Genomic DNA, 67,828 nt, shown 5'->3' with positions numbered 1-67,828 from the left:
AGGCGAGTCTCTGTCTGTGATGATTATCATCGGAAGGTCCCGTGATGCTCTGTTATGTCACTGGTTGGCCTCTGGCTCTTATGCAATAAATCCTATAGATTTCACGGCACAAAAGGAGCCCATCACGCGCCTCTTCCTGCGGATTCGGCGCCTGATTCCTGGAGATGGTGTGTGTTTGCTGCGCAATGGCTCCTTGGTACCAGATAAAACTTTCCACAAGAAAAATTCAGAGGAAGGGCGGTCGGCACGGTGGTGGGGCCCGGAGCCGGGCCCGGGGGGCCTGGGGGGGACACACCCTGGTAACCAGACGAAGCGGACTCTGCGGGTCGAACGCCCGCACAGAGAGACGCCGGTCAAAAGATACCATGCCGCCAGCCTCAGCGGCGGCGACGGAGAAGCCATGACTTGTTCTTGCTCTGCCCGCAGAGAGCAAAGGGCGTGTGTGCGGCCGGGTGCGGGGCCGAGCTCACGGAGGCGGCGTGCTCACGTGACACGGTGCGCCGCGCAGCTCGGGGGTCTCTGCCACTCATCCCCGAGTTAAAAAATATATATATACACACACACACATACAGAAAAAGGGGAAGAGAACATGGTCGATAAGGGGGAGCCCAGAACTGAGCCTTCGAGTCGTTGCCGGACCCAGGTCCGTGCGCGCCCCGTGCCCCAGGCCCCAAGCGGACGCTGGTCCGCGTTCCCAGCCCCAGGTGGCTCTTCACGCCGGCAAGGCGCTGCCACGGGCCCCACAACCCGTCAGACCCCGGGGTGCGTCTGCTCCCGGCACACGCCCTTCCCGTGAGAGGCCGTGAGGGCCAGGTGTGACGCACACGGTCCCCTGCCGTCGGGAACCCGCTCGTCCCCCACGCGGGGACGCGGCGTGCGCCGTGCGGCAGAGTGCTGCCCGCGGCTGCCGCCAGCCGGCCCCGGCTGTCCCTCGTCGCCCGACAAAGGCCAGCCGTGCTTACCTGGGGGAGCGCGCAGTCACGGGCGGGCCGGCCGCAGGTCAGCGAGGCCGAAATTCCAGCTGCGGCGTTGGCCGCTGTGACTCCGAGGGGCAGACGCGCACTGGCCCGCGGCCGGCGGAGGACTCGCTGGCTGTGAGCGGCGGCTCTCGGAGGCCGATCCCGGTGTTGAAAGACGAAACGCAGGCGGGCCAAGCAGGGTCACCCAGCGAGGCCCCAGCGACGCCCCCAGGCGGCTCACGAGACGTCTGTCTTTCTGGGCTACGTGCGTGCTCAGTAAACAGGCGCGCCTGCCAGCTGCGTGGGACACACTGAGACTTTTGTTCACTAGCTGCCGGAAGTCCCCGGTGCCCTTTGCAGATGCAGGGACACGCTCTGGCTGTGCGGTGAGCACGCTTTATAACCTCCCTCCCTCTGCCTCCCCGTACCTCGGGCGGCAGCCGCAGAGCCGAACACCGGAAACGAGCCCGAGCAAAGCCGCGGCCACTCACCCCCGCGGGCCAACGGGCTGTGCGTCCAGACTCGCCCCGGGATTTTTCGTGACATTTGATTCCGTTCTGTATTCACGAATGAGCACTTTTATTATTTTTTTTCCATATCGTAGCCGAACACATATTTCACGCGACATCAGAGGGAAAACTAGGTCCTTTCCAGAGATTTTTTTCCCCCCTCACATAAGAACGTCTCTCCCGCATCTGGTTTTTATATTCAGTGCCCTGGACATGACCGGCTTTTGATTTGAGACTCGCTTTGCCCACTGACCCCTTGACAGCTGCAAATTTTCTTAACGAGCTTAACACATGGGAGGAAGGCGGCCCAGGGGCCTTTTACGGGGAACGCGTCTGCCGAGCGGGACAGCGTACGGACAGAGGCCGTGACGCGTCTTACAACGCTTTGGGCACAGGCCGTTCGGAAAGAAACAGAGAAACCAGAAATGCTCTGAGATACAAACCCCGAGGCCCTGTCCACACCGCTGTCTGCTGCCGGAGCCAGCTGGCTAGAGTCGATCAGTACCTGAAAGAGGGGGGTGAAGCCTAAGGGAAAAAAGAGAAGCCAGGAAAGATCTTTCCGGGAGGGCACGCAGTCGGAGCTGCAGCCCCGAGTTTATGTAGCACAGCCTTTTTACGTGATTTTTGAATCCCATAATCAATCACCACGTTACCATAGCAAAGCACACCATACGTATCTAAAACGATGCTGGTCAATTACCTAAGATCCTACATGTTCTTGTTTCCATGGTAGTACAACATTCCATAACCTTAAAAGGTGACTTCATGAGGCTCGCCAAGGTGACCATTGTTTTAAACTCATCGGCCATAGCGTGGCTTTTAGCTACGCGACTTCTTCAGTGCCTCATTGTGGCTTCTCAGAATGGCTCCCGACGGGGTGCCCTCCGTGCAACTCATATTTGTGAACTCGGCACGCACACGGTGTTCCTGGCCGGCCACCAGGCTGCTGACGCCCGGGCCGTGGGTGCTAACACTCTTGGCCGGTGGTGCTGACGCCCGGGCTGCTGGCTCTCACCTGGGAGTCCCGGGCACTGCGGGGTGTGCAGCAGAGACCCTGGAGTCTCCGCCACGAGGACACACCTCGCCCCCGACGTCGACAACCAGAAAGGCCTGGAGGCTTCGCCGAACGTCCCTTGGAGGCGAGACCGCCGTGGTCGAGGGCCGCGGAGAGAAGGTGTTCCAGACACTGGGGGGCGGGCGAGCGCATGGCGGCCTTGCGCCGGGCTCAGCACGACCCCCGCCCCGTCCTGCCGAGCTCGACGCAGAAGGGAGGGCTGAACCCCGGCAGAGGCTCAGGGGGGCAGGGGCCGCCAGGCTGCAGCATGGACTCCAAGCTTCGTCTCCTCCTCCTCCTCCTCCCTCCCTCCCTCCCTCCCTCCTTCCCTCCCTTCCTTCCTTCTTTCTTTCCCATATCTACCTTCTGTCTGTCTGTCTGTCCATCTGTCTATCCACCCATTGTCTATGTATCTATGTATCTATCTATGTATGTATGTATCTATCTATGTATCTATGTATCTATCTGTGTATCTATCTATCTATGTATCTATGTATGTATGTATGTATCTATCTATGTATGTATGTATCTATCTATGTATCTATGTATATCTATGTATCTATGTATCTATCTATGTATCTATCTATGTATGTATGTATCTATCTATGTATCTATGTATCTATCTATGTATCTATGTATCTATCTATCTATCTATCTATGTATCTATCTATCATCTATCTCTCTATAATCTGCCTGCCTATCATCTATCCATTCATGCATATCATCCATTACCTGTCTATCCACTCATCAATCTATCTGTCATTTACCTGTAATTTCCTATCATCTGTCATCATTTCCTTCCTTCCTTCCTTCCTTCCTTCCTTCCTTCCTTCCTTCCTTCCTTCCTTCCTCCCTCCCTTCCCTCCCTCTTTCTTCTTCCCCTCCTCCTCCCCTCCTTTCTTCCACCCCATGTTTGCTTCGTCCTGCGCTGTGATCGGAGCTTTCACCATGAACATTTACGAAGACAACACGTCCTCCCGGATAAGAATTTGCTTCCTGGAACGTAATCCTTCGACGGGCAACGGCGCCTGAACGTTTTCACGAGACGACGAGAGTTGTCTGCGCGCCACACACGGGTGACCTGGGAGCGCACGTTCCTGAACCTGTCCCCTCGCCTTCGATGTTCTCAAGCAAGAGAAAAGAAATGCCCATCGGGGTAAAATGCACGCATCGTTTCCACGAGAAAATGTCTTATATACGCTGGCCTATTTCTTAAAAAAAAAAAAAAAATGCATAGAAGCTATTCTTAATCTCAACTTCCATCCTTCATTTTAATACAGAGCCCAACGTGTTTGACTCACATTTTGCCTGTACTGTTTTTTTTTTTTTCCCGATGACTACTGAAGTTTTAATCTCTTCGACACTTAATCCTTTATCCGTTTCTGAAGCTGGCGCACACTCCTATCCTGTATCTGTTTGCTTTCAGCTTTTAAACTGTTAGACGTTTCTCTCACTTACATGGCATTTCATAAATCTTCAGACGAAATTTTTAAAAAGCTGAAAACCTGTCAAGCGGTTTGGAAAACGCGGAGTAAGATTTCTCACCGGACGCATGAATAAAGGACTTTTGTTTACTACATGGAAGTAACAGAGAAAATGAACGCAGGCAAGTCAAAAACTGGAATTCACGGCCGCTGAGGTCCCATTCGCCTTTTTACCAAAAGGGGAAATTAGAGAGTCGAACTCCTCCAAGACGTCTTTCTTAGAAACGCCACGTCGCCCTCACAGAGACGTCCTCTGTGACTCTCAGAAACACCGGGTCTGTTCTCTCCGTTGTACAGAGCTAGGAATCAGAGTTTGTACGGCTTGGTGCTGGGCCAGAACCGTCCGAGGAAGCTTCTAAATTACAGATTTCTACAGCTCTTTCCTCCTCTTCTGAGCCAGGACGTCCAGGGTTGGGCTCGACATGCTACAATTAGACTGTGTGTTTGTGTGTGTGTGTGTTTTATTTTTATAGCCGACGGTGCCCAAGGTTGAAACGAGATAAACGGAGCCTCTTATAAAACGTGGCTGAGCTGCTGTCCCAGGGGATCTTTCTGCTCGTCTTACCCTGAAAGCTTCGGGATGTTAAAACAGGGCAGAGTCGCCTTTGGATGGGGCCTGAGTGACCTTGTGTCCCGGAGGGCTGTTTCTGAGCATGACAGGAAAGCCTGTTTTTCATGGAAATCAGTCATCGGATTCACAAGAGAAGTCAGTTATGTAACAGCCCAGTGTGTTTATGTACGTGTGTGTGTATACATATATATGCTTCATTTAGAAATAAATATAAATATAAATTACATTTTTAGGGCTTCTTGTTCCTGTGGCTGCTGTACCAAAGTGCCACCAGCAAGGGGGCCTCAGGACATGTGGGAAGCGGCCCCTCGCACTTCGGCACACTTTCAAAATCGGGGCGTCGCTGGGGTTGGCTCCTCCTGCAGCCGGATCTGCTCCGTGCCCCTCCCCGGGTTCTGCTGGCAGCCACCGCCCTCGGTGCCCCGTGGCTGGGTGGCTCGGCGCCCTGATCCTGCCTTCATCCCCGCGGGGTGCGACTCTTTCCACACGCGGCCCACGGCCAAGTTTTCCCTCTCGACAACAGGCACCACAGTCGTGCTGAGTCCGGCTCCGCCCCAGCTGCCTCGTCGTACCTCGCTTATCTGCAAAGACCTCGCTTGCAAAGAAGTCCCGTTCCCGGGTTTGAGAGTGAGGACGCCAAGCGCGTTTTGGGGACGACACCGGTCACCCCCTCACCGCGCCGTGACGGGTGCAAGGCAGCCGTTGTTTTCGGTGCTCGTCTGTGCGTCTCCTGGAGGCCACCGGGACAACGTGCCACAGACGAGGTGGCCTTAAACACACACACACACACACACACACACACACACACACACATGAGCCGCCTGCCAGGTCCAGAGGCTACGACACCGAGCCCACGGCCTTGGCGAGGCCGGTCCCTTCTACGCAGGTCGTCGCGGACGCTCTTTCCCGCAGGACGCGGCCCCGGTGGCTGCCGGCCAGCATGCCCGTCCCTGGCTTGGGGACGCGTCGTTCCGGCCTCTGCTCCCGCGTCCACCGACGCGGTTCTCTGTCTCCTTTTCCGTGTGCTTTTTAATTCGACTTATCGCGGTGACATCGATGACCGGAAATATGTTGGTTTCAAGTGCGCGGTTCACCACGCCCTGCGCGCTGCGCCCGAGAGTCGCCACGAGACGCTCGTCGGTGCCTCTGAGTCTGTTTGTTGGTTTGTCTCGCTCCTTCGTTGCTTCCGTGTTCGCGTCCCGCGTGGCGGGGGAGTCACGTGCTCCTCCATGTTTCCCGTGGGACTCATCTCGCTTCGCGTGAGCATTTCGCGGTGCGTCCGTGGTGTCGACGATAGTGGTCTCTCGTCTTTTCCTACGCCCGAGCCGTGTTGCACTGTGTGTGGGTCTGGCAGCTTCTTTGTCCAATCGTGCATCGTAGGGACACTTCGGTTGCCTGCACGTCCTGGCCACCGCGAATAATGGTGCGATGAAAACCGGATGGCGCTATCTTTACGGAGAAATGTTTTTAATCTCAGGGAGCAGACGCCCAGGACACGGACGGTGGGCTCACGTGGCAGTTCCTCCGCTGACACGGTCGCCGGCCGCAGGACTTACGGCCATCCTCCTCCACCGCCTCCGCAGCCTGTGAGGTCCAAAGAAGGCCTCACCGAGAGACCCCGCGGTTGAGGATTTTCATGTGTCTTTTGGGGGGACCCGACCCGCGGGGAGGAGAGAGGCGTCGCGCAGGAGGAAGCGGCGTTCGCGGGGGCTCGTCGCGAGACGCGGCGTTTTGGGGAGACAGAGGCACGTAAACAGCACGGCCACGTCGGTGGTCGGGGGACGCCTGGGAGACCATGGCGTCCTGCGCTTGTTGACCACGTCGCCGGCCTGCTGGCACAGTCCCCAGAGACGATGGACATTGGAATGCGACGCCGGCCTTCAACGAGCGCGCTGGGCCGTCTTGCCGTGGAAACGGCCGCACCGTGACCGCGGGGCTGTCCCTGGAACGTTCCGCGAGGTGTCGTGCTCAGTGCCACCCCGGCGCCGCCGCCTGCCGTCCGTGTGGCTTTGAGGACATCGCACCGACTGTCTGCATCTCGGTTTCGTCACAGGCAGCATGGAGATGCCACCCGAAGCCCCTGGGTGAGGCCGGGCTCGGTGCCCAGGAGCCCCCGGCCGGCGGAGGACTCGCTGGCTGTGAGCGGCGGCTCTCGGAGGCAGCCACACAGAACTTGGCGACGGATTGAGCTGGGGACTCGAGGGTGTTTCTGAATGCCCGACTGACGTGGTCGAGCAGAACATCGGCGCTCTCGCCGAGAAAGGAAATCGGGAAGGGCGGGCAGAGGAATGCAAACGAACACGTCAATTGTGGACTTGGGGTGACAGCCAGGACAGCCCCGCTGCTCCTCATCAAGTCCACACCCGAGTCTCGCCTCGGGAACCTGCGACTGTCCACGTACGAGCCGGAGGGGAATTAAGCCTTCGCGTTAGCTGACCCGAAGACAGGGAGATCCCGGGCGGGCCGGGCGGGCCCAATACAGTGACGAGGGGCCTTAGAAGCGGGAGACGGGAGCGGAAGGCGCCGGAACGTAAGGCCCACACCTGCCCACACCTGCCTCTCCGACTTCCTGTCTCCGAACCCGGGGGAAAATCAATTTCTGCTGTTCGAGCCACGAGATGCGATGTGGCCAGCTTCACCGATGGAAGGAGGGGCCGGGAGTCACGGAACACGGGCGGCCTCCGGGAGCTGGAAAGGATGAAGAGACAGATTCTTCCCGGGGGCCCCCGGAAGGGAACGCAGCCCTCCCGAGACCTGGATTTCCGCCCGGGGAGACCGCGTTGAACCTCTATGCCGCAGAGCTGTGAGGTACCACAATTGTGTTGTTTTAAGCCGCTGAATTTGTGGGAATTCGTTAGAGCAGGAGTAGGAAATGAACACACATATCAAAGCTAAACAGAAAAAACAAAAAACAAAAAACCTGCCGGCATGTTGCGGAGACGGTCAGGAAGGAGAGTCGGAGTCTGGAAATGCTTTTACTCACACGGGTCAGGGAGAGGAGGCCTGGCCAGGAGCGGCAATGCTGGCGGCCCCCGGCCCTGCCTCCACGGCTTTGTATGCCCTCGCACAATGCCGGCCTCGGAATTTATTAATAGTTACTGTCAGGTTAGTAAATACGAGCTGCGGCCAATTCCCAGACTCAGCCTCAAGGCCACGACCGTGTTATCAGCTATTTCTTCTCAAGTGTCTTTTTGTCATCCTCGTCCCTAGAGCAAGAAGTCCCAGAACCGGTCAGGCGTCCTTGTGCACGAGTCCGCAGCCGCTTCTGATGGCCTCGTTGCTCTGAGCACCGGGCAGGACTGCAGGCATCTGTCACGGCACAGGTATGAGGAAAAAGGAGACATTTAAGAAGTGTCGGCCAAAAGGTAGAAGGCGTATTCCGTAGAGTAGTGACAAGGTCATTTACCACGGGATGTGAGGTTCAGAGCACTGTGGGAAGAGTGGGGAGGAGGCCATGGTGTCAGGGTGAAGCTACTTAGAGGAACAGTGTGGAAAAGGGCCGGGCGGAGGTGTTTTCCGGCCGGTACCTCTAACACGGAGCCTAACACATAAGCGCCCAGTGTTTGCAGAGTGGAGCTGCGAGGAGGGGGCTGTGCTCTGGGCAGCGTGGGATAGAGAATGCTGAGTAGAGGGAAGGGAATGCAGGAACGAGGCACGGTAGCCTAACACGGAAAAGCTCCGTGCTGAGGACTTCGGGGTCTCAGGCCTGATTGACAGTCTGTGTTCAAGTGATGCTCAGCACTTGTGTGAGAAGCTCCTAAAGTTAAGGTACTTAACGAAGAAACCCTCCATGACAGGCGACAGGGCTTGCTGGAAGAATGGAGGTGCGCTGGTGAGAACGGAAGCTGTCTCAGGGGCTAGGATGACTTGAGCTGCTTCTGAGAGAGACAAGGAACGAAGTCAACGGGGTGCCACAAGGAGCTCTGGACTACTTTGAACTCAAAGAGGATGTGTACCTAGTGTAATAGGTAGGACGTGAACTAGTAATGAACATAAAAATGGGACCAGAAGCCCGGAGGCAAGACCAGGAAGGAAAAAGCCCCAAATGAGCTGAAATGTGTGGGATATGTAAGAAAAAACAAAGCCTTTTCAGGCCACAACCAGGAAGAAGCTAGGGAGAAAGGCCATTGCTTCTAGAACCTGGTACACACTTTTTTTCAAACAGAATGATTTTCAAGCAGCAAGTGTGGGTGGAAGAAACAAGGTTAGACAGGCTCTGAACCTCGAGATAGGGATATTTAAAAAAATCTAGACATTTTAATACATACAAGTCTTCAGTTCTCAGCAAACTAGGTATCCCGGATTAAACAGATGTGATTGTATATCTAGTGATCGGTAACGTGAGAAGTCGCAGGAAAGAAAAGAGCCATCCATACCGTCCATCAGAGATAGGTGTTATTCCAATTTTCAGAAACAAAAAAAGGCTTGTCTCCCAGTCTATAATTGAGTACTTTTGAAGAGATTAAAACTCCAACAGAAATATGTATTAAATGGCTCTCTTTGGTCAGACACCACACTAGGAACTTTTATAATACATTAACTCCTTTAATGTGAATCCCTAGACACAGTAGAGTAGGTTATTCTTCTTTCGTGTACTCCTGGTTGTACTGAGAACAAGCCATGCCAAGCTTACATTTTCTGTTCGGAAGGGAAATGCAGGACACAATAGGTCAGTTCAGGAAGTAATTTAGGATCCAAAACAACTAGAGCTGTAGCCTGGATGGTGACACCATCTGTGGCGTCTCCCAAGCTGCAGCGGTGCAGGGGTCCAGGAAGCACTCACTCCATGTTGAATACGGGACGCAAGCCACAGCTGACTTGAAGGATAAAGTGCTCCAGATCAGTTGACAGCAGGGCGTCTACGGGACCTTTGAGTTTGACCTTAACCTATCCCAGCTCAAGATCTGAATCAACTGAGATGAAGACAGCTTACCACATTCAAAGAGAGCATGCTAAGGGCAGCCGAATGATTAGAAGAGTCAGGATTCTAAAATATCTGCATGGCTAGAATTAGGTGACATTTAAAAAAAAACAGTTTCAGAGATTGTAGAAGAAAGTCTTATCCTTGGGCTTGAAAAAAATGAACTGCATAACAGGATGAGGATAACCTAGTTTAAGAGTAGTTCACCTACAGGAACTCGTAAGTTTTCATTGCTTGCGGGCTGAATAAGACGCGGCTGTCTCATACTGGTCAAGAAACCAGCTCATGCCAACCCTAGGCTGCGTTCGCAGAAGACAATGTCCTCTTCGCCAATATCACCTCTGGGGAATGTTCTCAGTTCTGGAAATAGCGTTTGAAAAGAAAAACTAGACTGTGTTGGGAGGAGGGCAGGATCCAGGCTTAGGAATGATCTGGAAAACTACTGAAGGAACTGAGAATGTTTAAACTGACGCGGGGAGACCTTTTTGGCGGGGACACAACGGTATCTTTCTATAAGATATGCTGTCTAATGGAAAAGGGATGTGACTAGGGATGGCACATGGGTTTCCTCTCCTGATCAATTATCCACCGCTGCGGGTTTGGGAGAGGCACTTGACTACAGGAGTGACAAGGATTTGCTTTTTTTTTTTTTTTTTTTGCCACCAACCAAATGCTACCCATCGAGGCCCAGATGAAGTCATTTTTTTTTTTTTTTTTTTTTTTTTTTTTTCCCCAGCGATGTCCCGGCCACTTCCATTTTCGACTTTTTCGAAACTCGTTATCCAGTCGACAAGGCATCTTGGCTCTCAGCCAGCTCTCCCGCTACAATGTTTTTTTCATTACTGCTTCTGGAGAGACTGGTTCCTTTTCTAATTAGATTTAAGCATCGTGGGCACCCGGCTCCCTTTCTTCTCCCTCAGAGCATGCGAAAACAGTGGGTGAGCTCGCTGATTTTCAACCAGCGGCGATTCTGCCTTCCAGAGGGCACCTGGCGGTGTCTGGAGACACTCCTGGTTGTCACGGCTGCTGGGAAGGTGCGCAGCGGGACACCCAGCAGTGCACAGAACAGCGCCCGCAGCGAATACGCGGGGTCCACATGGCAACCGAGCCGCAGTGGAGACGCCCTGGGTGGTGAGCTGGGTGACCTAGTGAAAGGCCCCAGAAGCGCAGCCCCCGAGCTCGGGGACGTCCGCAGGTTGCAACGCGCTGTGCACGGGCCGGGGGAGCGGTGCTGGACTCAGCCAGCGGGGGCAAGGCCAGGTCGGGCCTGGCTGCCCCGGACGGGAACAGGGCGGAGGGACAGGTCCGGGGACGTGCCCTGGAGAGCCTGCCGCGTCCCCGCCCCCTGCTCACGCCATGTCCCATGGGCGCGGGGACGCGGACCACGCAAACAGCCCCAGGCCCGCGCCGCAGCCGCTTCCGCCGAGATTCCCGGAGCAGCGCTCGCGAGACGCGGCCGTTGCGTTCTCGCGATATGTGGGAGGGGCCAGTGGGCGGGGCCGGCGCGCGGCGCAGCCCCGCGCATGCGCAGTCGCGCTCCCGGCGAGCGGCGCGGCGCGGCGCGGCTGCCTTCGCGAGGGGGCGGGACCGGCCCTCAGCCGTGGCGCCTCGTCTCTCCCGGTCGCTGCCGTCCGGCCGCCGGGGCACGTCGCGCGTGGGTCACGACCCCGCCTGCCCGTCCGAGTCGCGACGGGAACGGCGCCCCTTGTGCCTGAGTTCCGAGGGGGAGGCAGAGCGCGCCGCTTCCTGGTTCCTCCCGCTGCCCCGGGACGGACGCGGGCTCCGCGGGCGGGGACGCCCCTCGTCCTCGGCTCGCAGCCCGGGGTGCGTCCCCCACTCGGGGCGGGCGCGGCTGGCTTGGGAGGAGGCAGGCAGGCGCCGCCTCGGGCCCGGCGCCAACGGAGCCTCTTGTTTTCGTTGACGCCGCGGTCCCCGCGGGGGCCTCACGGGGCTTCCTGCGGGCCCGCCAGGGGGCTGTGCTCCGACTTCACCTCCCTCTCTCTGCCTGCTAGGTCACCGCAGCCGTTTTCTCCGCCAGTGCACCATGCCCCCCAAAACTAAGATGTTGTTGAGTCAGGACGAACTGCGGGAAAAGCTGTACCAGACGTTTAAGGATCGGGGTATCCTGGACGCGCTCAAGGTACCAGTTTTAGGCGTCTCCGTTGGGCAGCTTTTCCAAGTGTGATATGTAACAGGTGGTCCACATTGAGGTCCGTCCAGTTCTTCGGTTTTGAAAGGAGTATGATCTGTAGATCGTATTGTTGAGCGGTGTTTTCATGTCCTGTATGAGCCCATCCTGAAGCAACAATCTCAAATGGTTTCGAGGTTGAGTCGTCTTAAAAGAACATATTCAAATTATAGATTTATTGAATGGTCATTAAGAATGGGCACCTTCATGAAATGAATACGTTTTAGGGAGATTAGGGTTTTATAAATCTGGCTCATAGGTTCCTGAATTAATAAGTGGTTTTGTAACAGTCATGTTTGAATGAAAGACATTGAAACCGTATAGAAAACATGCATAGCTCACTCCAGTATTATGACTTTAAAAAACCAACTGCTTACTGTAGAATAGTTTGAGGAAAGAGAACTTCTTTAAAATATATTGAAAGGTATGAATATTTAATTTGGGCAGCATACATTTATTAGTACACTATATGAATTAACAGAAAGGATTTGAATGACTGTATACACTACTGTGTACTATGTACATTTCATTACTATATACATTATAGAAGTATATTTTTTGCTTAAAGTGGGAAATTAAGAAAAAATGACCTTGATTTTTTTTCCTCCTTCTCCTTCCTCCATTGTTTTTGTAACTTTAAAACAAACCAATTCAGACTCATCTGAAAAATACAGAAAAACATACAGGAGAAAAGTCAAAATAAAAAGTCAACTCTGCTACAACCACTAACTGGCATAATGGTGTGTGTGTGTGTGTGTGTGTGTGTGTGTGTATCTGTATCCTCCTTAGTTTAATATTAGATGGTGAACATTTTCCTGTGTCCTTAAAAGTTTCTTGAAATCTTCATTTTTGGTGGCACCAGGCTCATATTTGGATGCATGGGTAATTTAAATAGCAGTCCCTTGTCGAATATTTAATTTGGGCAGCAAATATTTATTAGCCCACTTTATAGATGAATTAACAGCAAAGATCAGGATTAGTTCAAATGTTTTTATTACCATGTATATTTCAGAAGCATATTTTACGCTTAAGATGTTGAGTAGGTTGTTACCCAGGTCCACACATTCCTTCAATTGCATCTCTCATTTTTTGCCTAGGATAGATTAAGTGGCATTTCTTGTGTTCCTGTAGACACTTCATCCTGGAAAATCGAATCAAAGGGCATGAGCATTTTTTTTTTTTTTAAGGCTCTTGGTGTACGCATCTCGTTCTAGAAGGATTATAATAGTTTATAGCCCACCACTGATTTGAGAATGCTTGCCTCACTCCAGTATCATCGTGGCATTTTAAAAACCACTTTCAGATTGGAAAACCGTTATTTTAGTATTCATCCCTTTAATTATCAATGAGGTTGCAGATACTTTCTGGCCATTTGTGTTTTCCGTGGATTGGCCATTGATATTCCTTGCCCATTTTTCCCTAGGGTGTCGATGTTTTTTTATTAATGTGTAAGAACTCTTTTAGTAGAAACTAGTAATCTTTTTTCCACTTTTGTGATAATACTTTATCTTGGTGTTCAATTTTAATTTGGCTCTAAAAATATTGATGTTATATTTTTATATGGTCTAATTTTTAATTTTTGTTGATTATTCTCACTAAATTCTTCACTAAGCATGAATAATGTCTTTTAAGTTTTTTAAAAGGCTTCATTTTTTACAGTTGACCCTTTAATCCACCTGGAATTGATTGTAGTGTATGAGGCATTGATACACTTTCTGATGTGGACTGGTCCTTGCATTCCTGAGCATAGTGTATTTTCTTTCTTTTTTCCGTGTTTCTGGATTAGATGTGCTGGTGTTCTCCTTCCCATCTGCATCAAGCCGCAGTTGCTGTTGACTAATCAGCATCGGCATCAGCATCCTTTCTGAGCTGTCCTCCTTTGGTTTTGGTGTGAGGATTATGCCGGCCTTCTTCACTCCACAGCTGCTGCGTACCCTTGGGAGAAATGTTGTTTCCCGTGTGCAGCCGGCTGTTCAGTGTCTGTTACTCAGCTTGATCGACGGCAGGGCAGAGTTTTAGTCTCTCAGCCGGAGCTAATCCTCACTTTCTCAGTCCAGTGACTGTGGCCTGGGTGAGGTCGAATTTTTAAAATGTACTGAATTTTTTTAGTGGCCTAACTTGTATTGTTAGGATGTTTGAAAAGAATTTGTAGTTATGGTTAAGTACAAGTCCTAGGTGTCTAGTAAATGAAATTTATCAAATCCTTTTCTTATATTCTGAGACTACTCAGTTTCTCAGTGTCTGAGGGAGATGAGCTGAGGGTCCCCAGGCCTCTCCTCTCCCACTCCCCCCCCCCCATAACTGTCCTTATTTCTAAGGGGCATTGGAAGCTTTAGTTCTGAATGGATTTCCCTTGGCGTCAGCTGTTGGAGGCCCCAAGCCAGTTTTACGGTTCCTTGTAGCAAGTGCTGGATGGCATGTTTCTGTGTGTGTCGAAATGGGAGTTCATCTATAATATCATTTCATTTTTTTCTACTCTCATTTTCGTGTCTGCTTAGATCACTAATTTAAATTTTATCATATTTCAGTACTCATCTGCAAGACACTCTTAGTCCTTTTATTAATGAAGCTGGATCTAAATATTTTACTTCTTCAGCGTATTACAAATCTGCTTAAACCACCTCTAAATTTTACTGATGGAGAATGCGGTCATTTCTCTCGTATTATTATTTCTGTTACTGAACTGTGTTTGATGAGGCAGACCATGTAGATTCTGCTCCGTGTAGATGTCTTTTGTACTTTAGGATTTTAGATGTATAGTAAGTCCCGTTCTGTACTTACATAGTGCTCTCTAGCTAAAGGATAGAAGGAGGTATAACAGATTCGCTTGTTTCTTGCTTGTGTTCTCTTAATAAAAGTCCATTAGATACTATCTATTGCTGAACCCCATGAATGTAGGCGACATACTCTTAAACTCAGTCCAGTTGTGTGTTTCCAGATTACGTGCAAAATAGAACAAATATTCAGTAGTCCAATTAATTTTGGGATTTTCTTAAAATGAATAACAACAGTAGTGAAGTAAACGAGAAAATTACCCACCGTGAACCTAGACTTCTTTATTTATAAAATGTGAGAAGATTATTGTTTCACGGTATCTCGAGATGTCAATACTATATGCAACAGTGCATCTCGATACGCCTTCTTTGGGTTCACTGATTTATCTCTGGCCTGTGTTATTTCCTTTTTGGTAACTCAGTTTTATCTTGATCGGTATGCTCCATAAACGGGTTTCGCCCGATACTGTCTTCATGTCCTCCAGCAATCTGCAGCGCGGCGAGGGAGCAGCGGACTTGTCCCCTGCAGTGGGTGTCGCGGTCAGAGGCGGCCGCCGAGTCGGGTGTGCGTGGGCTCCGGCTGAGCGCCAGCGCGCCTTTCCCAGACCCCGCCGGGCGCTCGTCGCGGGGGCCGACGCAGTGCGGGGCAGGGTTTCCGGTTCCGGCCGTGGAAACGAAGGGTGCTGATTTGTGTGACGCGCCCGTGCACCTGCAGTGCGACAGTCCTGCTGACAGTGCTCTCTCCCGTTTCTTTGCTTTCGGGCTAGACGCAGCTGAGGCAGCAGCTGATCCAGGAGCTGGTGCGCCCCGCGCTGCGCGGAGAGCGGCCGCCGCCGTCCGTGTCGGGGGCCGGGAGCTCCCTCGTGGTCGGCGCCGCGAACTCCCTGGTGGCGGACCACTTGGGGAAATGCGGCTACGAGTACTCGCTTTCAGTCTTCTTTCCGGAAAGCGGTCTGGCCAAAGAAAAGGTACAGCCCTTCCTTTCCGTTCCCGCGCTTTCCGTGGGCAGCTGCGCCCCGCGATGAGAGCAGAGTGCGGCACGATGGCCGCGCGTGCTCCGCGGCCGGCTCAGGCCGCGTCCTGTCGTCTTGGCACTCGCGTCCCGTGTTTGCTGCGTAGTACAGGAGCGAGACTAGATCTCACGTTCCAGGTAGTCGCCTGAAGACCCCAACCGCCATTTATGCCGCATGTCGTGAGCCCGGCTCTGTACGGGTCCCACGGCAGGTGTCACGCGTGTCACAGATGGGGAGGTGAGGCGACGTGCTCGAGGCCACAGGATCTCCGAGCGGCCGCACAGGGCACTGAGTCTAGATCTCTGAAACGGGCTCTTTACTGAGCCGCAGTCTCCTCAGACGTTTCTCGTCTTCGTGATGACCTAAGGGAAGTAAGGAATGCGTTAACACAGTCTGGGGTGCGCAGAGATCAGGACGGTTACCACCCCTCGTTATCTGTACTACATCCCTCCCTTCCTCCACCGTCACCGTTGGTCACAGTAGTCACACTTTAGTATTTTAAAGGCAAACATAACCAACTTTCCCTAGTTTTCTATAAGACTTAATTTTTAGAGCCCTTTAGGTTCACAGCAAAGTTGCACAGAAGGGAAGATTTCCTGTATATTCCGCATCCTCGCAGGACAGCCTGTCTCATTATCAACATTTTCGCAATCAACCTACGTTGTCACATTGTCATCTGAAGTCCATAGTTTACGTTAGGGTTCACTCTTGGTGTTGCCGCTGAGTTTTTACTCTCTTAAGCTTATCTATAATTGTCCAGAAGTTTCATATTCAGAACAATGTTGGTTTTTGAAAAACTTAAAATTTAAATATGCTACGTTCATGAACAACCAAATTTTACTTATCCACATTGGAATTCTTAGTCTACTCAGTCTGGTTTTAATTACATTTCACAGTTTTGCTTATTGTATGAGTAACAGTCTAGTACAGTTATCGGAGCAGTAATTCATCTAGTTTACACTTAAAGGTTGTCACTCCTATCACATGCCATGCAGAGCATTGTCTTTAAAGAAAACCAGTTGAAAGTAAATGATATCTACGTTCTGAGGGTAGACGTAGTAAATAATGGTACGTACTGTACTGGGAATATAAAGAATAGCTACCCAAAATGCTCGATGAAAACTATTTTAGGCATACTTTAGTCATTTATAGTTGTAAAAACAGTAAAAATTTAGTTACACGCAATTGTACTTTAAAAAAATTCACCGCAACGGAAAGAGCCTGGAATTCAGTGGTTCATCAGATATTTGAGTGTAGGCATTAACCATTTCTGTCATTGCTGTTAGGCATAGCATCGTGATGTATTTGGAGGTTAATTATATAATCAAGAAAAATATTTTATATTTTTGACCTCAACGTTTTTTGTAATTTATTTAATAGTATAAGGAAAAACTTCAATTTTATGTTTTAGCATCATTATAATCTTACTTAATATGAAGCATAATTCTTAGTCTTATATTCAGAAGTATCCTAATTTGTCATTTAAACATTGTTGTAAAAATGTTGACTTAATCTTTTTTTCCCTCAAGGTGTATACAATGGAGGATCTGTTACAACTCATTAGAATCCATCCTGAATCCAGTCTCTACAAATCACTGGTAGGGTTGTTTAGTTTTTCTAACTTGCTTCTGTTTGTTAATTATTCCTGAATACTGGATTAAAGGTAAAATATTTTCTTTTAACAGGTTTCAGGATTTGATAAGGAAAACAAAAAAGGTAGGAGTCTTCATTTTTGTAGAGAATAGCAACATTTTTGTCATGTATTTTTTTCCTATGAAAGTATGAAACTAGTAATTTTTAGGGGGAAGAGTGGGAAATGTAAGTCATTTGACTTTCCTTGCTGATAATGCCTTATCTTTTAAATAAAAGATAGATGTAGATCATATACTCCAAACATCATTTTTCAAAATAGCTCTTACATACTCAAATAAGAAAATTGCAGACAGTATCAGGAACCCTACAGATGGATCTAAAGGTGCACTTCGTAAAGATACCCACGGTTTGGAGCACTTTCACACCCACAAAAAGAGCAAACTGAGATTGAGGCCAAATACCTTTGTTTCCTAGCTATCCTCTCAAGAATAACTTACAGAGCATTGTATTTATCTTTGCTTAAAGAACGAAGTATCTGTTCAGTAATAAATATCACAGATATTTTTTATTCTGAAGTGTTTATGTAGGCCTGATAAGTTACTTTAATTTTGGCTTTGATAATTGCCTTCACAGAGTCCATAACTACTCCGAGACAGTGGAAAGTGTACGTTTTGGTCTCTGCCCCCAGTTCCTGGCGTGGAGCTGAAAGCCTTATAATTCCCTAAGTGGTGAGAATGCTAGGCGCATCTCTTGTTCTAATGTTGGTCTTTGACCTTCGTTCCTGACACAGAGCTCCTGAAACCCTTGTAATTTCCTGGGTGACGGGAGTCTTTCGTTCTGAGGAAGCAGCTCTGGGTGGGCTCCTGCAGGGCTGGTCACCAGACGGACCGTGCCACCATTAGCTTCCGCTTGTCAGCCCCGCCCCCATGCTCTTGAGAAGGGGGAAGGGCTGGAGATGGCCTTCGTGCCTGATCACGCCTGTGCCATGAGCGCCTATAAAACCCCAGGAGCCCGGGGTTCGGAGGCCCGCGGGGGGGCGTGCGCCAAGACCGGGCGGGGCCGCCCCGTGCCCCTTCCCATGTGCCTTTGCCCTGCGCACCTTTTCCGTCTGGATGTCCGTCTGGATTCTTTACCACGTCCTCCAGTAAACTGTAAGCATGTTTCCCTGGGTTCTGTGAACCTCTCTAGCAAGTCAGTTGAACCCGAGGCGCGGGTCAGGGGAACCTCCAGTTTGTAGCCAGTTGGTCAGAAGCACAGGTCACCACCTGGGCTTTCACGGGCATCTGAGGGGGGCGCGTGCGTGTGTTTGCGGGGGTGCGAGCCTGTGGGACTGAGTCCTTCACTTGTGGGTTCTGATGCTGTTCCCAGGTAGTGTCAGAACGGAGTTGCATTTAGGACACTCAGCAAGCTCGTGCCGCAGAGGCTCGTTCGGCGTGCGGGAGGCCCCCGTGCAGGCGGTGACCTGCAGTGTCGGGGCGAAGGGTGTGTAGTGTTCCATGTAAACATCAAGGAGACTCACGGGGCAGAGAGAACGAGTAGGGGAGGCCAGGGCTCTTGCCCGGACAGGAGAAGGGAGACCAAGGTTCTTTTTTGCGTGACAACTGCTGTGGGCGCCGTACCGAGGGCCGGGTTTGACCGGGGACTCTGGGACGTGAACTCACGCTGGTGACGTGCCTGTGGCCGTAGCTATGCTTTAGGTCTTCTTAAACCTGCAGTACTGCGATGGGCCCTCTGTGCTGTGCGCTCCCGGGTTCTGTCTGTCACCAGCGCCGCCACGACCCCTGCTGAGACTCTCACTCAGACCTCGGCGTTCAGCAAGCATCCGAGCAGCTGCTCTCTGCCAGCCGTTGCTATGGGACTTGGTTGCCTGGCCTGGGAGCGGTGCCGGCAGAGGAGAAGTAGACTGAATCACAGGGCATTCCGGGTCGCCTGAGAAGTGGGCCGTCCGTACCGAGGCCCAGTATGGCAGGTGGCCCTGCGTCCGGCATTCTCAGCCAGCCCCGCCCAGTGCGGTCCTCCGCCATGACGGGGCGTCTGCACCTCTGCACTCCGATGCAGCAGCCGCAAGCCGCCCGTGGCCGCGGAGTGTTCAGAATGCAGCTAGTGTGACCGGAGAACCGAAATTGGAACCTGAATTTAGATAGCTGCACTTGAGGAATGGTCGCCGTGTGACAGGGCGCAGGGCTAAGGGATACGGTTGGTGTCTGCAGCCCGATTCCAGAAAGCCCGTCAGGGGTCGGAGGGGTTAAGAAATAATCCACTTAGTATAGGTATTTGTGCTGTCCTTAAAAATGGTTTTTCATCTTTTAACAAACTCTTTAAAGGCGTGTTATTACTGAAACCTATCTTTAAAAGCTAAACGCTGCGTGACTGCATTTATGTGACATTCTGGAAAAGGCAAACTTCAGAGATGGTAAACACATCAACGGTTGCCAGGGATTTAGAAGGAAAGGGTAAGAGTCTGAATAGTTTTAGCATCGGATTTTTAGGGTGGTGAAAGCATCCTGTGTGATACGGCCACGTACGGCACGTGGCGCTAGACAGACGTTTGTCAAAGCCTGTAGAACTTTCCAGAGCAAACCTGAGCGTGTGCAGATACGGCAGGTCAGGTGACCCCAGGATGGACGCAGCCTGGCAGACCGATCCGACAGCCTGACCGAAGGGCGTGGGTGAGAAAAGACGCCGAGCCAACGCACTCGGAGAGGCGGGGACCGGAGGGCTGAGGCGGAAGGAGCTGCGCGTGGCCCAGACCTCTTCCTCTCGGGGGTGGCGCCGCATCCTGAGACCGGGGTCCACGTTCGCTGGGGTCGCGCAGTTACGGAGGCGGACAGCAGGGCCCGGCTGTCACTGGGGGAGCGGCACCTGCAGGAACGGGGAGCAGGCGGGATGGCCCGTGCAGCCGTGGCTCAGGTGGAGGCCTCGGTGCGAGGTCACACTTAGGTTAACGTGTGTGCGTGTGTGCGTGTGTGCGTGCGTGCGTGTGTGTGTGTGCGCGTACACACGCACTCAGGTGACGTGTACAGAGAGGTAGATGTGCGTGTGTGTGCGCGCGCTCCCTCGCTTCGCATGAAGCCGTGACACGCAGGAGCCGCGAGCAGGCCCAGCACCGGCCGGGGCCCTGAGACTTGGTTCCCGGTACCGCCCCGCGTTCACGGGGAGCAGGGCTCCGCGGGGCAGGGGCTGATCGCAGACGCAGAGCAGAGCATGTGTGCGTGGCGCCCTGGAGCCTCTCACAGGGCCGGGGCATCGTCCCCTGAGGAAGGGAAAAGGCCAGGAAGGAGCTCGCGCAGCCCAGAGCCCAGAGCAGAAGACCGGGTTCTGCGAGTGAGGGGTTACGTGGTCACATAGGAACCCCCACCCCAGGCCCGAAGTAGCCATGAGTACAGACCGGCAGACAAACGCCCGGAACCGGAGGGCAGGCCCGTGCTCAGGGCGCGGGGCGGGGGCAGGCGGGGGGTGGGGGGCTGGTCGGGCCGCGGGCAGGACAGCGCTGCGGCAGCGGGAGGAGGGGGCCGCCTGCGCAACAGGCCGAGCAGCACGTCCCGAAGCTGGTCTGTGTGGCCCGCGGCGTCCGCGTCCGAGGGACACGCCCGCCGGCCCGCGTCCCCTGCAGCGGGAGCTGGCGCGGCCTGGGCGGCGGCGGGGCTGGTCACAGGGGCGGCTGCAGGTGCGGCCTGCGCTCCGTCCGGGGAGGGGACACCAGCACGGGGACAAGTCTCCCGCGCCGGGGGAAGACAGCCCGTCGCGTGGCTGGCGCAGGCGCGGGGTCCGTGAAGCTGTTGTAAGAAACCGAAAACGTCTCAACCGTGTTCGTGGTTTGAAAAGCGTCACACTGCTCAGAAGCGCATCGCGTGAGAGAAAGGGGCCGTTTCTGGCCGCGTCCTCTGACCTCACGCTGCTGCTGACCGCGGCGAGCCGTTTCTCACGCTGCCAGAGTCGAGGTCGTGAGTGAGTCTCGGCGCGAGCGATTAAAGCTCGCGCTCCTCGGCGGGGTCGTGGCACGTCACTTCGCAGCCCGCCTTCTCCCTCCGCCGGTGCGTGTCGGCACCCACGCGTTCACATTGATTCTACAGAGCGTGTTTAGGTAGCTGCCTGTCGGGGGAGTTCATCCTTTCCTCTGTGGTTCCGGCCCCTGGCGCAGGCGCAGGGTGCACCCGCGGCGCCCGGCGAGTGGGTCGCGGTGCGGATTCGTGGACGCGGAGTGACGGGGGAGGGTCCTGCGCGTCTGGAGTGTGCCCAGCCAGCGGCCAGGCCTGCGTGCCCAGCCCGTCAGCACTGCGGGTGCTGCCAGAGTTTCACTCCTGGCAATCTTACTGGGGACATAGGGTCTCGCTGTGGCACTGTTAATCTGCATTTATTTATGGTTTTCTTCATGTTTTTTCAACATTTAAAATTTTTCCCCATTAACTCTTCCTCCATGCCTTGCCCCATGTTACTGATCGGCGAGAGCTCTTTGATGCTATTAAAATATGTCCTGTCTCCACATTCTGGCAAACTTTTTTCCAGTGTATCATTTGTCTTTTGACTTTATTTCGTGCCGTATAAGTTAGGAATTTTTATGTTAGGTTGATAAACATCTCACCTTACCGCTTCTAGAGTTTGGTGTCGTGCTTGGAGAGGACTTCCCTCAGATTGAGTCTTGAAAGACGCGTAATGCAGGAAAGGACAGCGTCATGAAAGCAAGATCGTGCGAGCAGTGAGCGAGCAGTGGTCGCGTGAAGAGAGCTTGAGACAAAGCCACGTGCGCTGTTTTTCAGGTTTTCTCCTGGAGTTTCTCAGGCAGATGGCAGCCCATCAGCAGGCTAAGGAGAGCCGTGACGCGGGCACTCAGACCAGCCCGGGCACGCGGACGTCCCCCGGCAAGGACTCTCTCGGTAATTGCTGCCTTCTCTCACTGTCCCGTCCTCCCGTCCCCCCGAGTGAAGGCAGCGGGCTGCCTTGCCGCGGCATGTCCTTGGCCGGGAAGGGCGCGCGCTCAGGCGGCCGGGCTGCTGGCTTTCCCCGAGGTCCTCGCTGGAGGGGCCAGGACGTGCCGTCCAGCGCCGCTCCTCTGTCCGTGAGCGCCAGGGCCGCGCTGCCCAGGACCCGCGGGGATGCGTAGCTGCCCGGGGTCACTGTAACTGTGTGGGCATCTGTGTCCTTCCCCGTCAAGGGGAAGGCTTCAGATACCTGACATTTGACTCATTTACGGTAGGCGTTTTGAACATGTGAGTCAACTTACCCCAAAACCCGATCCAAGAACTCGGCCTTGGCACCGAGAGACTGGGAAGCGATTCCAGTGTTTTCTGACTTCAGCTGTGTGCTTTGCTTGCTTTCCCCCGACGTGTCGGGATGAACATTTTTCGAACATCGGAAGCAGTCGGGGCCGTTTTGCAGGGGGCACTCGCATCACTGGATTTCGCCACTGAATTCGTGTACCGCGTGCACGGTCACTCACCGTCCCTCCGTTTCTCTGAGTGTTTTGGGGCACAGACGTCCCCGCACCCTCCCCGAAATACACTCTTTATACAGACCCGAGGCCGCTTGGTCACCTGGCCACATTTCTCTACCCTGATTTTCTGTGTTTTTCTCAATAGCTGAGAAGCTTCAACTTATTGATGACGAGTTTGCAGAAACTTACCCTCACCGACTGAAGTTAGAATCTTTAGAAATAAAGTTAAATGAGTACAAGAGAGAAATAGAACAGCAGCTTCAGGCAGAAATGTTCCAAAAGGTAAGTTTGTTGCTATTAGCAAAAGTGACATTTTGGACGTGGTTCCGTAGTGTAGCGGTGAGCACGTCTGCTTTACATGCAGAAGGCCCTGGGTTCATGCCCCAGTGGAGCCACCGTCCGTGGTCTGTAGCCGCGCCACCCTGAACACGCCCGATCCCGTCTGATCTCGGAAGCTGAGCAGGGTCGGGCCTGGGTAGTGCTCGGATGGGAGACCGCCTGGGAAGCCTAGGTGCTGTAGGCATAAAAAATAAATAAAAAAGTGATATTTTTCTTTGTTTTCTCACGTGTTCACCTTAGGTGTATGGGAAACTGTTTAGAACCTTATTAAGGAATGCGACACTCTTTGCACATTATTTTTCTTTCTAGTTGATGTCTTTTCTTTTTGCCTCTTGAGTGAATCTTACAGGTACAGTGAATGAGATGAAACTAAAGTGAATTGAATTGACCATATTGAGAGCATTAACGTTAAACCTACTCACGAGGAATTTGTTGTAATTTCTTTATTGTAGTGATTGGTATTAACAGTTATTTGTGCTCAATTGGCAGATGAAGTATTTGAAAAATACCGAAATAGCAAAACTTTTCATGGAAGAGAAAAGAAAGTATGAGAAGGAATTAGCCGAGTTCCGGAACCAGTTCGAGAGAACTCGTCAAGCAAAATCCGAAGCCCTCCTTTCTCAGGAAAAGATGACCCTTGAGAGAATTCAAAAGCACCAGGAGGTAATAGTGTAAACTAAACTTCTGGGTGGTGATTTCCTGCAGCTGTTAGCAGGTTGGCTCAGGGTCGGGGGGCGAGACGGGACAGTTGCTGGAACAGTCTGTGGCTCAGGGCCCTAGAGGGCCAGTAGGGGCCGGGGTCAGGAGCACGGGTGGCAGGACGGGCCCGGAGAAAGACGCGCGGGCTTCCTGCCTGCCGTCCTGCCGTCCTGCCTGCCGTCCTGCCGTCCTGCCGTCCTGCCGTCCTTCCGTCCTGCCGTCCTGCCTGCCGTCCTGCCGTCCTGCCTGCCTTCCTGCCGTCCTGCCTGCCGTCCTGCCGTCCTGCCTGCCGTCCTGCCGTCCTTCCGTCCTGCCGTCCTTCCGTCCTTCCTGCAGAACATCACAATTTTAACTGTCCGAGAGATGTTAGCTAGCTAAGAATGATTAGGCAAGAGGTGTTAGGAACATCGGTTATGTAGCTTATCAGTTATCAAGGGAGGGAGTCAATTTCTGTGTAGCTAGAACAGGCCAAATGCGTATCTCGCATGGAACCTCTCGAAAGTGAGTTCCTCTAAATCGTGTGTGTTTCGATTGTTGTCTGCAGTCTGTTAGCTCAGCTCTGTTTTATTTTCTTCGGCTTGCTTGCTAAAAATTGACGCTTTTCTGTACAGATTGAAACAAAAGAAATCTATGCTCAAAGGCAGCTTCTGCTGAAAGATATAGATTCGCTGAGAGGCAGAGAAGCAGAGCTGAAGCAAAGAGTCGAAGCTTTTGAGATGTAAGTAACGCGTTCGTTTTGGGCGTTCAGGATGAGTGCGATTGGGAAGAACTGGGTGCGTCTCGGTGTTCTCATGTTCACTGCCAGGTAGCGTTGTTGGTTACAAGGGCGTCGACACACCTAGCTTTAAAAGGCACAGGTTCGAGGAGCGGAGACGAGCGTTTTGCTTCTGGAATGTGAGACGTCGCGATGGAAAGCAGAGGGAGAGCCTCGTCAGGCCACAGTAAGGGCAGACAGACAATTCGAGGAGGCTCGTGTTTTAGCAAGTCACGCTCCGCGTTTATGTTGTCACTCGGATCGAGTGGTCGCATGTCCACGTGGTAACTGGACTTCAGACGGCCAGACCTGCCGCCTTTCCCGCTCCCCTGTCAGAGGAAAGATGGGCTCTCGCGTGGCTGCGCTGCGTGAAACTGTTTCCTGCGAGTGCCTGCCTCGTCCCTAAGAGCTCACAGGTGCTTCCTCCTTCACATCTCACCGGGGATGACCCGCAGGCCCGCCAGCAGGTGTGGAGCGAGCTTTCCTTCCCGTTGGGTTCTGCCGTCGGTGGCACAGGTACTGCAGGGGTCCGACGGCATCGAGGGCTTGTCCGCGTCCTCCCCAACGCCCTCTCGTTTGTGTAGGCTCGGTCCCCTCGATTTCTTCCCTCCGCCTGCCTTACTCTCTTCGGAAAGGAAGGTGACGGATTTGAGTGGCGATCGTCCCCCAGCCCCTAGTCCTCCCGTCCACGCACAATGTAATTTTTTTGGACTTTTTAATGTTTCAGTTACAGTTGACATACCATGTTATATTAGTTTCCGGTGTGCAGCATGGTGATTAGACACTTACGTAACTTACGAACTGATCACCCCGATAAATCCAGTACCGTCTGGCACCACATACGTTTAATAGAATAACATCGCCTGTTCCCTGTGCTGTACTTCACATCCCCGTGGCTTGTACCGCTGCCGGTTTGTGCTGAACCCCTTCTCCCTACCCCGCTGCCATCCGGCAGCCAGCAAAATGCTCTGTCTGTGAGTTTATTTCTGTTTCCTTGTGTTCTTTAGACTCCACACGGAAGTGAAATCATGTGGTATTTGCGTTCAGTCTGACGTATTTCACTCGGCATAGCACCCGCCGGCTCATCCGTGGGGCCGCAGCCGGCAGGGTTTCATTCGTGTTTGTGGCCGAGCGGTTTCCACTGCGCGCGTGGACCGGTCTTCACGCGTTAAACGCAGGAGAGCTCGCTGCTCCTCGGCGTCCCCGCTCAGCCAGCGCAGGGAGCAGGCGCAGAGCTCTGACCCTCTGCCTGGAGCCGGCGGCCCTGAGTCCCCTGGCCCTGAGTCTCAGTGCCCGTAACGTGACTCCTGGCTCCGGGGTCGATTTCGTGGCAGACGTGAGCTCTCACTGTGGCGACAGTTTCAGTCCGCGGTACTTGGAAGTCCCCGTCGGCCCATCTCTCTTCTCCTCCTTCGGCACCCTTCAGTGTTCGGTTCGCTAGGTTCTAAGTGCCGGAGACAAATCTTCTACCTGTAATACCTGTGGGTTAATCGGCCAAATCCCACAGTTAGAGACACTGTTAGAGAGGAAACTCAGGTATACTGAACTTTGATTTGTAGCTTTGTAACTAATGACGTTTCTTCACTAATGAACCGATTCTGGCCACGTAGCTCCTGAAACCGTGTTTTGAATGGGAGTCATCTTCTGTGAGAAACCACATTGGCCTTGTCGCTTCACACTCCCCCAGCCTGGTGGCCCTGGACAGCTCCAGCCGCTCACTAGGTCGGTGCGTGAAACAGACAGAGGGCTTCTGGCTCTTTCCGTTTACTTCCCAGCGGGGACAGTCACGCCGCAGTTTTAGCCTGTGGGGCTAAAAACACATTATTTTTTCCCTCAAGTCTTTACTTCAGGTATTGTCATTTTCTTATTCGTTTATACATTTTTGCTAATTTCAGGGCCCAGAGGCTACAAGAAGAAAAAAATAAAAGTGCGACCGAGGCGCTCAGGAGACGGGAGCTGAATGTAAAGAGCTTGGAGGAGTCCTACGACCAGAAGCTGAAGAACGAAATTCTGAAGTGATTATTCGATGGTTTTAAATAAGTAACACGTTGGAATTAAGTTGTCGGACACACGGCAACGCTAACGAAGTAGATGAGACCAGTGTTTCATGGCAGAAGTTCATGTTTAAAAAATACACGTTTTCGTTGACAGTCAAGCCATCCCCATGAGGATTTGAGTTAAGATAGTTTGAAAAAGGTCCAGTCCAGAGAAGAGCACCCTCTGCGTTCTTACTCGTAGCTTCTCTGACACGCAGTGACCTGACCGAGAGCCTCTGACTTGCTTGCATGTTGGGGGCATGTTGCTGTGCCGATAGGCTTAGAATCGGAATCATAATCACTGTTAGTTCTCTTTTTTCCGACCCTACTAACACTGCCACTGAGAGATCTAATAACTTACAGGTTATTCTGGGCATAGTGTTCGTCAGTAAACGTGTGTCTGGTATTCCTTCAAGATTCCGTAGAGCCAGGATCAAAAGAAACAAACTGAAATTAACTCTGTAAAGCAGAAAAAACGATGAAGGGAAAGGCTAGGTTAGCGTGGCTCTCCTTTAGCGCTCGGGCAGCCTCTGTCACGTGACACACGTTCAGTGAGTATTTATCGAGTCGATGAATTCTTGGCGGACAGGTGATTCACCTCGGCTCCTCTGAGTGTTTCTTAATCGTTGGCCCCTTTTCACTGCCTTACCCTTGGTTCGTTACTGATGTTCAGTTACGCAACACTGGCAAAGATTTCTTGAGTTTATTCTTTAAAAGAATTCTCATAATAAATATAGCGTCTTTCCATGTAGGAGTTTTGAAATGCTGGCCGTTATCTACGTATTTCATGTCAGCTCCTTGACTCGAGTAGCGCACAGTGAAGTATCTGTAGTTAAGCTTTCAGGAATGGACGCCTACGCGCGTGTGTTAACCGCATAGCCGCGGAGACCGTGATCCGTCTGGCAGCGTCTGTCTGGCTTCGGGTGCTCTCGGAGTGCCTTGGCGCGTGTCGGCTTCTGGAGGACATTCACCCCACGGGTGCTCCTCTTTCCCGTCTCCCATCTCCGGACCTAAAAGCCGGCTAGGAACAGTTAGCGGGGATGAGTAGGACTGCCTGGAAATGTGCCTGTTGGTGTCGCCGATTGGCACCTAAAGGTGCTGGTCCCTGTGGAGCAGCCCCTGAGGGTGAAGGTTCCCCTGGTGCGGGTGGGGGGCGGAGGAGATGGCTTGGAGGTGACTGCCTCCTTATCTTTGGGGATTGAGAGTCAGTTACTTCTTCGTGTCAGTCCAGACCAACCAAGGAGTAATTGCCCAGCAGCCTTACCGTGACTCAAGTTTGGGGACCCAGTTCAGGGTTGCAGCACGGTTTTACTGGACCTTTTATGTTCCGAGTGTGGATGTGTGGCCTAGTCCTGGGAGACTGGAATCCAGGCCTGGTCATGCTCGGTGCCCTCGTGCGTCAGAAGGAACCTGTCCAGCTAGGTGACGAGCTTGTTCTGATTCCCAGGCATCAGCTTGAGCTGGAGGACGAGCACCTCAGCAGAACCAGCAGACTGGCCGAGGAGGAGAGGAAGAGCAAAGGTGATTGGGGGGGGGGCGTGTTGTTCAGTTCCGATGCGCGTTTTTAGCTTCCTGAGCTGGGCCTCTTTATTCTGAAACACGCATTCTCAAAATACATGTACCTTGTACTGCATTACTCCAAAATTACACATTTTTTGGCCTTTTAATTTACAAAGTTAGAAAAGTGATCATTGTCTTCTACATTTTTGCAAACCTTGTGTAACCTTTTGTGTATTCATAAAGGTCACTGATTTATTGGCAAGATTTTATCCAACTTTGTTTTTATGTACATTTTTTTAATGAAAAAATATGTCAAAAATGACCCTTGACCTGAGAGGATGTAGGGTGTTAAGAATTTGTTTTTCCCGTCCCCCCTCCCCCTCCCCTTTGGCAACCGTCTGCTCGTCTCTGTGTCTGCGGGTCTGTCTCTCTGCCTCTGTCTCTTCCTTTGCTTCGTTGGCTGCCGTTCCACATGTAAGTTAAATCACCAGGCGTTTGTCTTCCCGCAGTTTCTGTCACCGAGCACGACACCCTTTGGGTTCATCTGTGCCGGCGCACAGGGCAGATTTCATTCCCGTGCTGCTGGATAACAAACACATTTCCTCACGCGTCGGCGGCGCGTGTCGTCACCCGCGTGCGTGGGGCTGGACGCCGGGCCGGCCGCGGCTGCCGCCGGTAGCTCTGCAGCGAGCGCGGGGCGCGTGCACCTCTCAGAATTAGCGGTGTGTTTGCTCGTTCGCTTCTTTGCGTTTCCGGCTACGCACCCGGAAGGGGAGTCGCCGGCCGCAGGGCCGCCCTGCTCGTGGCCGTGGGAGGCCCCGTGCGCCTCGCCGCGTGGCCACCAGGAGCGTGTGGGGCTCCCTCCTCTGCGCCCCCGCCCCGCGCTTGGTCTTTGAAGATGGACGACCAGCCCCCCTGCGCGGCGGGAAGGCGTGGCGCGCCGTGATTCGAATGCGCCTCTCTCCGATGCGCAGGGCCGTCGGGCGACGTTCGCCGTGGCCGTGGGCCATGTGCACGTGCTCTTTGGAGGAGCGTCTGCGAGGCGCTGCCCGTGCTTCAGGTGGGTGTTCGGGTGCTGGGGCGCTTGCGGTCCGTGCTCGCTCTGCGCGGCCCCGGCACACGGGCCGCCCGCGAACGTCTCCTCCCTGCGGCGGGCCGTCCGTCCCCGGCCGGCGGTTCCTTCGCAGCCGGAGCCTCGCCGCGCCACGATGGCCCTTCTGTTTCATCTCTCGCTGCCCCTGCCCGGGGTGCCACGTCCAACACAGCGTTGCCCAGAGCGACGCCGGAGAGTTTGCTTCCTGCGTTTTCCTGCAGGAGTCCTGTGGTTTCACGGCCCACAGTCACGCCGTTAATGCGGCCCGAGTTCACTTTTGTACCTTTTGCGTATTTGAATGTATTTCGATAACTGGATCGTCTGTGAGGACGGCGGCGGCGGCGGCTCGTTGCAGTCTGCTCAGTATCACTCTCCACCGCGACGGGCTTCAGCTTTCCACTCGCAGAGGATTTCCGTGTGACTTCTCCGTCCCCTGTGACCTAGCTCCTCCTTGTTCCTTTTACTTACATGTTTTTATGCTTCACGATATTTTCACGTAACTTATGATTTCCTAAGCTATCGTGCGCATTAGCCCAGGGTCAGGACGGTTGCGTACTTTTTCAGTCTCCAGGTGTTATACATTTCCCTGTGTTTCTAGGAATTTGCCTGTGAAAAGAAATTGCCCTTTCAGGAATTCTTGGGAGCGAACCAGGGCTGGGCGCTTGACACTGCCCTGTGAGGTCCCCAGGGTGTGGCCGCCCCTCCGTGGCGGCCTTGTGCAGGATGGTACTTTAGGAGTTGGTACCGTCATCATGCAGCAAATTGTTTTCTGATGCTGTGTCTACATAGATTTGGTAGGTGAAGTGAAAATGACAAAACTGTGATGACAGAATCATAATGGACAAATCTCTGCCTCGAAAGACATTCGGGTGTGTTGGCGGGGGGCGGGGGGGCGCTCCGAGCAGCAGACGCGTGCCTGGTCGGCGTGCGTAGCGGGAGGAAGGTCACCGCGCATTGGACTGTTAGGACTAGCTCCCCACCACCCGTTGGGTAGCGGGGCTTATTTCTTGATTTTCTATTTTAGATTACGAAACCATGGTCATGAGATCTGACATACTGGCCCTCGTTATTAAATGACTTACGTTCAGTAGGAAAACGTGATGTTTAAGTGGTTGTCTCTTTCAGAGAAAGCGATACGTTTGCAAGAGGAGCTCACAGCTGTGAATTTGAAAAAGGAACAACTGATTCATTCTGCAAATCGTGTGAAAGAACTTGAGGTATTGTTAACCCTATTATTCTTTCGAAATCAGTGTTACACAATGCGTGACATTTCAGCTGTGGTCATATGTGATGTATTATAAGTCATCCTCTCGATGTGTTTGCACTGTTTACTACGGCTAAGGAGCTGACGGCTGAGCTGAAGGTAATGCAGGAGCTGTCCGTTCGCGGCCCAGCCTCCCAGGGACGCACAGATTGAGCAGGTCTTTGGGGGCCGGAGTCCCGCCTGAGCCCTGTCCCTCCCTCACTTCTGTGTGCCTCCAGCTGCGTTCCGTGGCCCCTGGGTCCGCACCTGTAGGTTTGGGGTGCCGCCCGCATTCCATGGTCGTTGAGGGCCTTGGCGAGCCGGGTGCGGTGCCCAGCCCCAAGCAGGCGGGCCGTGCTCGCCGGCGCCCGCCCCGGCCGCGGCAGGCAGTGTTCCTGTCGTCTGTCGGGATCCGACCGACGAGAATGGAGTGAGATGCGTTTTTCACGTGCCGGGGCGACTCTGTTCCTGTTCATTCACGTGTTCGCTGTCTGCAGGGTGGAGCTGGAACCTTAGGGACCTAAAATATGCTCTCTGTGTAGAATTTACTTTTGCGACTGCAGCGACTTATTTGAGAACTTGTAGGCTTTTCTCTGCAAACGCAAGGTAAATTATCGCGAGAAAAGGAAAGCATTCCACAGCAGGTTTGTGATATCTCGCTTTTCACCTTTAAAAACGTATATTGCTCTAATCCGTGCTTGCTGTTGGGACTTCAGTGGCGTCTGAGAAACAGGGTGACGACCCTAGTCAGAAGCACTTACTGTGCAGGACAAGGTTCTACGTAGGGAAAGTCGGGCGAGCTTCCCCCAGCCCCAGCTCCAGGGCCAGAGACGACTGTCACTGTGGTAGTTTGGGTCGTGTCGTTGCGGAGAACCAGACTTGCGTCCGGCGGCCCCGATTCCGTCGTGACTGCCGCCTTCGCTTGCGCGGCGCCTCGGGGCCGCCGTTCAGGTTCGCTGTCCTTTTTCAATTCCAGCTCGAGCTGGAGTCCGCGAAGGCCCAGTCCTTGGCAGTGACAGAGCAGAACCACCTGCTGCGAGAGAAGCTGAAAGACATGAGGGACTACTCCCTTCTGAAGGAAGCGCGGCTGGAGCTTCAGGCCCAGAACAAAGTGCTGAGACAGCAGATCGAGGAGCTGAAAAGTGAAAACTTGCACCTCTTAAACCGTGGGTCTTTCTTCCTGATTCGCATGTCTTTGTCATTCGTCTTAGTCGAGTGTTTTGAAACTGCGCTTTGGGTCTGTAAGGGAGGCTTCAGTGGGGAAATTTTTATAAAGTTAAGACCAGTTCGAGGTCACTTCCTTTTTGCTCGACGTTGAATAATTGGTGGTGTCGTTAAGAAGGAATATTTTTAAGCTGTACCTATCTGCCTGTTTGGATGGTACCGGATTCCCCCCGCCCTCTGCAGGTAGGGGTTGGGGGGGCGGGGTGGGGGACATCCCCAGGCCCTGGGAACGAGAAGTGCGAGTGAGGCTGAGGTCGATGCTACCCCCTTCCCCCCGCGACCACCCCCACCTCCGTGCACAGTGGCCCTGGGCCGGCGCTGCACCCAGCCAGACAAAGTCCCAGTGCTTGGGAGGTGGCCTCCCCGGGTCTGGGAATTCCTCCCTCCTCGACGTGCTAGGCCCAAGCAGTGGTGACAGCGTGGCTCCATTAGCAGCCCAGGGAGCTGCAGCGTGCTCTGTGGCTACCCTACATAGACCGTTCTCCATCAGCGGGCCCTCTGGCGGCCCCAGTGGGGGAGCTCTGTCAGCTTTCTGCCTGCACCCCGAGTGCTGCCGACAGATGCACAGGCCAGAGTGGGCCTCGGGGTGGCCGTCAGCACGTTTGGCTGGAGGCTTCCTTTGTGCCTCCTGTGCGTGGCCGAGGACAGAGGCGGGCATTCAAGCTAACTTAAGGATTTGAAAGAATTCTTGTACTCGGAGTAGGACTGTGTCGGATGGTAAAGTTTGCATTTTCATGCCTTAAATTCTTTACTGAAATCTGTGGGTCAGGACTGCTTAGTCCAGTTAATAAGGTAACGTGAAGCTAATTAATTGCACGTGCACGAAGAAAAGAACAGTTACAGTCTCTCTAGCTGCTTCGTCAAGCGAAGCGAGAGAACCCGTGGTCCGTGACGCCGGGCGTCTCACCTCCGCAGGCATCGCTCAGCCGCCGCCTGCGCTGGCCGCTCTCCAGGAAGAGCTGAGGAAAGCGGAGGAAGCCGCCGCGTCGGGGCGCAGGGCGTCCGAAGCCCACCAGCGCGCGCTGCGCCAGCAGCTGCAGGCCGAGGTGAGCCCGCTCGGTGCTCGGCGCGCGGGGCCCGGCGCCCCGACGCGGTGCGACGCGGCGTGTGCCACCCGGCGTAGACCGGGTCGCCCTGCGCGGCCGAAGCCGCTCCTCCCACACGCCCGGGACCCTGTCTCGCCCGAGGAACCTCTTCAGTGGTTCCGACTTTGCATTCATAACCGTGGTAAAAGCCAGAGGCCGGCGGCCGCGCCCAAACGCAGACCGCCCCGTCCCGATGCGGCCCGCGGGGAGAGGGTCACCTCACGCCTCCCCGCAGCTCGGAAATGCCGGCACGTGCCTCGCGTCCGCTCCGTGCCCTGGGAGCTGTCGTGGGGGATGAGTGAGGAAGGGGGCGGGAAACTCGTCGAACGTTCTCTTGTTTTCTACAGACCCGTGGGTTACGGGTAAAGCTGCTCATTTTTCGCAAAGCAGAAAAAGAGAACGAACCCGGAAAGAGAATTGTTTCTCTCGACGTGCGCTGCGATTTATTTCCTTTCCGTCGGCGTCTGTACCTTCTCTAAATCTTTCCAGATGGAGCGTTCCGCACGGCTGAAGGCCCAGGTGTTGGATTACGATGCCTCCGTCAAGAGGTTGACCATGCAGGTGGCCGACTTGAAATTGCAGCTGAAACAGACTCAGACAGGTGAGACATTTTTAACCTGCAGATGTGCGTGTGGTGTGTAAAGCTGCTGACCGTGCTGGAAACGCGACGGTCATTAATCACTGACTTCTCAGTAGTTCTCGTAGCAGGGGAAAACCACAGACTTGCGGGTCGCCTTAACGGCAGCACTGCCCGTCCGTTTCGGGAACGCCAGCCCGGCGATCTGCCGAGCCGCCTGCTGTCCCAGTGCCTTGTGGCTTGGGAGAGCCTCACACCCGCAGCGCTCAGCCTCGTCTGCCTGCAGGTCACCCCTCGCCTGCCGCTCGGGCCCGGCGCTGGCTTTAGCCACAGCCCCTGGGGTCCGGGGCCGCGTCCCGTAGGGACACATGTCGATGGATTCACAGTCGAACGTAGGAATGTTCACGCTGAGTGAACAAACAGAGATGAGCGTACGGCTTCGCGCGGGTTCGGGCCCAGTCTCTCAGCCCGAGGGCTTAGGTCTGGTGAGGCTTTGCCACCAGATACGTGATGAGTCAGTTTTCGGTTCTCGGCGCTCTCGGGACACCAGGGCTGTGTACGATGGAGTGTGCGATGGCGCCGCGGGTGAGACAGAAGGCCCGTGACTCACGCGGCGGCTCGCGGGGTGGTCGGCGCCGCCGTGGCGGGGCAGCCGGGCCCCGGGCCCCGGGCCCTCGTTCGTGCCGCCTTCCGCTTCCCAAACTCCCGTTCTCAAGTTCATCTCGCTCTCCCCTCCCCGCATGGCCCGTGCTGTGTCCGTGACGCGCAGCCCTGGAGAACGAAGTGTACCGCAACCCGAAGCGGTCGCTGCTCCGGCTTGCCGTCCCCGGACTCGGCGCGCTTCGCGACGCGGACAGGAGCGGGGACTCCTTGCAAACGCTCGGAGAGGAAGCGCTGATGGCGGGCACGGCCACACCGAGGGCCCCGCGGGACCCGCACGCCAGCACGGACGGCAGCTCCCCCGACTCCGACCTGGAGTTCGTCGCCTGCACCAAGGTGAGGATGAGGGAGCTGCAGCGAGAGGCCGAGCGCCTGGACCGCGCCTTCCAGGATTACCACCGCAGGGTGGCGGAGCGTCCCGCCGCCCGGAGCCCGCTGGCCCCGCACGAGCCGGGGGCTCCCAGGAGCGTCTCTTCCGCTTCCCCCGAAAGGAGCATGTCGGCCGAGGCCGGGGCCGCGTCCGCACCGCCTGCAGGGGACGTGGCCGCCGCGCCAGCGGGCACCGCGGCCTCACGGCCGCGCAGAGGCACCTGCCGACGCCCCTCGGCCACGCCCCTGGCGAAGGCCCGGCGCGGCCTGGATGGCCAAGTGCACCTGGAAGGTGAGCAGCAGAAAGGGTGCGGCCGCCCGGCCTGGGCAGACCGGGCCCTGGGGAGCCCCCGGTCTGAGGAAGGGCGCAGGGCGGGTGCGGGAGGCCCTGGCACCCACTGGCGGAGGCACGTCCCCGCGTGGCGCCGGGCACGGAGCGGGGGTTCGGCGCGGGACTGGCTTTTCCCTTCCTGGCGGGCGACTGGTTTTCTCCACCTCACTGGCGTCATGGCAGCCTCGTTAGCTGCTTGAACCGTTCCTCCTTTGGATCACGCATGCCTCATGCTCGGCTGTTCGCACGGATGATAGGATTTATTTTCCAAGCAAGAGCTCCTTACGAGCTGCGTTGCTTTTTTCGTCCGCGTACCTCGTGACATTCTTGCCCTGGTCCCTTCTGCCCCTTAGGCCTGGGCCGAGCCCCCGCCAGCCCTCGCCCCGACGCAACGCCCCGACCTTCGCCCACCGAGTCCGGCCGCAGCCTGGCCGTGCAGTCGCTGTCTGGCTCCCTGAAGCAGAAGTCCAGGTAAGCGCCCTGCTCCGGCCGGCCCGGCCCAGCCTGGTGGGCCGCACGGGGTCGCAGCTCGACCTGTGTCGGTACGGACTTTGCCATCGGATGGCGAGGTGATGTGTGGTCTTTGGGAGTCACCTGAAGCACCTGGGGAAAAGCGCTTTTAGCAAGTAATTTCTCTCCGTTTGCTAAACTTGACGCATAGAACACGGACTGTGATAGTAGTGAGCGCCTTCGTGGTTCCGTGAGTAGACTCGCGTCATGAAGGTGGGGACAACATCCAGCATCTGCAGAAGCAAGTAAGTTCGGTTTGCTAGAGCTTCACACTCACGAACTTTGTTCTTCTCACGCAGCGTTTATCAGAGACAAACTGAACTTCAAGACAAAAGCGACTTTTCAAATCCCGACAAGCTGCCTTTAAAGGATAATGAAGAGCTGGAATCGTCTTTTGAACGTAAGTTCAAGTACGGGTTTTTATAAGTCGAAAATGTAGAAGCTAAAGCTTAGTTTTGGTGAAACATGTCCACTGTTAAAAAAAGCTAAGTGGTTACAAATTAGGACGTGTATACTCTGTTATAAAGCCACAAATACACATATTTTGCCTCTTTTTTACATCGCAAAGATTTTCAGGGATGCATTTGAATTCTATTTTTCAAGAAATTAAGAGTAACCAATAATTTTAAAGTTGGAGATGAGCCCACAAGCGATCCCTTAATTTACAATATTTGGGATTGCCTCAGATTAAGTTATTTTTCCTTAGAGCACACAGATTCTGTGCACTGCCTCAGATGTGGAAATGCCCTTCCTAGTGAGAGAACGGCGGGGAAAGTGTGCGGGCTTCGCGGTCTGGCAGGCGGCGTCCAGCCTCCGGCCCGTCCGGGGTGCTCCGGCCAGGGCAGCCTGCTGCCGAGCTATGAAACTGGGGTGGGCATCTCTGAGGTTCTTTCCAGCGTGGGGAGGCTTTGCGTTTGCACAGAACCAATCCCGTAGCCTTGTCAGCTTCATGGCCAAGTCTGAAAGTATATTTTAAAACAGTTAAATGACAGGGCTTAGTCCGATTTGCACATTCTTTGTAAGTAACTTTAAGAGCTTTCTTAACTCATTGATATTTAAATAGCATTCCAGTGATCATCAGCAAGCCAGGTGAATTTTTCTGTGGCTTTCCGAATCTAATTCTGTAAACACTGCTAATTCTGTAAAGTGTAAGAACACCTTGAAAAGCGAATTCATTGCCTAGCCTCACGCTGACAACGCCTTAGCGTTAGGGAAGGCCCGGCGGGCGCCGTGGCTGAAACGAAGTGCTGCCCGGGGAGTCCGCCCCCGCCGCGGGCCTTCCCGGCGCCCGCTGCTGCCGAGGCCTCACGGGGCACGTGTTCGCTCCTCGTGCAGATGCAGGGGACCCAGCACAGCCGTGGGACGTGGACGGCCTCCACCCCGCCGGCGACATGCCGCATCCGGACTCCGCGGCGGCCACCGCTTCCACACCTGGCTCCTGTCACTGCCCAGGTACGTGTGTCCTGGTTGTAACCAGCAGGTGGCGTGACGGAATGCCGAATGTCCGTCTGTGCCCTGTAAGTCGTTTCACGTGTTGCTGAAGGACTTTCTATGAGCCTGAGTTAGTGACGGTGCTGGTCAGGGTGTGACTGTTGGTGACATTTCTGAAGGTGCTCTCAGTTGGAACCTGTAAACACTGTGCCGAGGAGAAAGCTGTGAAGGAGGCTTCCCGTTCAGCCTTCCCCGGCGCATTGCCTTAAAAATATTTTGTTAACTTGTCCAAAGTGTGGCAAAGCAGTTACATTTTTGCTTAAGGCTCTTCTGCGAGGGCCATTTCGTGAGAACCTCATCATCTTGGGAAATCTTAGCACAAGGTCGAAACAACAGTTAATAGCCATGTACGTCTTCCATACGATTGTGAAATGGTAGCATTTCTTGTTGTATCTATTTGTGTTCGTATCTTAGAAAATTAGGGCATAGCAACTGTTATATTTCAGTCTTCGGAAAAGCCGATAACCCTGGAGGGAAACTGGTCGTTAGGCTTCCCATGTCGGGCCCGCTTTGTCTCCCCTCCTCTCCGGATCGCCCACTCCCCCCGCCCCCCAGTGTGGAGGGGCAGGGACAGACCCGGGGGGTGGGGGGGATGTGAGCTTCGTTCCAGCCAGGTCCTTCTCCTTGGACCAGAGCGGTTAAGCCTCCGACTTGAAAGGAAATTCCGTGAGGAAAGTCGCCTCTCGTTTTGTCAACGTTTTGAGGGGGACTGTCATCCCCCGAACCTGTGCAGCAACGCCCCCCATGAGCAGCTCCTGGGATTCACCGCGCTCAGGAGCACGAGGAATTACTGAACAAAGACGCTTTGACAGGGTCGACGTTGCTGGTGCCAGAGTAAATCGTTCTGGAAAGCTCTCAGTCACTGAGACTTGTCAGGAGCCTTCTCTGGGCCGGGCACGCGGCAGCGAGCCGAGCCACGCCCTCGCCCCACGGACGTCTAGTGGGGGGGGCGATCAGCAGGCCGTCCCCGAAGACCTCCGATGGGACAGGTCTGAGGAGGGTCGGGGGCCGCCGGGAGCAGGTCTGGCAGGAAGCGTTGGGCCGAGACCTGAGTGAACCGTAGGGAGCAGAAACCACACACGGCGCGTCACGTGCAGAGCACGAGGTGGAGGCCAGCGCCAGCGCAGGCGACGCAGGACACGGCGCCGACCGGAGGCGCGCGTCGACGGCATCTGCTGCCCGGCCCGCGCGTCTTAGCAGGTGGGGGGGGCGGACTCCGCAGGGACGCGCGGACAGCCCGGGACGGTCAGGACACAAACCGGGAGCCGCCGTCGGCCGTTGCGTGGGGCGTGGCGTGCGCCGGCTCGCGGTGGCTCGTTCGCAGCAGGCCGCGCGGGCACGTGGGGGCGCGCCGTGCCCTGGCGTGGCGGCCGGTGCAGCGTCACTCGGTTCACTGGCGGGAATTTTCCCTCCCCGTCATCTCCTGGGGACGCAGACTGGTCCGTTGCTGAACGGACCGCACACCTGAGTGGCATGTTGTCCCACGGAGCGGGCGTGACGGTGGCCCCGCCAGTAGGCAGCCCTTTTCCATGCACCTGTCACGCCGGCGGCCACGCAGCGTCCCCGTCCTGAGGCCGCAGTTCCGTGCGCGGCGGCCGTCGCGGGCAGCCCCGCGTCCGCTGGCAGGGAGGACGGCGCGTTTCCGCCCATGGCGACGGCCGCCGCCGACCCTGCCGTTTGACGTTCGCGAGCAGGGCCAGCAGACGGAGCCCTGTGTGGCCTCGGTCTCGTCAGGGAGAGTCCCTCGGTCCCCGCCGGAGCCTTGGAACCGGGCAGAGCTCAGGGTTCACAGTCCTCTGGGGACACCGTGACTTTGTGTCTGGAGGAGGAAGGTCAGTGTAACGTGTGGGACTGAGACGGAGTTAAACCCGTGAGGCCAGGGGACCCGCGCGGCGAGCTGCAGGGCACAGACGGACACAGCCCGGAGGACGGCAGCGGGAGACACGGGCACACGGGGCGCCGAGGCAGGCGCGGAGCTCGGCGTGGCTGCGTGCGCGCCGGCTGCCGTCGCCTCCGGAGCGAGGGGGCCTCGCGGAGCAGGCGGCGCGGTCGGGCGCGGGGAGCACGTCACGCCCAGGAGCCGCGGGAGCGAGGCGCAGAGCCCGGGCGGCCCAGCCGCGTCCAGCAGGGCGCCAACGGGTGCTTCCGGCCGTCCAGGGAGCCGGCGGCCAGGACCCCGAGGGCAGCAGGACGAGGTCCTGAGTCGTGAGCCTGGTGGCCGAGCGTGGCGTGGAGCAGGGTTCAGGGGCAGGGGGGATGACTCCGCGAGCCGCTGCCTCTGTGCCGGTGGCCGGGGACCCTTCAGAAACGCGCGTGTGAGGCTGGGGCAGAGGCCGGGACGCGAGAGGAAGACGTGGGGCCGAGGCGACGGCCGGCACCCTGTGCGGGGGAGGACGGCGAGCTGGGGGCGGGGCGTGCGCGGCCTCTGTTCCGCTCTGAGCAGCAGGGGCTCAAGGGCCTTTGCCGGGGCTGGGCGGCTGGGAGCTGCGGTGTCAATACACGGGCCGATGGTCACGTCACAACCGACGGGTAAGGGAGGGGCCGTCCCCGTCCCAGCGCGGGGCTGGGGCCAAGGACCTGATGACGGACCGGCCGCTGCGCAGAGTCCGCGGAGAACCGGGCGGGTCCCCCGAGTGTCCCCGAGTCTCTGGGGGGCCCCGTAACCAGCCCCACGTCTGTTTGCAAAAGTGGTGCTGCGAGCTACTCACCATGTTTTCTGATCCGTCAGGTGCAGATCAGAAACAAACCGCAGAGAAGGGAGAAGAGGAAGGAGGGCGGGAGCAGCAGAGGCGCAGAGACGGGCGGGAGCAGAGCGAGCGGGGAGCCCTCGCGCGGGGCCGGCGAGAGCTGCAGAAACTGGACCAGGAGAGGGTAAAGCGCGGCCGCCCGCCCCGCCCCCTTCCCCACACTGCGCCCCCCCAGCACCCTGCCCGCCGCCGGCACGCGAGTCCTGCGTGTGCCCCAGGGTCCTGGCAGCCGGCGGGTCACGCTGCACCGCCTGCCGGAGGCGTCGCGCACCCCTGCTCTGCCGGGCCCGGAAGGCCGTGCACACGCCCGAGGGGCGGCATAGGACCGCAGGGCCCGTGCGCGTGCGCTCCCGGCTGCCGCTGAAGACGCGCCCGTGAGGGAGGCGAGCCGCGAGCTGCGAGCGGGTTAGAGGTCAGCCGAGGGGCCCGGGCGGACGCGGGGCGGCGGCTGCCGGCCGTGGTGCCCTGCACGGCCTCCCCGGCCCTCCTCCTGCCTCACTCTGCTCGGCCTCGCGCGTCCTCGTTCCCAGCCAGATGCATCATTCCGGCCGCCGCACACGCCTGCCGAACCTCACGTGAATGCACCCGTGTGGACGGCCCCTGCACTCCTGGTGGATTTGGCCTAAAGCACATTCATCCCTTCCTTAGTTGAGTGGACATGTTTGTCCCCCTGTGATGGTAGCAGTGACTCGGCGCAAGTTTCTCTTAAAGGATCGGAATTATGTTACTGGGTGTTTAAAAAATACGTTTGCATGTTTCCTGTTTCACCGCCCATCTCTTTGACAGCGGATGATCGAAGAGTCCTTGAAAATTGAAATGGAGAAAGAATTAGAAGTGAGCACGAAAGACAAATCTGCGTGTGCTGAAAACCCTTTGGAGAAATACATGAAGCTCGTCCGAGGCGCCCGCGAGACGGTAGATGAGGTGCGGGCGCCGTGGGCCGGGGCCTGGGGTAGCGGCTGGCGGGGCGGGCGCGGGGGGCGGGGGCTTCTGCGCTCTATTAGGAAACCTTGGGGCGCAGTCTGCCTTCTGGATTGGTCACAAAAAGGTGAAGCAAGAGAAAATCCAAAGTTCAGATGGAGCCTCGAGTCTGAAACGTATCACACTCCTGACAAAATTCCGTCACTCTTGCTTGGGTGAAAAAGGGAACAGGTTTAGATTTGTCACACTTTGTAAAGGTTGAGATGTCCCTGATTTTAAGGAGCGTAACGAAGCCTCGTCGCGGAGTAGCGCGTGCGTGGGCGCCTCCCGAGCCGTCAGCGCTGGGCGCCGCAGGGCTGCGGGCGGGTGCCAAGGGGCCTCCTGGGTCGCTTGATGCGCTGGCTGAATTTCGTGTTTAAAAGTCACCTCTTGTTTGGACTCTGAAATTCCATAGATATTTCACAAGTAGCACTAAGAGAAAACAAAGTAGTTAATAAAATTAATACAGACCTCCTTTCAAAATCCTTTCTCTCTCTTCGTACCAGAGCGCAAAGACCGGCGGGGAAGACTCGCAGGGGGACACACTGGCCGCCAGTGACAAGGATGCGAGGTACGGCCCCCCCCCCGCCCCGTCTGACGCACACGCGCCCGCGCCCCGCCTCGGGGTCTGCCTGCGAGAAGTCGCCGATTCCCCCCCCCAAAAAAAAACCACAAAACCGTTGCCTTTTTTTACATTGCGAAATTGCTGCAGACACAAATTTTAAGCAAAGGCAGAAACTCCGTGGGGAAGCAGTGAGAACGCTGTAGAGGCCTCTGCGTAACCTCGACAAGACTTTAACGAAGTTTTAAATCTTTTGTGTTTCCCTACGTAGTTTCACAGGCCCTTCTCGTGAAGAACCAGATGACTCTTGGTGACCGTACACGTGGCCCAGCTGCTTACTCCTGCGACTGAAGGCCAGCGAGTTCTGTAATGAGACAAAAATCTCAATAAAAGTCGTGTTACCCATCCAGTGCGGTTTTTTCCATAATTTCATTTGGTTCTCTAGTGTTTAAGCCAAAAACGATGCGGTCAAGTGACAGCTCTTCAGAATTTCTCATCCTGAGGCCTTCCATTGCATTAGATCGAGCTGCTGGGTTTTTTTCCTTCCGTTTTTGTGTTAGGTTATTTTTTTGAAAATGTATCTTTTGGTCAAAGTCCAGGCCCGCATTTCGGAAGTTCCATCTGGGTTGCTGTCTAGAGCGACTCTGGGGCTACTGCCCGTCACACAGGAGCCCGTCTCCCCCGGCGGCGTCCTTCCGACTCGCCCCCGGAAAGGACGACGTGCGTGTTGGCATCCGAGGCTCTGGGCGTGGCGCCGTGCGCGCTGGCCTCGACCTCCAGCCTCTCTCCCTCGGTTCTCCGCAGACTCTTCGATGGCGGTGGGAGAAGGTACGATGCGCTGAGCGCGTGCCGTGTGCCAGGTGTCGGCGTGAACCTAGCCCTGCGTTACGTCCCCGCGCGGTCATGGCCGCACGCCGTGTGGCTGCGGCTGGCCACGGGCGTGGAGCAGGAGACGGGGTCGCAGAGGACCCAGTGACGGGACCGAGGCCCGGTGCCTGTCGGGTGGTGCAGCCAAGACACCCGCCCAGGTGTCGAGGTGGCCACGGCCTCTGACCCGCGCCGTCCCGAAGCCGCTCCGGGGGACGACTCCCGGGCCTCGGCCTGGGTCACCTGCCAGATGGCGCCTTCCAAAGCCACCTTCGGGAACCACTCTCCAAGCACGTGGGGGCCAGTGCGCCCGAGCGCGGCCACAGAGTCACCCCCGCAGCGCGAGGGCCGCTGCGCTCTGGTCACTGCGGCTGCGTCTCTGACCCTGCAGCGCGCGGGGGGCGGCGCCTCGGGAAGCTTCTCCCGTGACTCGGCTGCTGGAGGCACCGAAAGGTGCACAGAGCTGCTCGGGGGTGGGGGGGGGGAGCAGCCGTCTCAGTTCGCGCGGACCGAGGGCTCCCCCGGGACGTGGACCTGCACTGCTGACCCTTGTCCCCCAGCGCCCGGCACGCGATTCGTCCGGTCTGCGTGCGCAGTGAAATCCTGGAGCGGAGCGTCTGTCTTTACAGATACAAACCGGGCCGAATTGTTTTTCCCTCCGATGCTCGTGTGGCCCTTGAGGTCTATAGCAAAGCGCAAGGTTTTTAGCATTTCTCATTCCTCAGGCTTCTAAGGGGTTTTTCATCAAGCTATACCTTTGACAGTAGCTGAAAGAAAGAACTCAGACAACTCAGCGACAATGTGTCTCGTGCGCACGGCTCTGGCTTTACCTTCTCTGGATGCCCCTGGGCTTCCTGCAGCTGCGAGCCTGCCGCTCTGCCCACGCCAGGGACGTTTTCGGCCGTCATTTCTCTGCACAAGCTTTCCTGTCCCGCCCCCTCCGTCTTCCCCTGCGGGCGGGGGCCTCCAGCGTTCTGCTTTCCGCAGATGGTCATTCTCGGCCGATCTTTTATCACCCTATGAAAACGTTAAGTGGGGAATTCCAGAAATAACTCCCGCGTTTTAGATCGCATGTTCCGAGTGCCGTGGTGGAGCCTCGTGCCGTCCTGCCCAGAAGGTGAATCCTCCCCTCGCCCAACGCGTCCGTTCCGAGGACACCGTCTGCCTGTCCGTCACTGAGTACCCACCTCTGTTCCCAGGTACGCAGTCACGGCACCACGGTGCTGGTCTTGAAGCCGTGCGTACTTTACTTAATAATGGCCCTGAAGCCACGTACGTAACTTTCAGTATATTAATTGCTCTTTATTATTATTGTTATTAATCTCTTACTGTTTCTAATTTGTAAATTAAACTTTATAATAACTGTGTATGTATAGAAAAAACCATACCATGTTTAGGGTTTGGTACTCTCCACGGCTTCCAGCATCCGCTGGGGGTCTTGGAATGTATCAGCGGTGCATAGAGGTGGACTGCTGTCCTCAGGCCCCTTCCTGGGACAGACTGGGAGATGGGCGTTCCCGCCCAGTCCCTCTGCGCGCGGCCTGGGTGTGTGGCCGTGGTGGGGGCACCGGGGGGGGGCGAGGGGTCCCTGCACCTGTTAGGAACTGCTGCTTCCTTCGCTACCGCCCCACGAGGCTCGTGACTGTTAGCTCTGTTGGGTGTCAGAGGCAGGCAGTCCACGGATCTGCCCTTTGGGGGGCAGCCGCTGAATCCGGGGCACAGTGGAGTAGACTTTCCTTCCTGGGAGGTGCTGGCGACTTGGAGCAGGCGCAGGAGGCACCCACTGGCCTCCCCAGTCTCGGGAGGGTGACTTCAGCCCCCGGATGTGTGGTAAATTGGAAGCCTGACTCTCAGGCAGCAGCTTTTAAAACATGCAAATAGATCGTTTTCAGGGAAAGGGCAGGAATTGGCGATTCCTCTGGAACTGGTTCAGAGCCGTTTCAGTCTCGTGGGTCTGGGAGACACAAGCCCTGCTGGCCTGACGAGCTGGGCGTTTGGGTGCCCATCCCTCGGGTCAGTCTTGGAAGCTGGGGCACTCGACACGGGCTGCAAACCCTGCGCTTTGGGGAGAACCTTGGAGGTGGGAGGCGTCTCCTTGCACGGCGGCGTGTCGGGGGTGGAGTGGACGGTAAGAGCATGTCTCGGCCTGCCTTCCTGTTGCGATGCATTTTCCTGTTCACCGCCTGTGTAAGGAGAAGCTCAGCCAGTTTTGGGGTTTCTTTCAGGAAAAATCACCCCACGTGTCGTGGTCCGTTCAGTGTGCTGCGCGAGGGGCGGTCAGTCCTGGGGCCTCGCATGTCAGCATCCTGGACCGGAACCCTCCAGTGACTTCCTAATACTTTCTGATATTACTCAGCTTGTCCTCTGCCCTGCATTTTCAAAGCCCTGGTTGAAATAACTCATTGTATTCTTTGTTTTCTAGCTCAGGGTTATAGCTTTTTTCCCCCCCAGTCAACTTAAATTCTAAGGATTCTTTATACTCCAGGGCAGACTCCATTTAAAGAAAAGCAAGTCGTTTCTTGTTCGGAGGGCACATCATCTGGAATGCCCACGAATACAGATCGCAAGGCCAAGACCCGGCCTTGCGGCCTCTTCGGCCTCCACTAGACCCCCGCCCCCGAGCAAACGTCGTCCCCAGGTGGGTCAAGTAACGTTTAAATAGCAAAACAGTGAGGAAGCTTGTTGCGGGGCGGGGCACATTTTAGAAGAAGAATGTTCTTTGCCAAACCTGCCTTGACCTCCGTGTCTACTTCTGTCTCCTCAAAACTTTCTGCGGTTTTATTCATTCTAATGCTCATTTTGAAAAAGTTGGCCTCAAGTCAAATCTATAATTTTTCATCGACATTTGAGAACAGATGAGCCTCGCACTTGCCGGGGGACGATGCCATCGCTTAGGAAAGGATACCGATGAGGCGGATTATTGCCTCTTGTAAATCTCATGACACTATGGCTGTCGCACCGTTAAAAAGCCCTAAAAGGATGGTCTCAAACTTTTTATGGTGAAGTCTTTGTTCCTCATTTTCCGATGGACTTAAAACAGTTTTGCTCGTTGCTTTTTCAATGAGTAGTTTCTTCCCCTAAAACTCTGACTTTCTTTTCAGCTCTTCAGAGAGTTAAGTTTCACAAGGTACAACTAGAGAAATGGAGCATCCTCTCTGCTGCCCTCCGAAGGTGTCTGCATTTCTGGCAGGATTCCCGTCGACGCTGAGGAGGCCGCACGCGGTCTCATCTAGGCACGATCGACGCGTATTTATTCAGGTGATTTATGTAACTTAAGCAATAATCGCCAAATGCCCCGCGAACAGCTGTCGAGCAGTGTGACAGACAGCATTCCCGGCGGCCTCCTCAGCTCTGCTGGGCACGTGTGAAGGGCCATGATCCGCAGGCACCTCGCCGAGAAACGCCGCTGCGCCCACAGCGACTGCGTCTGGTCCTCCCCCGAAAGGGCAGCCGGAGACAATCCAGACGTGCAATCGCGCTGGCAACGTAGTTCAAACGGTACGGAATGAAATCCTAAGTGCCACGTTTATTACCTCCGCTGCTTTACACGATGACGGTTAGATCTAGATCTTTAAAATATATATATATTCCCCAATAAATCCTTCAGTAGACTTCTCTACCTCGGGTTCGCCGAACAGCCGAAGGCACACGGGCCCTTCCGAAGGCTCCTCGTTGTTTGCTCTTTCCCAAACCTCTCTCTTTACTCCAAACCTAAGTTGTGCGAATCCCGTAGGACCAGCGCTTCCGTTCATTGAAGTTGGTCAGAAAAACGCGATCCTTTCCACAGAGACCTACAAAGAGTTACTGACACTTCATACAAAATACAGCCCAGTGGGCGACGCCATTTTCTCAAATCGCTCCTGCTTGAAAGAGACGTTATTTCCATGTGAATGTGAAACCTTGATTATGCACACTGTTTAAAAAGGACTCCCATCAATTAGGACGGAGAAAGACAGTATTTACGTGCGGTAAAAAGGCAAGCGAATGAGGCTATAATTTAATTTCTCTTAGTACATCCACAACGATTTCCACCTCAATAGATCTTAAAATGAGCACACGCAAGTATCGACTATTACCTACAAGTATTTATTTTAGCACTTGAATAGAACTCCAGGAAGCCCTCGGTGCTGGTAGAAAGTATTGATTCACTGTTAGGCTGCAAAAATGTATACATAGCAAAATGTAATGCCCTTAACATAAAAAGTGTTAGACTACTTCAACAAAACTTTCAGAAATTCTTGGTAACAGCTACCGGAATTAGAAAAGGAAAATTAGGCTTTAGACACTGCTGCTTCTGGAACACCAGACGCTAACGGCACCTCCACGGCTGGGAAAAATGTGTCTGTCGTGCAGCAGGAGAACAGGTCACCAAGCTATTCCGGAGCGACCGTTCCACGCGGAAGAGAGCGTCTCCCCAGGAACGAGACAACACTCAAGATCCCGATGGGCGTTCCGGGCGTTACCGAAAGGACCCGGATGAAGTGTCATACTCGCCGTTTGCTTTCAATAGCGTCCTGACGAAGGGCTGCCTCCTTCGCTTTCAGACATTTCTGCACACGCACGTTTTAAGATCCAGGAGACGGCCAAACCGCGGGTGAGTTCCTAACGTGCACACACACGTCGGCCCTGCAGGCTGCGGCCGCTTTCACGGAGCACCGCCGCGCCTGAGAGTCCTACGTGTCGTTTCATAAAAACGCAAAGGTCAGCGTCACCGATACCAACGTCCACAGTCTCTTTAGGTGTCCTGGAACACACCGATTTACGAGGCACGTTTCTTTTGAAAATGGCTTAAACGCAAGCAGGTTTTTCTTTCTTTCTTTTTTTATGCTGAACATCAAACTTTATTATTCCAGGAAACTAAGAGTTAGATAAGAAAAAGTGAAATAGATACCAACCCTAATTCAAATGACGTAAGTCTTCAAGTCTAAAAAGTAAGAGGTCTGTCGCCTGTTTGTAACTAGGTGTTAGAGGGTCGGCATGACATTGTAAACTCGCTTTTCGGACCGCGTAAAAATGGTTTAGAATGGCGGTCATGTTAATAAGGTAACACTTCTTAACGAAGAAAGGCATTTGTGCAACAAAATTCTAGGAAGGATTTTGGGTCTCGCATTGGAATATAAGTTCTTAGACATTTAAAGCCAGTGCTCACTGAGGCAGAGCTGACGTTTATTTCCCAAGAAGACTGAGGACAAGCGGGTCATTTTACTAAAACGAGACCTTTTATACAAGTGATTCTGGAAGCTCGTCACCGCACCAGAGTCCAGCCTCTTCAAAGGCAGGTGTAGCAGCAGTATAGGAGCTCAGTTTAGCATTGTTGAGAAATAGATTTCTGATTGGATTATGACATTGATGTGCCCTGCTCAATTGTGAGAAGCATATTGTCTTTGATGAGCCACAGTTGAATAAATGTCTGCTGTCAGAAAGGAACCTGACACCAATTCCATTCCATTCCCTATTTAGATACATTTATTTGAGGAGAGAGGGCAGACATGAATGTATGGTCCCATCCCTTGGTGCCGGCACGACACAGGTCCCTATCGAGGAGTATGCCGTGTTCTCATCGCCTGTCTCGGTAGGCTTGCTCTGGCAACAAATATGAACATGCCACAACTTTCAAAAGGGTGAACAATCGTTGTGTCAAAGTGTTGCCTTTTCAAACGGCTGGCATAAAACCTCCAAGATCTGTTCTAAAGCAAAAGATCGACCTCCTGGAAGGTTTCCCTAGAAATCTATCCCGGCAGCTCGAGACAGACAGTGAAGTGTTCGCACTTGCACACGAGTGTGTTTGCACTTGCACACGAGTGTGTTTGGTCTTGCACACGAGTGCATTTGGTGGGACAGATCCGCACTGCAGGGCAGCTCTCTGAGGATGTGCCGGAGCTGTGAACTCATCAGCTGAAGCACTCTGGCAAACATTTATGTGTAAGAATTGAATTGTTCTTTTGACCGAGACTGGATATCTTGCAGTTCCTGTTCTTCCTTTGCTTTGACGTCTTGGTGAGCCTGCATTTTGCTTGCATCCTTTAAGCCCAGTTAGAAGACAGTAACATGAGGAAGTGGATCTGGAAAAGAAGGGTGAGCGTGATGGCTAGTGAGCATGTCGAAGGCAAAGCAAGCAGCTAGGCAGATCAGACAATCTTTGCTGTAAACGGGGAGAGGGTTATTCTGTGTTAATACTCATTCTGCGATCAGCGGCATCAGAGACTGCAAGCCTGCTCTACTGGTAGGCTTAATGTTAAAAGGCTGAAGAAGAGTTAGTATACAAACATAGTGGACTTGAAAAAATGGCCGAAGTTATTGTTAAGAAAAAGCAAAAAATACAAGAAGTGGTTTTTTACCATTTTGAGAGTAATTTTTCACACCAATGCAGAAGTTCAGAAACACGTTGTGTGGTTATGTCAAAATAAGTGTGGTGCAGAGGCCTTTCCTATCTGAGGAAAAAGTTAATTCTCCTAAAGGCCTAAGAGTGTGAACAATGTTTATTTTGAGTAAACCATAGAAAACTACATATTTAACACGTAAAATTAAGTGAATGTCAAAACCAGACTTAAGAACTGTAAGCAAAGCGTGCAGTCCCCGTCAACAAATTTTTAGTAATGAAACTATATTTTCCGTTTATAACTGCCATTATTTCATTTCACAAAATGTAAAACTCCTCATTCTTTACAGTCGGTGTGGTAAACACTCCTTTCCCGTTTATTTTCCTCATCTTTCCTGCAAAATCTCCGTCTCAACTTCCTTAGATTTTATATTTCCTTCTCAACATCTTTGAGACTTTCAGATCCGGGAACAATTTCTCTTCCCATTAAAATCGTACGTGCCGTTTGAGACCCGGCTTTGAGGAATCTGGTACCACTCACTAACACAGCAGTTTAAGGTTATCGATTTTGTGGGCTTTGAAAGGAAGGACTGTGTTAACGGGTGGCCTTTATTTTTCTTCACATTTTCATCTGGCTTATTTGAGGGGCATTTATTTGGTGGTGAACCATGTCATCATAAAAAAAAAATCAAATTTAAAGTATATTTTAAAAACATTTTGCAGAAGGAGTCTGACGAAAACCCAGGTTCAGGAGGTTCTCTTCCGTTTCATCTTAACTCATTTTCATTTTCCTCATTTCAGCTTGGTCATCAAGCCAGCAGAAATCACGGAGAAGGCAGGTATTTCCAAGTTTGAATACTTCATTTAGAGATACCGCTCAAAGTTTCAGAAAATTATTTTTCAAGGAGTGCTCACCAACGTCAGTAAATAACTGAATTCTTTTCCAAATGTGGGAAAAAAAAAAATAGCCCGGTCTCGTGATTCTGTAATTCGTGCACGGTAAGTCATCGCATTCATTCACCATGCGCGGTGAGTTGCCTAAAGCCATTTACGGATTCCCGGCACAGCGCCGCGGGAGCCTGGACTCTGCTTCGGTCTGAGGGTGTCAGTCATGCTACGCCGGAGAGCTCGCGACAGCTCCCTGGTGGCCTCGCGCACTGAGGATTCAGTGCGTCCATCTTCCCGACGCTTAGACTTCAAGAGCGCGTGGCTGTGCGCAGCAGCCATCAGGCGAAACAGGACAGCAGGAACGGGCCGTGCGGGCCGGCTTGGGGTGGGGGCGGGTGCTTCCCCGGCGAGGCGTGCCTTTCTCGGTTTATAATCACAATGGGAGGTGTCCGCGGCTAGCGCGCACTGACTTTCCCTCACGTAGCACATGCTGTATCGGTCCTTGGCTCTGCGCTCGACGCGTTTGTGGAAAGGACTTGGGTGCGTGTAACGGATGACGGGCGGGAGCGCCGGGCTCAGCAGCCGTGGAGACATGGAGCCGAGGCCCGGCATTTCCCAGCACCTCTCCCAGCGACTGCCATCCTCCCGCCCAGCGTGTGGCTAGGGGACCGGCGGCAGCCGGAGAGCGGGCCACCGGGATGGAGCACGAGCTCGCTTCTCATGGGCTGCCGTGGGAGGGAACGACTCGGGGGCTGGGAATCCTGCGAATGCCTCCTCTCGGGGCGGAGGGGACAGGCGCCCCCTCGCTCTAGCAGTCTGGGATGTCCCGAAATCACAAGCCACGCCCCCCCAAACTGCATAGCTGTACGCACACACATATGCACGCACATACACATACGTGCATGCACACATGCACACACATACATATACATGCATGCATACACACGCACACACATGCCTGTGCGCATACATGCACCGCGCACAAGCATGCACACATACAGACACACACATGCATGCACACACATACACACATACACACATGCATATGCACACACGTGTGCATGCATGCACACGTGCATGGACACACAAACATGCACACATACAGACATGCACACATGCACACACATACATATACGTGCATGCACACGCACGTACACATGTGTGCATGCATGCACGCATGCATGCACACACAAGCATGCGCACATGCAGACATGCACGTGCACACACATGCATATACGTGCATGCATATACACACACATGTGTGCATACATGCACACGTACACAGACATGCGCACATACAGACGTGCACGCACATGCATGCATGCACACATGCACAGGTATGCACACGTGCATGCATATACACATGCACATGCATGCATGCACACATGCATGCACACATACACACATACATGCGTACACACATATACTCATGTGCATGTACACGGTCGATTCTCATCCACAGATTCCATATTTGTGAATTTGCCTACGTGCCAGAATTTCTCTGGGACCCCCCAAAGCAGTAGTCGGCAACTTCACGGTCATTTGTGAAAAAGCAAAGTCTTCCGGCAAACTATGCTCTGTTTAGCTGAGCCAGGATCTGCAAATATTGATTTTTCAAAGCTAGGTTTTCCTTCACGTGAGTTTGGGAACTAAGCAGCCGCAGGACGACCCCCTCGTAAAGCGTTTCGAGACGCTGAGGTCAAATCCCTCTCCCCGTGAACTTCCTGGTCTGCGGCCTCGGCCTCGAGGTCTCTGCTGATGGTTCGCCTCATGTTCTGAGGTCGAGAGTCTGCGCTCAGAACCTTCACGGCAGAGACCGTGATTTATGTTCACGTCACGTAAGTTGGACTTGGCATGCGGTACGTCTCGGCTTTCACGTTCACGGTCATCGTGTTTCGCGAATGTGTCGGAAATGCTTCGGGGTTGGAAAACGCTCTTCACCACACTGCACCCCGCCCGGTCTGTGCCTTCTGCCCGCAAGTGACCCCGAACCCCGGCCCTGCCCCTCGCCGCAGTGACAGCGCCCGGGAATGCACAGGCGAGCACTTAGACATGGAGCATTCACACTGTGCGTCTCTCAGGCGGTAAGGAAGGGGGGTTTGCAAAAACTCCCTTCTTCCTCTCATCCTCGCCGTGGGCCGAGAGGGGGTCTTTACGCTTCGGGAGAACGGGACGCGACAAGTCCCTACATCGTCAGGGATTTCACATACAGATACAAAGAGGCGACGCCGGGCCCCAGCAGTGCGTAGCGAAAATACCTCACGGGGAGTGGCCTGCACGTACACGGGCATTGAGGGATGTTTTACAAGCCAAGCTCGGGCTCGTTTTCCATCCATTACGAAGAACAGCGTGGTTGAGCCTCGGCGTTCACGAGGAGAGGGGATCGGCCTCACGGGCCGTGGCAGCGGCTTCCTGTGGTGCGGTTGGCCCCGCGGGCTGGGGCTGCGCCCCGCGTGGAGCGTCCCCGCCCCCCGGACCCCAGCAGGTGGGCGGCCGGCGCCCTGCTCCCCCGGGGGCGGTTCTGGCCCTTCCTCTGCGGGCAGCCACACGCAGCAGGAGGGCGGCGGCGGGGCGGGGCGCGGCAGTCGGCCCACAGCCCCGGGGCGCGGTGGGGTGCCCTGGACGCGCAGTGCCGTGAGCCCAGCCAGGGTCCTGCCGCGAGGGGCCAAGGAGGTGGCCGTTGCCCGGGCGTTAGAAGCCACACGCCTGGGAAAAGTGAGTTTTCTGTGCCCCACGGACCAGAGGGTGATGTCCAGGAGTCCCACGGCCTCGCTCCCTCCGGAGGCCGCAGGAGAGGGTCCTCCCCGCCTCTCCCAGTGTCTGGGACCCCAGGCGCCCCTGGGCTGGTGGCCGTGTCCCTCCCGTCTCTGCCTCCGACTCCTCTGTGTCTGTCTCTCCCTTCTGTCCCTTATAAGGACGCCGTCCCTGGGCTCGGGGCCACCTGCTCCGGGAGGACTCAACCCAAACCCTTCACTTCCATCTGCAACAATCTCCCCCCTCCCCCCAAATAAGGCCACGTTGACAGGTTCCGGAGCGGGGACGTGGCCCCATCTGCTGGGAGCCACCACGCAGCGCATTACAGCTGACGTCCGGGATGTGGGCCCGGGAGCCCGCGGCTTACGCTGGGTTTTTAAGGCTCGAAAGTGGAGCGGTAATGAACCGTTATTCCTGACACCCCGCTTGGTACCGCACCAAATAGCAATTCCCCACCTTTGCCTCATGAATCTTTATAAGAAACAGGAAGGAACTGGCCCTTGGCAGCGTGAGGCTCTGATGAGTTCGCGAGAACAGACTTGCACGTCCACGTCCACACCAACGGGGGAAACACGCGGAAGCCCGTGCTGGAAACTCATTTTCAAGATTCTATTTCATTGAAAAGAAAGGCTGCTCTGTGAGGTACTTCAGAAGAATGGGGTGTGAAATTTTTTTTTTTCTTCTTGGTAAAGGAAAGAATTCCAAGATGTGCAGCGACCCAACTGAAGTCGGCAGCCGCGGCACAGCCGGGCGCGTGGAGGTGCCGACGTACTGGGAGATGTGTCCGACTCCGACGCTTCTTCGGAACGCTCGCTTTGTAGATCCTGTGGAGGAAAAAAATATTCTACTGCAAAGGATGGAAGGCCCACCGCTGTTGTGGAGACCGGAGCATCGACTCCGGGTCTCCGCGCGTTCCTCGGGCCCTCCGTGGTGGAGTTCGGAGGATTAACAGGGATAGCGAAAAGGCTGGGAAAAGTCTGGGCCGATGGACAGAGCATCGACCACAAGGTGTCAGCGCGAGCGTCGTTGTAAAAACCGATGACAGACGTGTCGCCAGATGGCGCACACGCACACGCATGCACACACGCATGCACACACATGCACACACGCAGGCATGCACATGCACACGCATGCACACACACACACGCAGACACGCACGCACACGCACACACACATGCACATGCACACACGCACACACAGACATGCACATGCACATGCACACATGCATGCACACGCACACACATGCACGCACACGCACATGCATGCACACACGCACACGCAGAGAGGATCTCCGGCGAACTCTTCATGCCGGGCCCACGTCAGGTGCATCGCGGCTTCGCGCCGATGCGCGTCCCAGACCTCGTGACGGTGCCGATCCCATCGAGACTCTGGCTTCCTTTCTCCGACTTCCGTGGAAATGTCTCGCTTTTCTTTTTTCGCTCCAGCTGGAATCGCGGCGCCGCCAGCTCCTGCGCCAGCGCCCGGCGGCCGTTCGGGGACGTTCGCAGACGGGTTCGGAGGGACCGTGACCAACGACGTCCCCTCCCAGCTCACGGCGCGAGGGACGGCGTCGGCGAGTCCCAGACGCTGGGAAGGGCCCGTTCCTTCTGTACGGCTGCCTCGTCTGGTACCCGCAGCCTCGTCTGCAGGACGCCGGTCCTGCTCATGCGTTGCCTTGGCGACATGCGGCCGGGGAGGGGGCGGGGCCTTTCCGTGGACCCGCGGGCCACCTGTGAGTCGTCTTCGTATCCCCAGGGGTCTGAGCGAGGGGCAGGGTCCAGGGAAGCCATGCTCCTGCCGGCCCCAGTGTGAACGGGACGATTTCCCTTTTCTCCCCGATCTTCCTCGTCGTGGGCCTGCGTGGACCTCCTTGAGCGGGCCGCCGCTCGGCCGCGTGTGGCAACACTCGAGAATGGAGCGAGTTTGCAGAGCCACGTGAGGCTCTCGCTCCCGGGCACATGTCAGAAGTTCGGCTCCAATAAACTCACTAAAAAAACAAACAAACTCCTGCTCAGTTCACGTCTTACAGGGTCTGCTTACTTCCCGTGCGGCTCGCCCGTCTGGCCCCCAGGAAGGTGGGCTCTCTTCTGTCTAAGGACCTATTTATAAAGTGTTAGCCGTCACCGTTAAACAGGGGGCAGGTGAGAGAAGGTCAGAGGTGAGCGGGAAGCTACGTATGTGCGTCTTCCATGGGGACGCACAATCGGACCCCATCACACCTAAGGACGTAACCGACATTCCCGCTCGTGCAACCCCAGACTTCCGGTTCCTGGAAGAAGTTTCTATAGCTCCCCAAGAGCTGTAAAGCCGACTTTCGACGGCGAGGGGCACGTCCAACCCGAAGGCTTGGGAAACTCGGGCGCTGAGACGGCCCTCGGGTTGTAGGACACGCATCTCATTCCATCTACAGACACCTGTGTGTCTGTTCACGACACACCTGGGGGGAGGCAGGAAGAGTCTCGCGGCAGCCGCGGTGGGTCGCACGAGGCCGCGAAGCGTGTGTCCCAAAACCTGGCGTATCTTGTCCCTGACCTCGTCGTCTCGACAGCCACTGAAAACAGGCCCCTGGAGTGTCCCGGCGGCTTGAGGCACACAAGAAGAGGCCAGAGGGTCAAGGGACACGTGTGTGTTTGAGACCAGTGAGCACGGCTGTTCGGGACGCGCTGACTCACGCAGAAGCCCACACGGGAGCCCGATGAGGGGACAGGGGCCGTGGGGGTCCCTGAGAAAGGGGAGGGGACAGGGACCTCCACAGAAGGAAGGCGCGGCCATCGGGGCAGATCACGGGACACAGTGACGCTGATTCTAAAATCAGTCCAGAGTCACCGGTGCCGGAGCCGTGACGCCTGCTTTCCTGTCACCCTTGCAGACAGGTCTTGAGTCCTAGGCTACCTAGTCCCCATCCGAAGGTGACTCTGTCCCATGTTAACATCCGGCAGGTCTGAGGGCGAGACGAGCAGGCGGCCCCCCGGGGACGGCCACCCCGGCTCCATGTTCAAGCGGCTCCATTTACAGTCCGTTTGTGCAGCGGGCGAACTACAAGCCGGCACTTGGAGAAGGCACACGGCGCTCCTAGAAACGCGGCGGCAGGTGCCGTGCTATGTAGCCGACAAGTCCGTCCTCATCGGAACCGCTGACGGTGTATTACGTAACCGTTAAAAAAACAATCAGGCGTCTACGGATACGATGCAACAAAAATATTGCGACACACTGTTGCGTAGAAAGGCCACCAAGAGAACCAGTAACGCAATGCCCTTCGTGCTGAACGTACCTGTGGCTAGGGCAGTTCAAAGGGCACAGGTGAAAGGTTATATGCTAAATGACAATTGAACTCGTAGGGCTGTGAAAAAAAATACAGGAAGTTTGTATTTCTTTTTCTTGTTTGCAATGAGCAATTTAACCTATTTATTTGAAATGGAGTAAAAGAAAAAAAAGGTACGTGATATTTGGAAAATTAGGGGGAAAACCTATTCTTTTTTAGCGCGTGTGTTGACGTTTCATCGAAGCCTTAAGGACACGGCGATTTTCAAATAATTCTCGGGCACACGGACGTGCGTGTATGGCGAGACCTTCCTAAAAGTGACGAAATCCCTCTGCTCATGTGTTTGCATGGTTTGTGTATCGGTTTAGAACACACAGCTATTGAATTTCTCTTTCGGTTGAAAAAAAAACCAAAAAACACCTTCTCTAAGGAGGAAGACTTTGGCTCCCAAGAAGACGAACTCACCGCTCCGCCTTGCGCAGACCGAAGGTCGCGCCGACCCCACGCTCACGGCCGGCGAGTCAGGCCGAGATCGGACGCGGGGGTCGGCGGACATCTGCCCGGCGCTCGGGGGCCCGCGGAGCCAGGGCCGCCGCTCCGAGTTTGTGCCGACTCCTTCTCCGGACGGCCCGCTAGGCGGGGTCTTCACGCAGTGGCCGTCTGCGTGTCCGGGGAGGACAAGTCCCGGTGCGCCCGTCAGCTCACCGATAAACGCCGGGCGCCATGCTCGCCGCCGGCGGGTCCTCGAGGGACGCCTTTTCCGTTAACACGGCTTCCCGATGCGCCGTGGGAGCCTCTCTCGTGGGTCTTTCAACGGCCTGTGGTCACCTCGGTTTCATCGTCCATCGTGGGTCCAAGGCCTTTGGACGAGGTAAGTGAGGACAGGCCGCGCGCAGGACATCGGGACGGGCCGCTGATCTTCCCGGGCTTCCGGCTTGGAGAGAGAGAAGGACAGACCCGTGACTAGTGGGCAGGCCTCGATGGCGCCTGGGACAGGCCACCGTCGGGCGGGCGACCCGGGTCTGGGCCACAGGAGGCAGAGAAGGAAAACCTGGGTGAGCCTGCGAAGAGGTGTGGCTGGCGACAAACTCGCTCACCTGGAGGGGCGGGCGCGCGGTTGCTGGCCGGGGGGCGGCAGGTGCCGGGCTCGGAGCCGTGGGGGGAGCCGACATCGGGGGGCCCGTGACAAGGAGGGACGTAGACACGATGGTGTGGGAACCCCCGAGAACCAGCCTCACGCGAACAGGCAGAGGCCATTCATTCGGAGCCGCCGCGGCCCGGAAGTCGGCCCCCACCCCGTCCGCCCGGCGGAGACTCCCAGGTGGGCACAGGGCGGGGAAAGGGGACAGGTCCCCAGGGTCCAGGTCGGAGGCTGCGGACGCCAGGAGGAAGCTGGAAGCAGCTCACCGCACGAGGGGCCTCCCATGCCGCTGGCCGGGGTGCACGTTTGGTCCGCAGCCAGAAACAGGAGCAGCAGGTAAGGACGTTGGCGGTCGCCGGCCCGAGCCTTGCTGTTGGGGGCCGATTCCTGCAGGGGTGGCTGGTCTCCCTGAGTGGCCGCTTGCCGTCGGGGTCAGACGCCTGTTTATTTCGATGCTTCGACCGTGGTTATTTTGTATGTGTCTGAACAGCTAGGATACAACGTTGCATGTCGGAAACGGCGGCCCTTTGAATTTTATTTCTCCGCTATGTCGAATCACGGTCTCCCCCGGGGAGTTGTCTGAACCTGTGCGGACGATGGCGGCTGTGTCTTGGGGACCCTCACACATGCTGTCACCCAGCACGAGGCACGAGAGACGTGAAGCACCCTGGAGCTGTCCTTCGCACACCCACAGAGCTTGGGGAGGCGTCTCGTGAAACATCACTTCGGGAATCTCCCCAGGGACGAGAACTCCCTCGGCGAGAATCGTTTTCCATGGAAACCATGTGCTAGAATAGAAAAATCGCGGGGGGCGGGGGATCCTGGCCTCAGTTGGCTGCAAAACAGGCAGCTCTTTGCTTTGGCACCGAACGGTAGAGCACGGATTAATTTTTAAAATGCTCACCCCCTCTGAATTAGTTCCGTCGTTCAGATGGAAATCATGCGTAAGGAGCGAGCGCCTTTTTTCTTCCTCTGTGGGCTGCAAACGCCGCGTATTTTGGAAGCTTCCCGTGCGTCTCGAAGCCGTTAGTACCTCGTTGTCGTGACTCAGAGTCTCGGGGGACTGTCCCTGCATCGACCGGACACACTGCTGCGTGGCGAGCCTGTGAGAGGCAGCGGTGAACCTCCGGGACCACGCCGCGCACGCAGCAGACGTGGAGGCGGGAGGAACGAATACAAAGGCACCGAGTTCCTGGCTTTGCCTGGAGCTGGCCGACGGACGCCAGTTACGGGGCCGGTCCCGCCAGCCTCCCGACCCGGAAGGGGAGGTACGCGGGAATGAGCAAGGTCACGCGTGTCATGGGGACTCGACGGAGAATGTAGGTGTGTGTGATTGCGTGTGCGTGCGCGTGTGTCCCCGGATGTGTGTGCCTCTGCGTGTGCATGCGTGTGAGATCCATGATCAAGCAGGTACTAGCTCCCGGAGACAACGTGGATTCAAACTGTCATTAGGTTCGAGGACAGAGCGACCTGTTTTAGGGAGAACTCGTAACTTACCGATTCATTCTTATGCTTGCTAGTTACACGCTTCCCTGTGCCGGAAGAAGGTAAATCACTCGAGACGATTTCAGAATCGGGTGGGAGTAACAGAGACAGGGAGGGTCCAAGCCCCGCTGGCCGGGTTCTGTGATGGCCATCCTGTTTCCATGGCAACTATACTTTCCTCACGAGGAATTAACGGGCAAGAGTGCCTTGGACCACTGCGCACTGAGGAGTCATTGGTGTGGTATTTCAGGACTTTTGGGGAGTTTCCTGAACACCACATGTGGAATTTGTGAGTGAGAGATGCCGGTGACCGTGGAAATGAGTAAGGAGAGAAAAACGGTCTTCATGTGGCGGGGTCGATGACGGTCTCGTGGCTGCTTGACCGCGGTGGATGCTTGCGCCGCGACGAGCCCCCGGGCGGCTCGGAGAGACGAGGGCTTCCTCCACTGCTGGCCGGCACCAGGTGGGGTGCGGATCGCGTGAGCCGAGGCGCGCCGGGGCTCTCGCACGTTCCGCAGGGATGATGAACTCCAACACGCGGTGAGGTCATGCTAGCATTTCCCAGAACTGGTTTGTTTTAACAGAGGGAGGGAGTTACGGACGAAGGCATTTGTGCAAGAGGCTCCAACGTCCACATCAAAGCCGGGAATGCTTGGAACTCCGCGAGTTCCCTGACGCTAGGTCCCGGGGGTACGCGGGCCCTTCAAAACGAGTCAGGAAGATAAACGACTCGAGAAAATGAAATGTAACAGCGAGTCAGGGGAAGGGCTGCATTTAGCAGAGGTTGCGAAATCTCCTTGGTCTGTGGTGAGGCGATGCTGTCATGATTTAACTGCGAACCGTCGTCTCCAGGGCGATGTCAACAGTGGAAAGTCGGCGAGCGCAGTGTGAGGGCGGAAACCCCGCCGCGGAGGTTTTCAAAGGGCCGACTGCACTGGGTCTCGAGCGGACGCCACCTCGGCTGACGCGGAGAGGCAGGCGGCAGCGCGGGCACCGTGGGGGCGCACTCGGCCCCACGCACGGCCCCCGCCACGTCCCCGCCGGCCGGGGCCGGGCACGAGCGGTCGTCCTCACGGCGCTGGGGCCCTGTGCACGTCGGCATTCGCGGGCGATTTCCAGGCCAGAGCACGTGGTTACACCTGCAGGCAGACACAGGTGTGGAGGAAGACGTCGTCCCGTAGGGAGACAGCGCATCGTCTGTGCCTGGCACCGTCTACCATCTGTCTGTCTGTCCGTCTGTCTACCTATCTATCACCTATCATCTATCTGTCATCTATCTATCTATCCGTCCATGTATCTATTATCTATTATCTATTTATCTATCTATTGTGTATCTATCATCCATTTATCTATCATCTATCATTCATCTATCATTCATTTATCTATCTATCGATCTAACCTATCTATATATCTATCTATCTATTTATCTATCCATATATCTATCTATCTATCCATGTATCTATGTATTATCTATATGATCTATCATCTATCTATCTATCTATCCATGTATCTGTCTATCCATCTATTATCTATCTATCTATCTATCTATCATCTATCTACCTACCTACCTACCTATCTGTGTATCTATCTATCTATGTATCTAACTATCTATCTGTTCTCTATCTATCATCTATATACCCATCTATAGCTGTCCATCTATGCTGTCTATTTACTGTCTGTCTATCCACCTTGCTATCTATCTATCTATCTATCTATCTATCTATCTATCTATTTACCTATCTATCGACCACGTCCCGGCTGTACCTGTCCCCTGTCATCTCCCTACGCACGTGGGCATGTCTGTATCTGTCTGCCGATCATCTATCATCTCTCTGTCAGTCACACACAGACGTGCACGATGCACGTATCTATCGAGCTATCTGTGCGTCCGTCCGCCTCCTCACGGGGGGCTTTCCCTGGACATCTCTGGCCTGGCACGGAGCCCGTTCTGCGTGGGTGACAAGACGCCCCAGCGCCAGGCAGGGGTGTGTGCGCAGAGGACGGCTCGCCTCCCTGGTCCCCGGGGAGAGGTGCGTGGGGGTAGGCGCGGCGGGCGCAGCGTGGCGTGCGAGGGGCTCGGAATACGGCTGCGGGCTGTGCGTCTTTGCACAAAACGAGGAATGAGCAGTGATAATGATCGAGCTGAGCCCTTCGGGGAGACTCTTTGGGGGAATTCGGGCGGGAGGAGTTGACGTCTCGCCCAGGCCTGCCGGAGACTCTGCTCAAACCTCGTTCCACGTTTCCTCATCCCTGACCGCGCTTTGCAGGTGGACGGGCTGAGGCTGAGACCGGGGGGCAGGCCGGAGCCCCAGCACTGTGCACCCTGCTGGAAGTCAGCCAGGCTCTGGGCTGCTGCCCTTCGATGCTCGGTCCCTGTTGACGCTTTGAACCCGTGAACTTCCTCTTTGAGAGCCGGGGCCCTGTCTGCCATGCAAACGAAGCAAGAAATCTGCCCTGACCCGCCAAAAAAAAGTAAAATAAAATAAAGAATTCACAGCTGCCTTGCTTTGAGGAGGCGAAGATCACACGGGAAGTGGGGGGCCCGTCACGGCTTCCCCCGGGGAGCGGGGGACGAGCTCGTTCTGAGGGATCTCTTTCGGTAAACACACTTCCTTCCGTCTGCCCAAAAGCAGTTTTCCTAATTCCTGAAGATTCACAGCTTGGAGGTCAGACCCGGTTTAGTAAAGCCTTGGGTCCTGGGCGCCCCCACCCCCTGCCACGGAGCTGGCCTTGCCTCTGCCCGCTGCTGACCTCTGCGGGGCTCCAAAGGCCGTTGCCTTGGTGACCGGGAAAGGAAACACTGGGCTTAGAGAGATCTCACAGCCCACGGGTGTGTGTGTGTGTGTGTGTGTGTGTGTGTGTGTGGCAGTGGGCGGGGGGGGAGCTGCTGTTTGCTCGGGAGGCACAGGAGACGGAGAAAACTGTTTCTGGGCAAAGCACGTGTGTTTACTTGAGTCGCGGAATGAAAAAATTCACCGGAGACGCGGGGCCTGCAGGAAGGCGACCCTCGCTTCGCCGGGGTGGATTTGGGTTCACAGAACATCGGGCAGAAAGTGCGGTGAGGTCCCACGACCCCCCTCGCCCTCAGCCCTGCCCGGGCTCCACTCCGTTTTTAGAACAACGTTTTCCTTTTCAATGGCGGGCGACAGGCGGCATTTCGTGAGCTTCCGGTGACCACTGCTCTGAACCTCTTGCTTCGTGGGCGGCGCCATCACCATCGATGCGGCCCGAGGGCTCGGTGGCGGACATCGGGGTCCCCTCTTGCTGCCGGCCAGCGTGCGGCTTTGGACGGAAGCACGGGGACATGTACGTAGTGCTGCGGGCCGCGAATCGGACGCCAGGTCCCCCGCGGCACGGGGCGCGTTTGCGGCCACGGCGGAGCGTGCCTCCCTGCGGGTCCCAGGCGGGGATCACAGCGTGGCCTGAACACGCCCACGTCTGATCTCGGAGGCTGAGCAGGGCCGGGCCCGGTCCGTGCTCGGATGGGAGGCCACCTGGGAAGCCCGGGTGCTGTAGGCGTGAAAAATAAAACAATAATTAAAAAAGAAAAACCAACATCGTGTTTCTTCTCTGTCGTGTCCCGACGGCACTGGCTGAACGACCGTGAAGGGTCGTGTGGGATGTGGCTTCCGGCTCCGGCCCCGGCGACAGAGACGCGGAGGCGCCGTGCGGGGAGGGCCCCCCCGGAGGGCCCCCCGCCCCCCCCCCCCGTCTACGCCCGACCGCGTGAGCACAGGCCGCGTGCGAGGAATGCCGGGAGGGGACGTGTCCCCGGAAGCCGCTGGGCAGCCCTCCCGGCCCGGGCAGCGCCCCCCTAACTCACGGGGCGCAGTGACCGGACACGGGAAGGTGTTCGCGCGGCCCGCCCGCCTGCCCAGGTGAGCACGCCCTTCGTGTTTCTTATCTTATCATCCCGGCCGTCCCGAGGGGCCCGGCCTCTTCCTGAGAGTGTTGCCTTCGCGGTAACGGCCCCGCCCTGGCTAAACCCGACCTTTCGACCGAACTGCTTGGACGCATGGTCAGCTGTCACCCGTAATGATCCCACGTTGAAACCGTCGTTTCGATGATGCCGTGTGCGCCACGCGAACGGCTGAGAAGGGAAGCAGAGGATCGCGCGGACAGGTCGCGGCGACAGCGTATTGGAACACGGGCGAGTCAGCGGGGCTGCGGACGGACAGACGGCCCAGACGGGTCACGCACGTGCCCAGCACGTGGAGAGCAGGGGCGTTTACGCCCACGTCCACGGTCCGGCTGCGAACGAAAATGCACAGCCCGAGGCAGCCAGGCTGCCGGTCGGGCTCTGCCTCAGGCGACTTTCTTGGAAACGGCCCTTGAGGAAGTGCTCACGGCGGCCGGGTGGGGACGTGCCCCCCAGACGGGTGACAAGGCGCCTTCCCCCAACACGGGCCGCCCCCGCGTCGGGGGGCTGAAGGCGCCAGGGTCGGGGAAGCGCGAGGAATCCACACGCGGCCCTCTGCACCCTGCCGTGGCCGTGAACCTCCCCCCACTCCCCAGAGCGCGGCTGCAGGGCCCCCCTCGTCTGCGCAACGCGGCTGCGCGCGGCCAGGTGGGGTCGGGTCCGCGGAGCCGTCTTTCCATACCTCTCACCTCTGCGTTGCCTCCAGCTCAAAGCGGTCCGTGTGCCCAAGCGCGTACGCTGCAGAGGCCTTGTCTGCCGCCCTGTGTCCGCAGACGGCGTTGAAGATTCCTCGCATTTGTCATTTCCTTCCGATTCTCCCTCCTGAGGTCTGACCGGCAGGAGGGCAGAGGTCGCCCGTCCTCCGTGCCGTGCCGGTGCTGGGGTGGGTAGACGGACCCTCAGCGCGTGTTTAGGGTAACAGGCCACCCCCGCCATGGTGGCTGTGGGCGGAAAAGTGGAAGCAGTCAAGGCGTCCACAGCGGGGTCTTTGAGCTCTGCCCAGTTCCCTCCCACGGTTGGTACAACCCTGCATCGTCCTTCAAAAAAAACCGAGGGAGCTCGAGTAGGGGGAAACGGGGAGCAGTCGTTTAAAGGGAAGCGGAGTTCCGGCTTCGCGAGATGCGCAGTTCTGGGGACGGGCCGCGCAGACAGACCGTGTGCAGACGGACGCGTCCCACGACGGCCCCGAGCCCCCGGACCACGCGCAGATGCTCGGCGGCGTGTGGCTCTGGCCGCAATTAACAAAGCTGTTTGGCAACGTGGCCGTTTACGCGGGAAACGAAAACAGATAGACATTCCTCCGAGGAGGAGGACGCAGACACGGTGGGCGGACGCGGGAAGCCGGCGCGGCCCGAGCCGGCGACCGAGGACCGCGCCGCGCCCTGCCCTGCCCGCGTGCCCGCCCGTCCGCGCGGCCGGGTCGAGAGCTCAGCAGCGGCACCTGCTGAACGCAGAGCCACCTCCTGATCGGCGATGGCCCTTCCGGCTGATTCTCCCGAGAAAAGCAAAACACTAACTCGGAAAGATCTACGCGCCCCCTGGGTTCACCGCGGCCTTGCTCACGACAGTCACGATTCGGGAGCAGCCTGAGCGCCCGCCAACGGATCGGCCGAAGAAGAGGTCGGTCTCCACGACGGAATAGTACTCGGCCGTGAAAAAGAACGCCGTCTCACCGCTTGCGACAGCACGGCGGACCCAGAGAGTGTTATACTAAGTGAAAGAAGTCGGACCGACGTAGACAAACGCCATGCGATGTCACCTGAATGCGGAATCTCGGACACAAAATAAACCAGCGGGCGCAGCGGAAACGGACTCGCGGACCGCGAAAACGAACCGCCGGCTAGCGGATGGGAGAGGGGCGCGGAGGCCGGACGGGGGGTGCGGGGGGAGGGGGGAGGAGAACATGCTCAGTACGACAGGGACCGCACCGGCCCGCACGTCGCCGGATTCGAGCGCGCGTCAGGACCTCGTGCAGGCCGAACGCAAACGCCGCAGGGAGAGACGACGGAATCGTTTAAAGTCTACGGAAAAAGACAAACACATACATGATACGTTCGGCCCGGCTTGGGAGCGCCACCGGACGGGAAATCGGCAGGGGCCGCACGTCTATTTGCACAAGCACGCACACACGCCTGTGCACGCCGGTGGGGCGCCCCCGTGGGAAGTGGGGCTTTCGGAAAAGCTCAGGCGCCCGTCTCGCTGCGGAAGCCACGCAGGGCTCGGTTGCCGCGGGTCGCGGACCCCGGGCCGTTTGCCGCGGCCGCGGCCGGAGCGACCCGCGCTCGCCGTTTCCGTCTGTATCGTCCATGCTGGGACCCGACGCATCGCTTAGGATGACTGTTCCGTCCCCGGGGGCGGAGCGGGGCGTTCGAAGAAAAGGCAGCTTTTCCGGGCACGGGGCGTGAAGGCACATGAGTGATGAGGAATGACTCACACGGCTCGCTGGACAGAGAAAGCGAGATTCACTCTCCGAAGGGGCCGTTGTGTCAGCACTGAAGCGGAAAGTCCCTGTTACGCCCACAAAGGCCGGCGGGGGGGGGGGGGGGCGGGGCGGCCGGAAAAATGACTCTTTCTGGAAATTCCTGCCTGACTGCCGCTATGGGACGTAGGGCTGCGTTTAGAGGAACGTGAGACTCTAAACAAGCTTTCTGCCTCTGTACCCCCGGCTCACGCGCCTGACCTGGGAGTCGCCGGGTAGCGAAGGGAAGGAAAATAGAGCTTTGTGTTGGGGCGCAGGGGAGAGTGGGCTTTGGGGTGTCACAACCCTGTCCCTGTCCCTTTCGGGGAGACACAAAAAATTAAACGAGAGCGCCGCCGTGCCCCGAGGCTCGGTCCTGGCCGTTCCGGCTCCGCCGGCTCCGCGTTCCCCGCGGCCCTGGCCGTGGCTGGAGCCGGCATCCGGCACGAGGCGTGTGCCGCGCTGTGGAGACGTGGCCGTCGGGGTCGTTTTCCAGACGTGAGCGTTGGTTCGGAGACTCCCGTGTCCCGGCGCAAGCGGCCGTCGCAGCGAACGCAGGCGTGAGGAAATCGCGCTTTGCCGTTAGTGCCGTTTGCACCCTTCCCCGCTGGGGACCATCGCGGAGGAGCTGGACCTGTTCACCGCTGCTCAGGGGAGTCCCCGTCCTCCGGAACCCACAGAGCGGGACCATCCTCCCTCCCCTGTCCCAACGAGGAGATGGTCCTTCCTCCTTTCTGTCTTCCGTTGTGGATAAAGCTCTGGGGAGGGGATTTTGGGTGGGTCGCGCCAGGTGAATTCGCGCATCAGGAAGGGTGCGAGGCAGGTTTTCGATGAGTCGGCCTCCGCCAAGGAGCGCGCGAGACGGCCGCGGGCCTGTGTTCACGCCGTGCGGCGCCGGCGAGAGCCCCCTGCTTGGCGAGACGTGGCTCACGTCGGGAAGGGCGTCCGAGCTCCGGGGGATGAGGAGACGCAGAGACACAGAGCTCTCGGTGGACGCAGACGGAGGACGGCAGGGAGCGGCCCGCGAAGGCCGGATCCGGCGAGCCGGGTCCGCGGTGGACGGATGGGACCCGGCTGGCGACGGAAACGATGCCTCCGCAGCCGGGGGCCCCGGAGGACAGACGTCTCCAACGCGTCCACGAGGCCACGCGTGACGGGCTAGCAATCTCGGGGGCGTGCGACTTGCTGGCTCGCCGTTCGGGAATGATCCTCCGGCAAACGAATCAGCAAAGAACAGTGAGGCCTCGGGCAAGGCAGAGGCTCGTTGTTAGGAAATAAACAAGTGAGGCCGATCGTAAACCATGCCACGCTCCAGACGTCCCTCCGTTCAAACCGCGACCTGTCTCGACCCCGACTGCCCTCTAGTCTGAGGGGACCCTTTCCCTGAGGCGGCACTGTCAGGCAAACGCGTCACATGCCGAGAGAAGTTTGACGAGCAAGGCCTTGTCGGGAGAGGGCTCCCGGGCGAGGGGCACCGGTCCCGAGGGGCCGAGGGCCAGGGACGTCGCGCCCCGAGACGGGAGGGCGCGGTTTTTACGGGGTTATGTGGGGCTGGGGTATAGACTGCAGGAGCATTAATTGTATGTGGAGCATCCGGATTAGGGCGTTGGCGCCCAGGCTTCAGGGTGGGCCCTTATCAGGTGGACTCCGGACTTCAGGACTTCATATCAGGCTGCAAGGTGTGGATTCCCGTATCAGGCTGGGAAGCCTCCAGGCAGGCATCTGGCTGATCCTCCTGCCCCCTCCCCGCCCCCCCACCCCCCCAAATGTAGGTCGTCTGCATTCGCTGGTGATAGTCCCGCTGCAGAGGAATTACTGAGCAAAGACTCGGATATGCGTATATATATATATATAAAAAAATGAATGTTTCATAGGCTGGCTGAGTATTTGTGATTTTCCTGATAGTCTTTCCTTTTTCTTTATATTAAAAATTATAAATTATTGGCGGGGGGGCTGGTGACAGTGATTCAGAAAGTCAGTAATGTCCTTCGCCGCTGGGTCGTACGTGTTCGGGGGCATGCGCCCCGTTCCGTTAGGCTTCCTTCCTTCCTTCCTTTCTTTTTTTTTTTTTTTTTTTTTTGCTGCATCTGCCCTGGCCTCAGGGAATAATTTATTCATGTGTGTTCCCGATCGCACCCCACGCACGTCGGTAAAAACGACAGCGCGAGACTCGTGGAGAAGCCGCATCGTGCATCTCGTAAGACTTTCCCAATGTCCTCGGGACCTCGACGTAAGTCGGGGCGCAAACAGGGCCCTCCTCGGCGGGCGCGACCCTCTCCGGTGTGGCCCACGAATGCAAATGTGCACGTCCCCATCACGCCTGTCTCCTGCCCGCACCCCAGTGTCCCCCCAAAAAAGCAGACGGCCGCAGGGTGCCCAGCCCCGTTCTCGGTCATGACAAGCAGACACGGAGGGCTTGAGGAATATTTTCCTATGTGAAAACAAGGCTTCTCGAGGCGCCCGGTGTCCAGTGCCTGTCTGAAACCTCACATTGCTGAACGGCTCATAGTAACCGGGGGCGGGGGGGGGGGTCTACGACCCAGGTACGGGGCGGTGGTCTTCGTAATCCCGGAAATGTAATCGATACCACAGGCGAGAGACGGTCACCCTTTCCCGCTGCGGGGAGCATCACCGAAGGAGGGGAGGGGGAGGGTGAGCACATTAGGCCAGAGGCCAAGTCCCGGCGGCTGAGAATGTGGGTGGGGACCGTCTCACTCAGAGCTCACTGGAACAAAGGTCTGACAGCGGGACTTTCCACTCCTGCGTCTGGTATAAAAGCGCTGCGCTCCGCCAGCCCACGGGCTCGAGACTCTCTGGCAGCGGGAGTTCTGGCGAACAGCGCGGCGTGGAGAGTAAGTCGAACTCCTTTTGGGGCCGGGCGGGACGGGCCTGGGTTGAAGAAATGGGTTCCTTTTGAGTCCATGGGAATATTATGGTTTCTTTAAACAAAACACGACGATGGTTCTTACAGCTTTCTGCGGTCATGCAGAGCGGGCAGGCGACGTCCCCCATTTCCGTGGGCGGCAGGCAGCCCGCGCCCCCGAGAGCGGAGCCGCCTCTCTGTCAGGGGACGGCCGGGAGGCCCGGGCGGGGCGGATGCGGAAGGGGGGACCGCGGGGCTTTGGCGGCGGGCGGGCGTCAGAAACGGCCGTCCCGGTCTACCCCCCGTGAGGAGGTGCGTCAGCATCGCGGGCAGTGCCGGGCCGGGCAGGAGGGCCGGCTGCGGCGGCCGCCGCGTGGCCGAGAGCAGAGCTAGGTCGCACGGGGGCGGAGCGCGTGCCCCGGGGGCCTCCCTAGACGGCGGGCAGCGTTTCCCGGAGTCCACGTGGGAGGCGTGCAAGGTCTGTCTCCGCGTTGCCGATGTGGCTTGACGTCCGAGCGCACGACCCGGAGAAAAGGTGGCGTCTCCACACGCGCCGATAAGTCTCGCTGACCCAGCCGCGTGGACTGCGCGGGGCCTTCTCAGCAGAGCGGGTGTTAGGGAGACTGTTACGTGAGGGCGCTTCTCCCCGGCGGTAACCCCTCTCCGTTCTCTCTCTCAGGACGGCCTTTGCGTAGAGCGCAGCGAGCGACGAGGACTTCGTGGCGGCTGCGTGCGCGACCCAGCCCTGCGCCGTGGAGCCCGCGGCGCTCTCCTGGCCAGAGACGGGGAGCCGGGCCCCCCAGGCCGCCCCGAGCATCGCCCCCGAGGGGTGTCTCCCCGCGGTGAAGTCCCCGTGGCCACGTCTGCGTCCGGAGGTCGGGTCTTTGCAGGCGCGACCGGGCTGAGACGGCGGCCGGCGCTCTGTGTCGGGGAGACATGAAGAAACAGACAAACGCCGTCGTGAAAAGCCAGAACACGGGCGTGCAGACTCAGTCACACAGACGCACCCAGACGCACACGGTCACGGAGACTCGCACATACACCAAGACGTTCACCACGCCCTCGGGCACATACACGCACAAGGTCACGGAGAGTCACACGGTCTCAGACGAGCGCACGCAGAAGCCGAAGCAGGGGAAGTGAGGCCCGGCGCGGGGCGCCCCGTGGGGGGCCGCCGGGCTCCGCACCCCGCCGT

General features: G+C 56.1%; 4 protein-coding genes, 2 long non-coding RNA genes and 1 pseudogene across 10 annotated transcripts in view; 5 read left to right on the top strand and 2 right to left on the bottom strand.

Moving 5' to 3' along the window:
* ARSL (arylsulfatase L) overlaps positions 1-1,391 on the bottom strand; it is an 18,220-nt gene extending 16,829 nt beyond the window's left edge. The window contains exon 1 of one of the 2 annotated variants that reach the window (XM_036235718.1): positions 963-1,391. The gene's annotated coding sequence lies outside the window, so the exon portion shown is untranslated. The remainder of the gene's footprint in view (positions 1-962) is intronic. The other variant, XM_036235717.1, reaches the window with a different exon arrangement.
* A 6,396-nt stretch (positions 1,392-7,787) lies between these two features.
* On the top strand, positions 7,788-41,086 carry LOC107518008 (oral-facial-digital syndrome 1 protein). 4 transcript variants are annotated; one of them, XM_036235714.1, is made up of 24 exons: positions 7,824-7,900; positions 8,375-8,545; positions 11,511-11,638; positions 15,228-15,428; positions 17,003-17,071; positions 17,159-17,189; positions 21,824-21,940; positions 22,643-22,779; positions 23,326-23,499; positions 24,147-24,253; positions 26,185-26,304; positions 27,773-27,846; positions 30,044-30,135; positions 31,138-31,327; positions 32,301-32,431; positions 32,960-33,071; positions 33,817-34,368; positions 34,761-34,878; positions 35,217-35,317; positions 36,253-36,369; positions 39,137-39,279; positions 39,942-40,079; positions 40,622-40,686; positions 40,949-41,086. In XM_036235714.1, exons 3-24 carry the CDS (start codon positions 11,543-11,545, stop codon positions 40,989-40,991), a joined length of 2,928 nt encoding a protein of 975 aa, XP_036091607.1. In that variant the 5' UTR covers positions 7,824-7,900; positions 8,375-8,545; positions 11,511-11,542; the 3' UTR covers positions 40,992-41,086. The 4 variants fall into 4 exon arrangements, with proteins under 4 accessions (XP_036091606.1, XP_036091607.1, XP_016014787.2 ...); XM_036235713.1 differs by lacking the exon at positions 8,375-8,545 and having other exon boundaries at positions 7,788-7,900; XM_016159301.2 differs by lacking the exons at positions 7,824-7,900; positions 8,375-8,545 and adding an exon at positions 11,060-11,322.
* Positions 22,902-23,020, top strand: LOC118613566 (annotated as a pseudogene).
* Positions 41,087-43,146: 2,060 nt separating the features above from the next.
* LOC118613542 lies at positions 43,147-48,816 on the top strand. The gene is made up of 2 exons (XR_004955524.1): positions 43,147-44,182; positions 44,646-48,816. It is a non-coding gene; the product is annotated as an uncharacterized LOC118613542 (long non-coding RNA).
* A 9,482-nt stretch (positions 48,817-58,298) lies between these two features.
* LOC118613543 lies at positions 58,299-59,887 on the top strand. The gene is made up of 2 exons (XR_004955525.1): positions 58,299-58,548; positions 59,661-59,887. It is a non-coding gene; the product is annotated as an uncharacterized LOC118613543 (long non-coding RNA).
* Positions 59,888-60,525: 638 nt separating this feature from the next.
* Positions 60,526-63,195, bottom strand: LOC118613553. Its single transcript, XM_036235746.1, has 3 exons — positions 62,002-63,195; positions 61,385-61,557; positions 60,526-60,903 (listed from the first exon to the last, which is right to left on the bottom strand). Exons 1-3 carry the CDS (start codon positions 62,606-62,608, stop codon positions 60,526-60,528), a joined length of 1,158 nt encoding a protein of 385 aa, XP_036091639.1. The 5' UTR covers positions 62,609-63,195.
* A 3,285-nt stretch (positions 63,196-66,480) lies between these two features.
* LOC118613541 (translation initiation factor IF-2-like) overlaps positions 66,481-67,828 on the top strand; it is a 6,473-nt gene continuing 5,125 nt past the window's right edge. Inside the window, exons 1-2 of the mRNA XM_036235712.1 lie at positions 66,481-66,622; positions 67,313-67,828. The exon at positions 67,313-67,828 is cut by the window's right edge and continues 5,125 nt beyond it. The gene's annotated coding sequence lies outside the window, so the exon portion shown is untranslated. The remainder of the gene's footprint in view (positions 66,623-67,312) is intronic.

Source organism: Rousettus aegyptiacus, unplaced genomic scaffold (genome assembly GCF_014176215.1).
Source record: "Rousettus aegyptiacus isolate mRouAeg1 unplaced genomic scaffold, mRouAeg1.p scaffold_m13_p_19, whole genome shotgun sequence".
NCBI lineage: Eukaryota > Metazoa > Chordata > Mammalia > Chiroptera > Pteropodidae > Rousettus > Rousettus aegyptiacus.
The sequence above is the reverse complement of the archived record's forward strand: the minus strand, read 5'-3'. Positions and strand labels throughout refer to the sequence as shown.

What these genes read in the sequence shown, in the direction of transcription:
- LOC118613553 (XM_036235746.1), bottom strand. Translation starts at nt 62,608, where the DNA reads ATGTCTATCTGTTTTCGTTTCCCGCGTAAACGGCCACGTTGCCAAACA. An exon ending in GAGCTGGAGGCAACGCAGAG is followed by an intron (nt 61,558 to 62,001) that starts GTGAGAGGTATG and finishes GTCCGTCCGCAG; the next exon opens with CCCCGCTGACTCGCCCGTGT. An exon ending in CCAAGCAGTTCGGTCGAAAG is followed by an intron (nt 60,904 to 61,384) that starts GTCGGGTTTAGC and finishes TCACGCCTACAG; the next exon opens with CACCCGGGCTTCCCAGGTGG.
- LOC107518008 (XM_036235713.1), top strand. Translation starts at nt 11,543, where the DNA reads ATGCCCCCCAAAACTAAGATGTTGTTGAGTCAGGACGAACTGCGGGAA. An exon ending in GGAGGAGAGGAAGAGCAAAG is followed by an intron (nt 27,847 to 30,043) that starts GTGATTGGGGGG and finishes TGTCTCTTTCAG; the next exon opens with AGAAAGCGATACGTTTGCAA. An exon ending in GCTGAAACAGACTCAGACAG is followed by an intron (nt 33,072 to 33,816) that starts GTGAGACATTTT and finishes CGTGACGCGCAG; the next exon opens with CCCTGGAGAACGAAGTGTAC.